This window comes from Malus sylvestris, chromosome 3 (assembly GCF_916048215.2).
Source record: "Malus sylvestris chromosome 3, drMalSylv7.2, whole genome shotgun sequence".
Taxonomy (NCBI): domain Eukaryota; kingdom Viridiplantae; phylum Streptophyta; class Magnoliopsida; order Rosales; family Rosaceae; genus Malus; species Malus sylvestris.
The window spans coordinates 814,685-886,773 of record NC_062262.1 but is presented as its reverse complement, the minus strand read 5'-3'; the positions used below and the strand labels follow the sequence as shown (position 1 = coordinate 886,773).

At 35.5% G+C, this 72,089-nt stretch overlaps 7 protein-coding genes and 1 pseudogene across 9 annotated transcripts; 4 read left to right on the top strand and 4 right to left on the bottom strand.

Annotated features, from left to right (window-relative positions):
* The first annotated feature begins 7,744 nt into the window (after positions 1-7,744).
* Positions 7,745-10,566, top strand: LOC126615372 (beta-glucosidase 12-like; annotated as a pseudogene).
* An 18,261-nt stretch (positions 10,567-28,827) lies between these two features.
* LOC126615636 (DNA (cytosine-5)-methyltransferase CMT3) lies at positions 28,828-46,907 on the top strand. Of its 3 annotated transcripts, none has more exons than XM_050283495.1 (21): positions 28,828-29,348; positions 30,061-30,095; positions 30,232-30,322; positions 42,902-43,009; positions 43,129-43,245; positions 43,327-43,426; positions 43,531-43,730; positions 43,833-43,898; positions 43,991-44,275; positions 44,409-44,467; positions 44,572-44,638; positions 44,760-45,089; positions 45,166-45,234; positions 45,302-45,388; positions 45,479-45,566; positions 45,659-45,771; positions 45,890-45,994; positions 46,070-46,113; positions 46,200-46,269; positions 46,350-46,453; positions 46,598-46,907. In XM_050283495.1, the coding sequence occupies exons 1-21, from the start codon at positions 29,298-29,300 to the stop codon at positions 46,767-46,769; spliced, it is 2,361 nt and encodes a 786-aa protein (XP_050139452.1). In that variant the 5' UTR covers positions 28,828-29,297; the 3' UTR covers positions 46,770-46,907. The 3 variants fall into 3 exon arrangements, with proteins under 3 accessions (XP_050139452.1, XP_050139451.1, XP_050139449.1); XM_050283494.1 differs by lacking the exon at positions 30,232-30,322 and adding an exon at positions 42,567-42,657 and having other exon boundaries at positions 28,835-29,348; XM_050283492.1 differs by lacking the exons at positions 28,828-29,348; positions 30,061-30,095; positions 30,232-30,322 and adding exons at positions 41,221-41,658; positions 42,396-42,430; positions 42,567-42,657.
* Positions 46,908-47,050: 143 nt separating this feature from the next.
* LOC126615638 (uncharacterized) lies at positions 47,051-47,697 on the bottom strand. The gene is made up of 2 exons (XM_050283497.1): positions 47,422-47,697; positions 47,051-47,326 (listed from the first exon to the last, which is right to left on the bottom strand). The coding sequence occupies exons 1-2, from the start codon at positions 47,680-47,682 to the stop codon at positions 47,234-47,236; spliced, it is 354 nt and encodes a 117-aa protein (XP_050139454.1). The 5' UTR covers positions 47,683-47,697; the 3' UTR covers positions 47,051-47,233.
* A 1,946-nt stretch (positions 47,698-49,643) lies between these two features.
* Positions 49,644-50,234, top strand: LOC126615637 (uncharacterized). Its single transcript, XM_050283496.1, has one exon. The coding sequence runs from the start codon at positions 49,659-49,661 to the stop codon at positions 50,139-50,141; it is 483 nt and encodes a 160-aa protein (XP_050139453.1). The 5' UTR covers positions 49,644-49,658; the 3' UTR covers positions 50,142-50,234.
* A 3,596-nt stretch (positions 50,235-53,830) lies between these two features.
* LOC126615371 (uncharacterized) lies at positions 53,831-54,196 on the bottom strand. Its single transcript, XM_050283193.1, has one exon. The coding sequence runs from the start codon at positions 54,194-54,196 to the stop codon at positions 53,831-53,833; it is 366 nt and encodes a 121-aa protein (XP_050139150.1).
* A 5,907-nt stretch (positions 54,197-60,103) lies between these two features.
* Positions 60,104-60,990, bottom strand: LOC126617289 (dirigent protein 22-like). The gene has a single exon (XM_050285316.1). It carries the CDS (start codon positions 60,915-60,917, stop codon positions 60,336-60,338), a length of 582 nt encoding a protein of 193 aa, XP_050141273.1. The 5' UTR covers positions 60,918-60,990; the 3' UTR covers positions 60,104-60,335.
* A 1,476-nt stretch (positions 60,991-62,466) lies between these two features.
* Positions 62,467-63,372, bottom strand: LOC126616022 (dirigent protein 22-like). The gene has a single exon (XM_050283971.1). It carries the CDS (start codon positions 63,224-63,226, stop codon positions 62,657-62,659), a length of 570 nt encoding a protein of 189 aa, XP_050139928.1. The 5' UTR covers positions 63,227-63,372; the 3' UTR covers positions 62,467-62,656.
* A 6,101-nt stretch (positions 63,373-69,473) lies between these two features.
* LOC126614253 (uncharacterized) lies at positions 69,474-70,941 on the top strand. Its single transcript, XM_050281833.1, has one exon. The coding sequence runs from the start codon at positions 69,605-69,607 to the stop codon at positions 70,553-70,555; it is 951 nt and encodes a 316-aa protein (XP_050137790.1). The 5' UTR covers positions 69,474-69,604; the 3' UTR covers positions 70,556-70,941.
* The last annotated feature ends 1,148 nt before the right edge of the window (positions 70,942-72,089 follow it).

Below are 72,089 nucleotides of genomic sequence, written 5' to 3'. Positions count from 1 at the left end.
AGGCATTTACTGCTACCAACCATCATATTCCTTCTAACTTAAACACTGATTTTGTTCCCACTACATATATTCAGGCATCCAAATATCCCCATTGGAGAACTGCAATGCAAGATGAGTTTAATGCTCTACAAAATACAGGAACTTGGACATTGGTTCCCTCTGATCATTTTTACAATCTTGTTGGGTGCAAATGGGTCTTCCGGATTAAAAGGAACCCTGATGGTTCTGTGGATCGTTATAAAGCTTGGTTAGTAGCTAAGGGCTACAATCAGCAGGAGGGTATTGATGACAGTGATACTTTTAGCCCAGTGGCTAAACTAGTTACCATTCGCCTTCTTCTCACACTTGCAGTTCACTCAAATTGGTTTCTGCATCAATTGGATGTCAGTAATGCGTTTTTGCATGGCTCTTTAAAGGAAGATGTGTATATGTCTCAGCCTCCAAGATTCATTGATCAAGACAAATCTTCTTATGTTTGTCACTTGCAGAAATCCCTCTATGGATTGAAACAAGCTCCTCGAGCTTGGTTTGAACAACTGCAATCTGCTCTCTTCTCTATGGGATTTCAGGCCTCCCAATCTGATCATAGCTTGTTTGTGTTGCAACAACCTGTCTTGGTGCTTGTTTTGGTCTATGTTGATGACATTCTTGTCATCAGACCTTCTTCCACAGCTTGTACCAATGTTATCTCTCAACTCAATGTTCAATTCCCCATTAAGGATTTAGGTGATTTGCACTTTTTCCTTGGATTGGAAGTTACCCGTGCTTCTACAAGGATCTTTATTCATCAATCTAAGTACATCTTAGATCTTCCCAAACGCACTAAAATGGATGGAACAAAGCCCTGCACCACTCCTCTTGGTTCTACTAAGCTTGATCTCACTGGTTCTCTATTGGATAATCCAGAGGAATATCGTTCTATTGTTGGTGCTCTTCAGTATCTTACATGGACTCGTCCGAATCTCTCTTTTTCAATCAACTTGGTCTGCCAATTTATGCACTCTCCTCAAGAACCCCATTTTCAAGCAGTGAAGTGCATCCTGCGCTACCTTAAGGGAACGCTTGGTTATGGTCTCTGGTTTCCTAAAACTCGACTCCTCTCACTCTCAAAGCATATTTTGATGCTGATTGGGCAGGATGTTCCTGGGATAGACGTTCCACTGGGGGATTTTGCATCTTTCTTGGACCCTCCATCATTAGTTGGAGTGCCAAGAAACAACACACTGTTGCTCGTTCATCCACCGAAGTTGAATATAGGTCATTGGCTCATACTGCTGCTGAATTAACATGGATCTGCAAATTGTTCACGGATATTGGTTTCAAGCTGCCTTCTCTTCCTCAAATTTGGTGTGACAATGTTTCTGCGATTGCTCTTGCTTCCAACCCTATTTTCCATGCTCGCACCAAACATGTGGAAATAGATTACCATTACATACGAGAACTTGTTCTTGCCAAGTTGCTGACCGTCCAATTTGTATGTAGTTAGGATCAACTTGCAGACATTCACACCAAATCCCTTCCAATGCAACGCTTTCTTCTTCTCCGGTCCAAGCTATCACTTCAACCTTCTCCGTTTAGCTTGAGGGGGTGTGAAGAGAAAGTTACTAAAGTAACTCAACATAATAGTAATAACACACAGTTAAAAGTTAGTTAGGAAAATTACCACTCTTGTAACTTTCCTTAACTCTGTTAGTTTGTTACTTTAGCTTCCATATAAATACTCTTGTAACTTATCTTTTGAGGTAATGAAAATCATTTCTCAATAATTTATACCAAGAAATAGTATAATGATCCAGCCATTTACATTACTGAAAATGGTAAGCATTAATACTTTCATCCTTAATTGATTGCATCATCAATGTTTCACATGTGTATATATAAGTAAATTTAGGTGTTTTAAAGTCTAAACTCAAAACTAAATGCAAATTTATTTATTTATAGATAAAATTATCAACGCAAATGATAATTTATTATGTTGCAGGTGTCGATGAGTTCAATAATCGCAGCTTATCACTTGAGCAAGCCCTTAAAGATACCATAAGAGTCAACTACCATCGTGACCACCTTTGTCACCTTAAAGCAGCAATTCAGTTAGTACTTGTTAAGGAATTAGATAAGGCTACATATAATATACATATATATGCCTTACATTTTTTTTGTAGTTATCTATATCAATGCACTTTGTTTTCTATGTGTGTACGCAGATCAGGTGCTAAAGTAAAGGGATACTTTGCATGATCGATACTGGATAACTTCGAATGGACAAAGGGATATAGTAGTCGATTTGGTCTCAACTATGTGGACTATGAATGTGGATTGATAAGGTATCCAAAATGCTCAGCAAAATGGTTCAAAACTTTCTTGAAGAAGAGCCAAAAAAATGCAAAAGATATTCAAGTGTATGTGGATGATAATGCTGAGGACATCACTCTTGTGTATCAAATTTGAATCCCAAATATGATGAATAAAGTACAAGAATCCACCAGAATCATTGGGCAAGTTGTTTTTTCAAGTTTTAGTTATTAGTTTGACTCATTATGAGTCAGAATGAGTTAGAGCAACTCATTCTGAGTTTATTGTCTCTCCTTGTGGCTTTTTAGTTTTACTTTTGCTTTATGTTGTTGGTATTAACTCTAAAGAATCAATGAAACCTTGAGTCTGAAGAAATCGAAGAACAAGTAATAAGGAAAAGAGAGAGAGACGTTTCTGTTTTTCTATGAACAGTGGAAAAATTTATTATTACATGATACGGCTCTAAGTCTCTAAACAAAGCTTATATAGAAACTTATAATGAGCAGATTTACACTTTTACCCTTTCAACAAACTCTAACTGTTTTTCCAACAAACTCAATCTAATCCAAATCCAACAAACTCAATCTAATCCAAATCAATCTAATCCAAATCTATTTGGTTAATACTCCCCCCTCAAACAAAATTGGGATCTCCCGAATTGTGTTTGTAGCACTGAAGAAATAGTTGATCATGACAAGGATGAGGAGTTGACATTGATAGGATCTTGGTCTGCTGCTGTCGGCACTTGCAATGTTGGAGAACATTGTGGATTATCATCAGGCACGCCAACATGAAGATTGGCACAGTGGTGAATGAACACTGGACTATGCAAACCTTTAGTGAACACATCGGCGACCTGCTCATTTGTTGATATGTACTAAACAGCAAGATCTCATTTTTGAACTTTCTCACGGACAAAGTGATAGTCCGTATCAAGATGTTTAATCTTCGAATGGAACACTGGATTAGAACATAAAGCTAGAACTGAAAGGTTATCACAATGTAAAGTAGGAGGTAGTGTAAGAACTTGATGGACATCCTTAAAAAGAGAACGAATCCAGAATACATCAGCATCACAATGGGCCAAGGCTTTGTACTCGGCCTCTGTGGAACTTCGAGACACCGTTGCCTGTTTCTTTGACTGCCATGAAACTGGATTAGAACCTAAGTAAACCACATAACCTGTAATGGACCGTCTTGTATTAATGTCTGCTGCCCAGTCAGAATCAGAGTAGGCATTTATCTGAAAATCAGAAGAGTGAGTGTATCGGATACCACAGGTTGCTGTACCCTGCAGATACCGTATGATTCGTTTGACCAGATGCATATGTAACTCAGTAGGATTGGTCATATATTGGCACACGACATTGACAGAGTGTGCTATATCAGGCCGAGTAAAAGTAAGATATTGCAGGGCTCCAACCAGGCTTCTATAGTGTGTGGGATCAGACAATGGGGTTCCCTCAGTTGTAAGTAATTGAGAGTGTGGTTTGGAAGGTGTTGAGGTTGGCTTACAATGCTCCATTCCAGCCTTTTTCACTAATTCCTTCGTATACTTTGACTGATTCACAAACAAAGATCCATCTGCATTATATTGAATCTGAAGACCCAAAAAATATGTCAACGTGCCCATATCTTTTAAATCAAACACATCTGCAAGATTGTCAATCACAGATTGAATCTTCACAGTATTGGACCCAGTCAGAATGATGTCATCAACATATAACAGAAGCAAAATAACATCATTCCCATCAGCTTGCACAAACAAACTTGTATCAGACATCGAAGTTTTAAACCCGAGAGCAGGTAAAAAACTAGTAAACTTGGAATTCCAAGCTCTTGGAGCTTGTTTCAAGCCATATAAAGACTTCACCAATCTGCACACATGATTTGGATGGTTTGGATCCATAAACCCTTGGGGTTGTTTCATATACACTTCTTCTTCAAGCTCGCCATGTAAAAAGGCATTTTTAATATCTAAATGTCTTAAACTCCAATGAAATTGTGCTGCCAATGCCAAGATAAGTCGTACAGTTGAATGTCGAACCACAGGGCTAAAGGTTTCTGAATAATCTACCCCGTGCTCTTGACTAAAACCTTGAGCCACCAATCGAGCTTTGTATCTTGACATTGTCCCATCAGGATTCCGTTTTACCTTATAGACCCACTTACAACCTATCACTGTTCTATCACTTGGAGGAAGAACAAGTTTCCATGTACCTTGAGACTTGAGGGCATCATACTCCTCCTGCATAGCCTTTTGCCATTGAAAGACTGTAGATGCAGCTTTAAAGGTCCTTGGTTCCTCTACTTCATGTATGTCAGCCAAGAATGAAAAACCACATGATAAAGAACAATTGGAGTCCCCAGTATCACCATCCAGAAACTGAAGAGAGTCTAGTTGAGGTAATGTAGCCAGAAATGATGTGTAATCTCTCCTCATAATAGCACCAGTCTTAAGTCGAGTTTGAATAACATTGGGCTGGGACTGAGATTGAGAGTGTGTATGTGATGAAGGCAAAGAAAGAATTACCTGAAGCTGAGCAGGATCAAGGACAGGAAGCAAGGGACCCGCATGTGGAGATGAGGAAAGAGTTTCTGGAATTGCCTGTGTTTCAAATCCCTGTGTGGCAGAACTGCCTGTGTTCGAAGAAGAAACTGGTGTCTGTATATCATGATGAACTTCAGTAGATGATGAAGAAGATGCTTCCTGACCATGTGGAGAACTTGAATTCCCATGATCTGAATATCTCTGGACCACTAGAATTGGGACCACTATACTGCTATACCGAGATTGAACTGGAACATCTTCTTGAACTGGGGATTTGAACAATGCATAAGGAAAGACACTTTCATAAAAAATAACATGTCTGGAGATGAAATATTTCTTAGTCTGAACATTGTAACAAATCACACCTTTATAGCCGATAGAATATCCTAAGAACACACATTGGACAGATCGAGGTTGTAACTTGTGAACAGAGTAAGGTCTTAACCATGGGTATACTGCTGAACCAAACACTTTCAAACTTTTTAACTCTGGAATCTTGGCAAACAATTTCTTATAAGGTGACTCCATAGACAACTCTTTACATGGCATTCTATTAATCAAGAATACCGCATGTGCACAAGCATAGTACCAAAACTCAATTGGCAATGCAGCCTGAACAAGAAGAGTTATGGCAGTTTCTACTATATGTCTATGTTTTCTTTCAACTACTTCATTCTGTTGAGGACTGTATGGGCAGGAAATCAAGTGTTCAACAACTTTTGCAGCAAGAAAGGCTTTAAAAGAATGACATGTGTACTCTCCCCCCCCCATCAGTTTGAAGACACTTTATGACAACACCAAACTATGTATGAACAAGATTATATAATTTCAGAAAAATGCTATACACATCTGATTTGTTATACATTGGAAAAATCCAAGTATATTTTGTATATTGATCAACAAAAGTTACATAGTATCTATACCCCTCTACTGTTTTTACTGGAGCAGGACCCCATACATCTGAGTACACCTTTTCAAATGGTAAACAATACCGATCACTGCTAGGAGAAAAAGGAAGTCTACACATCTTTCCTTGAATACAATGAGTACATATACTATGACTTGCATCTAATTCGAGTGGTATGTTTGACTGCCTTAACATGATAGACATTATTTCATTAGTCGGATGACCAAACCGTTGATGCCACAAGGTGGATTTGACTAATTGCCCAAGAAAAACAGAAGGTTCCTGAACCACAGATTGTGCTCCTCTTGAATGCTTGATAACAGGGATTTGAAACAATTGTCCAGCTATACTCTTTCCTCTGTACAGGATGTCCCTTGTCTTCTTGTCCTACACAAAGAATTGATTCTCATCACAGATAAACCAACTATGATTGTCAGCACATAATTGTTGAACAAATAGCAAACTTCGAGCTATTTTTGGCACATGTAAAACATTGTTAAGAACAAGATTATGGGAGTTAGTTTTAATTGTAGTTGCACCAGTATTTGCAATAGATAAACCTGTCCCATTGCCAATTGTAATTGTATCAGAACCTTGGAATGGTGTGACTTGACTCAATGTGTTGACATCAGCAGTGATATGGTGAGATGTACCAGTATCAACAATCCAAGCATCCTGAGGAATATGTTGTTCAGTTTGCTGTGCTGCCATTGCTGTTAAAGTGGAAGAGGGTTGTTGACCCTGGAAAACATAGTTCCCCCTGTGATAGCAATCAAGTGCTGAGTGACCACGTCTCCCACAAATCTGACACTCCATGTGAAACCCAGTACTTGGACCCTGACCATTTCTGTGAAAACAATTAACCGATGTATGTCCTCGTTTGTTGCAAATATGACATTCAATTACTGTAGTAGACATGTTCTCAGTATTCCCATGCCACCCACTCGAGCCATATTGTCTAGAAGTACCAGAAGAATATCCAGAATAAGAACCGGGATTGTAACCCTTACCTTTGAAACCAGTGTTAGACTTATAACCAGAATTACCCTTATAATTTGGCTTCTGCATAAATGGAGGTTTGGGACCAGAATTTGGAACATTACCCATATATCCAAAACCATAAGGAATAGAAGGATGAACTGGAGCAGGAAACTGTGGAGGTATTAATGGTTGTGGATATTGTTGTGGAAGGGCATATGAGGATGGATATTGGTGCATATAAGGATCAGCAGAATAAGGGTATGGACAAGAGGTAAGAACACCCCCAGTTGTTGCTGGTAAATGGCTATGCCCTGCAGGATTAGAACCCGAAGCTGATGAATCACCTTGAGTGGACTGAGACCCTTGAACATATAATGCAGAAAGATTATTAGACACACCACTGGATTCACCTTCAATCTCTTTTTCTGCCCCAAGCAACAGAGCCCTAAATTCTTTCAAAGAAATAGAGGACTCTCTAGCTAATATAACTGTTCGAATTATGGCAAATTCTTTTGGTAACCCAGCTAACCCAGCAATTATCACATCATTATCAGAAATGAGTTCTCCAGCAGCAGTTAATTGTTCCCTTATATTTTTCAACCTTAACAGATATCTATCAATTGAATCACCTCCTTTCTGAATTGTATGCAATTCAGTCTTTGGTAGACACCGAAGCAAATTGATCCACAAGATTTGACCAAGCCTCACACGCAGTTACACACCCAAGAACATATTCAATAGCCTCATCAGACAAAGTAGCTAATAAAAGACTCAACAATGCCATATCTGTGGATTCCCAGTCAACATAAGCATCAGTAAGTGCAGAAGTAACACCTCTCTCAGGATGAATGACAAATTTGGGTGGACACACAAGAGTCCCATCAAAATGCCCAAACAATTTATGCCCTTTCAACACAGACTTAAACTGAAACGCCCACTTTGCAAAATTATCTTCCTTCAATTTTATAGTAATCATTCCCAGCAAATTTTCAACTTTCACACTAGGATTAGTCATGACTTTGCAATGCAACAAACAGAATCGTTCAAGAAACTACAAACACACCCAACTGTTCTACGGAAAGAAATAAAAGGAGAGACTGAAACTCCCGCAGTGAACAAGAAAGACTGAAACTTTCTTAGGAATCAAGAGAGAATGAAACTCCCGTAGTAATCAAGAAAGACTGAAACTTTCTTATGAATCAAGAGAGAATGAAACTCCCGTAGTAAGCAAACACAAGAATTCGTAATCAAACACACAACAATCTGAAATCTTGAACAGCTAATCAGGACTGAAACCCAATTACCCAGTAGAAAAACAAACACAATATCACCTGAATTGATGCTTGTGATGAAAAACACCCAAATCTCCAGAGCTTCACTCACGGCGAAATCCCCGGCGACTCTTCGATTGTGAATTGTAGCAGCGGAAGACCTAGGATCGACAACGGCAGTGAGCCAATGCCGGCGATGATACCATATTAACTCTAAAGAATCAATGAAACCTTGAGTCTGAAGAAATCGAAGAACAAGTAATAAGGAAAAGAGAGAGAGACGTTTCTGTTTTTCTATGAACAGTGGAAAAATTTATTATTACATGATACTGCTCTAAGTCTCTAAACAAAGCTTATATAGAAACTTATAATGAGCAGATTTACACTTTTACCCTTTCAACAAACTCTAACTGTTTTTCCAACATACTCAATCTAATCCAAATCCAACAAACTCAATCTAATCCAAATCAATCTAATCCAAATCTATTTGGTTAATAGTTGGTGTATCCAAGCCTGTTGGATTTTACGACAAAGTTGTTTTCGTCCTTTGTGAATTTGGTTGGAAAAAATACCTTATTATTTTGGTGAGTACCTTATTATGCAGATCTTTGTTTTATGCATTTTGGTGATCGAGTAAAGCGCCGGCTCACTTTGAATGAGCCATTTACTGTAAGTAACCATGGTTATGCAATCGGGACTCACGCACCGGGACGATGCTCTGCTTGGCAAAAATTGAACTGCATTGGTGGAAATTCGGCTGTTGAACCATATTTGGTGACACACCACCAACTCCTTTCTCATGCAGCCACTGTGAAGTTGTACAAGACTAAATACCAGGTCTAATTAATTATTTATTTGGGACTGAATATTTGGTTCTTAATTAAAAATTATATTTGAGGCATTAGTAGTATTTAGTTACAATAAATTAGGAATACTTGGCATATTGAGATAAACAACGGTGATATTTTTATCTGCCTCTTAATATATATTCTTGAACTTTCTTATGTAGGAATATCAAAATGGTGCGATAGGATTAGCAGTAGTGACACACTGGTTTGAGCCAGCTTCGAAGGCAAAAAAAGATATAGATGCTGCAAATCGAGCTTTGGATTTTATGTTTGGATGGTAAATATATTATTGAAATATACATATATATCAACTAGTATTTTTCAATCGGATGTATCAACTAGTTAAATATTTTATTTATAAATACTTTATTTTTTTATACAAAATTAAAAAATATATATATAGTTAGCAAGACATTATAGCTACCATGAGTTCATGCTTGGAATATCTGTATATTTTGTAGGTTTATGGACCCAATCACAACTGGTGACTATCCCCGAAGCATGCGAACATATGTTGGATCACGATTACCTCAATTCACAAAAGAGCAGTCCGATTCTCTAAATGGGTCATATGATTTTATAGGAATCAATTACTACTCTGCTAGATATGCAAGCAATCCACTAGAGAATTCATCTGACCCTGAAAACTACATAAATGATCCTCATGTTAATGCGACAAGTGAGTACAAATTAAAAACTTATTTCAAGCAATTAATTAAGTTCTCAGAATACTTAGATTCTAATATTTGTGTATATTATGACAGCTGAGGTTAATGGAAAACCCATTGGTCCACGGGTACACATCCAATTTGAACTTAAAAGTTTTTGGCACTTGGAGGATTAATATGTATTTTTTTCTGCATAAAAACATAACTCATGTGAATTCCAATTATCTTTAAATGGTTTTGTAGGCTGCTTCGGATTAGTTATACATTTATCCAAAAGGAATTCACGATCTTATGATTTATACCAAGAAAAAGTATAATGATCCAGCCATTTATATTACTGAAAATGGTAAGCAATACTTTCAAGCCTTAATTAATTGCATTATCAAAGTTTCACATGTGTATGCATAACTAAATTAGGTGCAGTCTAAACTCAAAAACTAAATGCAGATTTCACTTTAGAGAAAATTATCAACGCATATAATAATTCATTATGTTGCAGGCGTCGATGAGTTCACTAATAGCAGCTTATCACTCGCACAAGCCCTTAATGATACCATCAGAGTCAACTACTATCGTGACCACCTTTGTCACCTTCAAGCAGCAATTCAGTTAGTACCTTGTTTAGGAATTCAATAAGGCTATATATAGTGTTATACATACATACATACATACATACATATATATATATATATATATATATATATATATATATATATATCTATGCCTTCTTACAATTTTTTTTTATTATATTTAATTATCCATATCAATGCATTTGGTTGCTTTGTTTTCTACATGTGTGCGCAGATCGGGTGCTAAAGTAAAAGGATACTTTGCATGGTCGATACTAGATAACTTTGAATGGGCAGAAGGATATCGTAGTCGATTTGGTCTTAACTATGTGGACTATGATGGTGCACTGACAAGGTACCCAAAACGCTCGGCAAACTGGTTCAAAACTTTCTTGAAGAAGAGCCAAAGAAATATGAAAAATATTCAAGTATCTGTGGATGATAATGATGAGGACATCAAACTTGTTTATCAAATTTGAATCCCAAATAATGAATAAAGTACAATGGATCTACCAGAGTCGTTGTGCAAGTTGTTATTCAAGTTTTAGTTTTCTGTTTGACTCATAATGAATCAGAATAAGTTGCGGCAACTCACTATGAGTTTGTTGTCCCTCCTTGTGACTTTTGTATTTTTACTTTTGCTTTATGTTGTTGATGTATTCAAGCCTGTTGAATTTCATGACAAAGCGGTTTTCATCCTCTGTGAATTTGGTTGGGAAAATACCATCTATTATTTAAATGTTGTTTATGTACTCCCTCCTGTATTTGTATTCGCCTTTGTGACTTTTGGCTGGCCCTTCGTTTATGAATCCGATTTCTCATTATTTATAATAAAAATAAAAGAAAATTTGAGTTACTTGAAGCTAATTTTTTCTTATCTTCAGCTAATTGGAAATATGAAAAATATTTCAACATCTTTTAAACCATTGCAAGGTTTTTTCTTTTACCAATGTTGGACTCTTTTATAATTACATTCTCACACATTTCTCATGTGTGGTGATTTTCAAGCCAAATACATGGTCAACATGAAATGGGTGACGCGGAACACGTGGGGCTTCAAACATGGGCCAACTTGTTTTGATACCATGAAGAAAGTTGAAGTTCTACGTAAAACTAATTGCCAATATGAGAAATAGTCTAACTCTTACAAGTCTTGCAAGGTTTCTTTTTCATCGTAAAACCTTTTTACTTTCACATCCTCACCACCCCATTGATTACCGTTAGATAAATTTGAGTTTCGAGATTCGTCGAATAGATATATTAAATCAAACTCTTCTAATGGTAATCAACGAGGTGGTGAGATCTAAGTACGCAAATTTCCTTTTATTCCTTGATTTCCCATATTACATACTTTTCCTTGTCCAAAAAATATTGTTGAACACATATATCTTTGGTGGGATTTATTGCAAATTTGGCTACTATCTCATTTATTGGTTTAAATTTACAAATTGAGTGGGATGTAGAATAAGGTGTGAGAGATTTTTTAGTGCATGTGTCATAATTATGTAGAGGGACATTGAAAATATACTTAACAATGGTACATATCAACTATATCTTTCACTTGCATTTTAATGCATGATTTACCATCTTGTGTTGGGTGGGAATGACATGCCAATTTAAATTTTTTTTTTTTTTTCAAATATCATAATTGATCCTTCTCTGGTAAATTAATATACACATTAATGTACATATAGGCACATTAATAAACGTAAAATGTAGATATAGGTGCATCTAAGTAAGCAAAAGATATGACGAATCTCAAAACTTAAACTTATGATTAGCATTAATGTACATAAAGTTAAGTTAGACAAAAGGAAAGATACGTAAATATCTTACACATATACAATCTAGGTGAATCAGTGAAACTACATATATATATATATATATATATATATATATATATATATATATATATATATAGGTACATTATTGAATCTGTAAAATGTAGGTAAATTTATATTTTCTTCACTGATTATTCAAAACCTAAGTGTTGCATGTTATGGGTTTTAACGTGATCAGCATCCCTGAGTTTTTACTTTGAGAAAAATCAGTTTTGTGTCCGTGTGTTTTTAAAGATTTTTTTTTTTTTAATTTCTAGGTTTTTTTCTACGTATAAATCAGAAATGTATGATAGAAATGTATCTTGTGATTTCCGTAATCGGTTAATTTTTGAAAAAAACATTTCATCCCATACATTCTAAATGATCACCTTAGTATCTTGCAAATTTCGAGAAGAATCTAATTGACGGCCACGTTAGTGTGGTGCCACTTCCACACTTAAAGACTGAAGAGAGATCGAGTAGCAAAGTGAGTGGACAAAATTGCCTACTAGTATGTGTATCTAGTTGATGAGTTTTGTAAATCTTTCTATACTTATTCTCTTAGTGTTTGTCCTAATTTGAGAGCCCGTGGATTTTCTTAATGGTGAAATTTGCGTCGGTAATTCCTACATCTGTTGTGAACATTTTGTTTGTTTATTTATCTGCATATGTGTAGGGTATTTCTATGTGGTATGTATGTGGAAATAACTTGAGATTTAACATTTGACTTAGATTTTCGGGTACTTTGACCAAGATCCAAATTTGAGTTGTTGTTGGATTTAGTCCAATTTTCCTACTTTTCAATTTTGATTATGCATCTTTACTCAAAATTTTAATTTGAATATGGGTTTTTTTTTATTAACACCCCACATTTTGTTGACTACATTCCACATAAAATTTAATAATAAATAACTCACATATCTTGATATAAAATGACTATTTAAGCCTTAAATAGTACTCTCTGTAAGTTCTTTTAACAGCAAAACCTAATATAATTCAAGAACACGTTGAGATCGATTTTTCTTGTTTTCGAGCTTTATTCTAAGAGTTCAAATTTGAAAATAAATTCTGCAAATTCCGATATCACTTTTTTAAAGATAATTTTCATTAGTTGGGGGTGTAATCGCGATCACAATAGAAAATCGCGATCACATTTTGTTAGATTAAATGTAGAATTATGGAGAATAATCCGAATAATGACTTTGAGGTACGACTTGAATCGTTTCCTTAAAGTGTTATTTGCCCCCACTCGAATGAGTTTGCTAAAGGGTTCTTGGCAAATCACTTCCAGGATACAACAAAGTATGGAATATTCGATTAGCAAAACCGAATTATATTCCCTTAGAAATAACTAGAAAGAAATTGTATGAATGTGATGAAGAGAGTAGAGAGAAATGAATGTAGAAATAAATCTCTGAATTGTGTATGAAACATTATGCCACAATAGGTATTTATAGGCATTAAGGCACCCATTCATCGAGTCCTTTCATTTTAATTGAAGATATACAACTCTTCTTAAAAGTGTTGATCTAAAAGACATGTCCTCTATTTAGAATTTTCAGAAAATAAATATTTACTAATTATATCTTTTAATTTTACTCATACAATTTGAGTAAGCATCATATCTTTTAACTAAAAGTTGTAACCATTCAACTAATTACATTCTGCGTACTGCAGCACCCTTACATTTGCTGCGCACTGCAACATCCTTTCATAATACACACACGCTGCACAATGCAGCACCAAGTCATTATATATATATATATATATATATATATGTATGTATGTATAAATATAATATAATATATATCATAATAATTTATATATTTATTATTGAAATCTCTAACAATCCTTCCCAATTTCAATAATATGATAAATAATATAATAACATTTCTCTCTTTATAATTAATCACAAGCATACCGATATAATCATGCATACAATAAAGGTGTCTTTCGAATTAAACCTTTAATTAGTGTAAGTAATTTAAAGTTATAACGAATGCGATGGTGACCTAAGTTTAAACCACCTATTCTTATGTTAAAACCGGAATCACTACACACATGATTATGTCTTATTTCCTTAAAGAAATTTCTGAACTAATTAAGCACTATTATGGCCTTGTGCTTCATCCTGGTTTCATAAACATTTACAAGAGAAAACCCAACTCTTGGTAGAAGCGGCACCACTTCTTATGTTTATATAGGTGAGGTTCCTTCCCATGTCCCTGCTACTATAGACATAACTACAAATAACCTCATTAAGAGATAAAACTCATCCTCCTAAACGTAGCAGTCTTGCACTGATCATCCTGGAATGAGCTATATAATAATTTTCAGTGCTTTCACAACCACTTAACAATAACTTGTTATTACCCATTAAACTTTTAAACTAGTGATGTTCTAGACAAAGTCGGGCTACCATTATTGGTGGCTAATTTTCAGTAAAAGGTTTTAGCCACATTCCACTAGATGTACTAACTACCAAAGCTCTTGAAAGTGCTTTCGTTAACGGATCCGCCAAGTTATTACTTGATTTAACATAAACAATATTAATAACTCCATCAGTTATTAATTGCTTGACATATTCATGTCTCAAGCTAATATGTCTAGATTTTCCATTGTATACCTTATTGTATGCTCTAGACAAAGTAGCCTCACTATCACAGTATAAAGAAATGGATGGCATTGGTTGTGGCCACAACTCTATTTCCAATAACAAATTTCTAATCCATTCCGCTTCTTTACCTGCTGTTGCTAATGCTATAAATTCAGATTCCATAGTTGAATGTGCTATATATGTTTGCTTCTTCGAAGCCCAAGAAATTGCTCCTCCGGCAATTGTAAAAATCCACCCTGATGTAGACTTATTATCATTAGCACTTGTTATCCAACTTGCATCTGAATATCCTTCAAGTACTGCTGGAAACTCAGAGTAAGTTAAACTCAGGTTAATAGTTCTTTTAAGATAACCAAAAATTCTATTTATTGCTTTCCAATGAGCAGTATCTGGATGACTAGTGTATCTAGAAAGTTTGCTTACTGCAAATGCGATATCTGGTCTGGTACAATGCATGGCATACATTAAACTTCCGATTACACTAGCATACTCAAGCTGTGCAACAGACCTACCAGAATCATTAAGCAAAGTTTCATTATGGTCATAAGGGGTATTTGCTTCTTTTATTTGTAGATGCTTAAACTTAAGAAGCAATTTTTCTATATAATGTGACTGACACAAAGCGTAACCCCTACTATGCTTCTTTACTTTAATTCCCAAGATAGTATCTACTTCATTCAAATCCTTCATCTTGAATTTTGAATTTAGATACTCTTTAGTTTCAGATACACCTTTCATGTTTGTACCAAAAATAAGCAAGTCGTCGACATATAAACATATAACAACACCATAATCATTTGTGAATTTAGAGTATATGCATTTATCAGCATTGTTATGTCTAAATCCATATGATAAAATGACAAAATCAAACTTTTCATGCCATTGTTTTGGTGCTTGCTTCAATCCATATAATGACTTTACTAATTTACAAACCTTCTTTTCATTCCCAGGGAGAACAAACCCTTCTGGTTGTTCCATATAGACTTCTTCATCTAAATCACCATTTAAAAATGCTGTTTTCACATCCATTTGATGCACATGCAAATTATATAAAGATGCCAATGCAAACAATATTCTAATTGATGTGAGCCTAGCTACTGGTGCATATGTATCGAAATAGTCTACTCCTTTTTTCTGCTTAAAACCTTTGGCAACTAGCCTGGCTTTAAATGTCTGAATAGACCCGTTTGTATTGTATTTTCTTCTAAATACCCACTTACAACCTATTGCTTTTGATCCTTGGGGCAAGTCTACTAAAACCCATGTCTGATTAGATATTAATGATTCAAATTCATCATCTATAGCCTCTTTCCAAAAGGCTGCATCTCTTGAAGTCAATGCTTCGCTTAGACTTTTAGGATCATCCTCAACATTCAACAATATGGGTATTTTCTTAAGAACATTTGTTCTATTTCCTTCGACTAAAAATACAATAGATTGAGATGAAATAAAATCAGAGCCTAGAGTCTTTTCTTTTCTTACCCTTTGGCTTTTCCTTGGTTCATTAACAGTTTCAGACTGTTTTCTTTTCTCACCTTGAGATTGACTAGTAGACGGATTAGAGAAATGTGTTTGATCATTCTCTTTTCCAGACACTGAGTAGTCATTATAGAATTTATTTTCTATAAATTCGACATCTCTAGACTCAACTATTATGTTCGAGTCTAAATTAAGCAACCTATATGCCTTTGAATTTTCTGCATATCCTACAAATATGCTTTTAATTCCTCTTGGACCCAACTTGGATCTCTTAGGATCGAGTGCCTTATAAAAAGCTACACAACCCCATACTCTCAAATATGACAAATTTGGTTTTCTTCCTTTCCAAATTTCATATGGTGACACATGTGTCTTCATAGATGTAATTCTATTGTGTATATGGCATGCAGTAAACAATGCTTCACCCCATAAATATTTTGGAGTATTAGCATTAATCATCATAGAATTAATCATTTCAGTGAGTGTTCTATTTTTTCTTTCTGCCAAACCATTTTGTTGTGGTGTATAGGGTGCAGTTCTTTGATGTACAACACCATGCTCTTCACAAAAATTATCAAATTCATGTGAAAAATATTCACCACCTCTGTCACTACGAAGACATTTAATTTTCCTTCCCTTTTGGTTTTCAACTTCAGCCTTATAGCGCTTAAAGCACTCAAAAGCTTCATCTTTATTAGACAATAAATAAACATAAGTAAATTTAGAACAATCATCTATAAATGTGATAAAATATCTTTTTCCTCCTCTTGTTAAAACACCATTAAATTCACATATGTCAGAATGTATTAAGTCTAATAAATTTGTATTTCTTTCGGTAGTTGGAAAAGGTTTCTTAGTCATTTTCGCTTGAATACATGTTTCACATTTATCATTATAATCATCATTGCAAGTAATAAAACCAAATGTGCGCATGTATTTTAAAGATCTAAAATTTATATGTGCTAAACGTAAATGCCATAAATGAGAGGAAGATTCAACAATATAAACAGAAGAATTCACTTTATTATTGATACTTAGTTTGAACATCCCATCACAAGAATATCCCTTCCCAACAAACATCCCATTTTTCAACATTATTAACTTGTCGGACTCTAGAACAGTCTTTATACCGTTCTTACATAATAAATTTGCAGACACAAGATTCTTTCTAATTTCTGGAACATGCAGTACATTAAGCAACGTCAATTTCTTCCCAGAAGTAAATTGAAGTTCAACGGTTCCTTTTCCTAGAACTTTGGCGGAATTATGATTCCCCATTAAGACTTCTTGATTGTCCGTTGATGCTTCATATGTCTTGAATTGTGCCTTGTCATTGCACACATGTATAGTAGCCCCTGAGTCGAGCCACTAATCGGAGGATTTTATTACCGCTGCCATATTCAGTTCGGTAATCATGCCAATATGCATCATTGATACCATTGCAACAATGTTATCAATTCCAGAGTTTTCCACCATATTTGCGCTATTGGTCTTATTGGCATATTCCTCACTTGCTTTTCTGTGTCTACAATCACGAATGTAATGGCCTTTCTTTCCACAATGGTAGCATACACCATTTGCATTCTTTTGATTGTTGTTGGAATTGGTCTTCTTAAACTTCCCTTTGTCAATTTTGACTTTGAAGTTCTTTTTATATTTGTTTCCTTCGACGATGTGAACTTTAGAGAAATCTTGATTTGCAAAATTCTTATCACGATTTCGAGTTTCCTCTTCAATTTGAATACCCTTTTGCAAATTCTCTAAACTAATATCTTCCACCATGTGTAGAAGTTTCTTTCTATAGTTATTCCATGTTTGGGGTAATTTTGCCATAATAGCCCCAACTATCATAGGATCCGGAATAACTATTTTAAGTTCACGAAGCTTTGAGACCAAGACCAATAATTCATGAACTTGGTCTAGGATGGGTTTGTTATCAAACATAGTGAATTCATAATATTTAAACATTAAAAATTTATCGGTACCTCTTTTTTCCGTTGTGTACTTGTGTTCAAGTGCTTCCCAAATTTCCTTTGGAGATTGAATGTGTGCATAAAGGTCATATAAACGATCCGATAATGTGCCCAAGATGTGTCCTCGACATACCAATTCATCTTCTTCACGCTTCTTTCGATCGGCAACAATATTGTCCGAGTCTTTGTCACTTGGTTCACGAATAGGCTCCAATTTCGGGTCCAACACATATATGACATTTAGAACAGTAAGCATGAAACGCATCTTGTCCTTCCATCGGGTGAAATTTGATCCATCAAATTTGTCTAACTTGTAGACATCTTGATTGATAATCTTTAAAGTCATGTTATCAGATTTGTTATCCATAACGAAAATAACACTTTAAGATTGTTAGATTAAATGTAGAATTATGGAGAATAATCCGAATAATGACTTTGAGGTACGACTTGAATCGTTTCCTTAAAGTGTTATTTGCCCCCACTCGAATGAGTTTGCTAAAGGGTTCTTGGCAAATCACTTCCAGGATACAACAAAGTATGGAATATTCGATTAGCAAAACCGAATTATATTCCCTTAGAAATAACTAGAAAGAAATTGTATGAATGTGATGAAGAGAGTAGAGAGAAATGAATGTAGAAATAAATCTCTGAATTGTGTATGAAACATTATGCCACAATAGGTATTTATAGGCATTAAGGCACCCATTCATCGAGTCATTTCATTTTAATTGAAGATATACAACTCTTCTTAAAAGTGTTGATCTAAAAGACATGTCCTCTATTTAGAATTTTCAGAAAATAAATATTTACTAATTATATCTTTTAATTTTACTCATACAATTTGAGTAAGCATCATATCTTTTAACTAAAAATTGTAACCATTCAACTAATTACATTCTGCGTACTGCAGCACCCTTACATTTGCTGCGCACTGCAACATCCTTTCATAATACACACACGCTGCACAATGCAGCACCAAGTCATTATATATATATATATATATATATATATATATATATATATATGTATGTATAAATATAATATAATATATATCATAATAATTTATATATTTATTATTGAAATCTCTAACATTTCTATGTGGTATGTATGTGGAAATAACTTGAGATTTAACATTTGACTTAGATTTTCGGGTACTTTGACCAAGATCCAAATTTGAGTTGTTGTTGGATTTAGTCCAATTTTCCTACTTTTCAATTTTGATTATGCATCTTTACTCAAAATTTTAATTTGAATATGGGTTTTTTTTTATTAACACCCCACATTTTGTTGACTACATTCCACATAAAATTTAATAATAAATAACTCACATATCTTGATATGAAATGACTATTTAAGCCTTAAATAGTACTCTCTGTAAGTTCTTTTAACAGCAAAACCTAATATAATTCAAGAACACGTTGAGATCGATTTTTCTTGTTTTCGAGCTTTATTCTAAGAGTTCAAATTTGAAAATAAATTCTGCAAATTCCGATATCACTTTTTTAAAGATAATTTTCATTAGTTGGGGGTGTAATCGCGATCACAATAGCAAATGCTACAAGGAACCCATGAGATTTTTCGTAAGGGAAATATATTGATGTTGATACATGCATAATCATTAATTATGAATCAGAAACTAATTCCATTTGGCAGTTACGAATGTCTGGAAAAGAGAGTTTCATTTCTCATTTTTTCGGTTGAAATGAAAGACTTAGAGAAGAGAAAAGCTAGCTGAAGTTTGAAATCCCAGAGCAAAATAGGATAAAAATGTAAGAGGTCAAGTCAGAGACTAGAGCAAGAATCAAACAAAAACAGCTAAATTATACAAATAGCAGTACACAAGAAGCTAGGCGCATTTTATTTCCTGAAATTCGACAAACAGAAGCAATTCTTTCTAACACTAGATAAATCTCCCAACAAGGCAGCAACAACCTTTATTACTTCCTTGTGGGGTGTAAGGGTAGTGTAAGAAATTACATGGGGTGGATTAAGATAATTTTTAATTTAAAAAGTAAAAGTGGGATGTTTTGATGTGGTCAACAAAATGTAGAGTGATAATAAAACAACCCTTTGAATATTTAAATATGAAAATTTAACCACTTTCACGGAAAATAATTAAAAGAAAATTTATATGTCATCATATATGATACCTATATCATAAGTTGATAAAATACATTTAACATATATAGAAGTACCCAGTGGCAGAGCTAAAATTCTGAATGAGGAGGGGCCTTTCACAAATATGTGTGTGTGTGTGTGTGTGTGTGAGTGTGTGTAAAAAGTTGAATTCATGACATGTTGACATATGCAATTTGTGTAATCCTCACAAAACTGAAAGAAAAAAAATTCTCTTGAATTCAATATTAAGAAGAAAAAAAATGTAAAAACCCAGACAACCAAGTAAGAGGTACGTTGTGGAAGGCTAAAGAAAATACCAAGAAGTAGAAAAAAGAAAGAAAATGGAGAGATGTCTGCAAATAAAGAAGGTGGGTTGCTTTAGAAAATTATAGAGTGTATATTACTGTTAGGTGAGAGAATTGAACTAGAAATGGGGTTGCTTTTTCCATTTAAAATTGCACATCTCTTTTAAAACTCCCCTGCCAAACTTATCGTTTCATTAGATAGCAAAAAAGATTTAAAATAAAAACAGCTTAACGACGTTGTTTGCTTCATCTTCTTCTATGAGATTCACACTTCAGATGAAGTCAGAATGGGCCGGGGACTACCCTAGTCCCTTGGTGGCTCCGCCCCTGGAAGTACCTACAAAAATAAACAAAAATTAATCTACGTATCATTCATAAAAATAGTTCAAAGAAATTTCATCTTCCATACATTTATAAATTCATACTAGTGTGTGTGTGTGTATATATATATATATATAGAGAGAGAGAGAGAGAGAGAGAGAGAGAGAGAGAGAGAGAGAGAGTACCTACAATATAGATCAATTAACGTAGTTAACCATGGAGGTAGAGGAAAGAATTGTCAAAAAAGGAGAAACAATATTTAATAAAATTGAGTAAAAGATAGACCTATAAATAAGGGATGACATCTATCACAAAGGGAAAAACCGATATGGATAATCAGTAAATGAACGTAATCCAACAAAGTGGACTAAACCCAATATTGACTCACAAAATCGGACTTCAATGAAGTTTACTCTAGATTTTCAAGTTGAAACCTATTCAACCTCCGTCTCTAGATTAAACTAGTACCCATCTTAAAACTTTTATAAATAAATGTGAAGGGAATTTTGGTTACATAATTAAGTTTTATCGCAATTATGTAGACTAGAACAATGGGTTGGAAATGTGCTTAAACCTCTTGGGATACTGGTTCAAAAGTTACTCACAAATTGTATTCCGATTATAGCTATCAATGTTATACGTATTGCCCTGAAAACGTTGATTAATTAGAACCTCAAGTTGGCTTCTACGTGAAGAACACCGCAAGTCATATGCGTCAAGCATGAAAATATTGGCTTTTCATGTCTGGGGTTTTAATCTTTAATGATCTATGTTTTTTTTTTTTAACAAACGATAGTATCTACACTAAAAGTGTGGAGGAATGGATTAAGCCTTATAATGGGCTTCCCATAATAATCTAGTTCAACTTCACCTTAACTGATATAACAGAAATATAGTTAGAGGGGTATTATTGTAATTAGGTAATTAGGTTATATGGTTATATAAGGGATTGTATAGCAATTATTTCATTAAGTTTAGTGTGTACTTTTTCCTAATCAATCAATACAATTTCTTTTGTTTTTTCTCTACCAATTCTTTCCCTTCCTCTGTACCAAATCTTCATCTCTTACAATGTAGTTAACATGGTATCAGAGCCACCAGGCTCACGCCTTTGATTCTGGTGGTTCCGTTTTTAATTAGATTTCGTCATTTTCATCGTTTTTTTTTTCATTAGGTTTTCTCTTCAAATTTTCTTGAAATTTCCATCAAGTTCTTCGGTGCTTCCGCTAATCGACGAGAAGGTCCTGATCGGGTGAATCAACGAGATCATTGGGTGAATCAACGAGGTCACTCGCTCCCTGCTCCAATCCGATTTCAATTCAAGCTCGTCCGCACAATTTTCAAACTCCGTAGCCTCAACGCCATGGTCAGTTTCTGTGGGCTTCAAATTCTTGACATTTGACGAATCTGACGAACTGGGTTTTACCAAAACCGGCAAATCGCTCAAACCCAGATCACAATTCGGAGCGATCATATCGTCGACCCGGTCATCGACCCGATTCTCTTTCTTCTTGATCTTGTTCTCATGCTTTTTCGACGGTTTCTTTAAATGATCTCGGTTCTTGAGGAAAAGATCGATGAGAGAGGCGGGAAACCCAGTCTGGACGAAAAGCGAACCGCCGCGTTTCGGCGATTGGAGATCGGCGACGAATTGGGAAAGCGACGTTGTGAGTTCACTGTCATTGGTCGATCCGGCCTATGTGATCACCACCTTGGAAAACGTCGTCACTGACCTCGCCGATTTCAACTGGGTCCGGATCAAGATCATGCCGAGGAAGACGAAGGACCAGAACGTGAGCGAGCCGCGCCAATGGAGGTGGTGAATGTGCGGCGGCATCTCTTTCATGTTGTGATTTGGTAACGGGGGAATCCTCTGGTTTCTTGGAGAGATTGGTTGTTTGGATTTCTGGGAAATAGGTCGATGCAGGACTAATTCTTTGCACTGTTGATTGAGATCTTGGATTTCTGAATGCTATTTTCTGCGATTTTGATCCCTGCTATGTTCCCTGGTATGGAAGAACGTTTAGACCTATGTGCAGCCCAAGTGCTTGACGAATTGCCCAGCTCAGAATTGCAAATCTGGGTTGCTCGAAGATTGGGTATCTGGGTTACTTGTCGATTAGACGTCTAGAGTTCAGTGCTATTTGACGATCTGGTGATGCTTGTGTGGTGATTCAGTTTGTGGGTTTGAAGAAGAAAGTAGCAGTCTTTCTGTGGATTTTTGGATTATCTTTCTGTGCATCCACACCTCACGCAAACTCCCCCATCTTCTCCATGACCAAGATACTGACGATGACAGCTACCGGCCTTCGAAGAGGGCAAGGGCAGATTTCAGAGTGTCAATCCGAGTGTTGGATTCTTCTGGGTTGCTCAGTATCTCCATGATTGTTTCAGGTGTTGTTATTTCTTTAATTCGAAGATTATAGTCAATTTTTGATATCTGGGTTGCTAAATTCTCAAGATATTGAAGTGGGATATTTCTGATTGATCTGGGATATATGTGTTGATTTGGGTGTTTGTGTTCATCTGCATATATTGTATTGGATATGTTGATGTGAAGAAATACGAAATTTTGTAGTCAAGAAAGTGTAAATCTTTCAAGACAGTATTATTCTTTCTGCATCAACAATTTGTGGGAGTTTCTACGATTCTGATGATCTGGTGAAGACATTGGGTGTTTGGTGATCTGAAACGCTTATTTCTTGAAGTTGTGGTCTTTGATGTACTTTCAAGGTTTAATTGAAGTGAAGCTGTGGTCTTGATGTGTTGATCTCTGCAAGTATTAGTTTTCTTGTCAATTTACAGAAGAAAGTGTCATTCTTTCTATGAATCTTGGAGTTTCATTCTCCTAAGTTGCATTATGATTTGGAGTTTCATTCTCCTAAGTTGCAGTATGATTTGTGTTCATGGAGTGTCAGTCTCCTTATTTGGTATTTTTAGTAGAAATGTGAGATTTGTGTTGTGCTTTGGAGTGTCATTCTCCTTGGCTGATTTGGTTTCTTGGAGTGTCATTCTCCTTGGTAGATTTAGTTTCTTGGAGTGTCATTCTCCGTGGTAGTTTAGTTTCTTGGGAGTGACATTCTCCTTGGTAGATTTAGTTTCTTGGGAGTGTCATTCTCCTTGGTAGATTTCGTTTCTTGGAGTGTCATTCTCCATCGTAGATTTCGTTTCTTGGCAGTGTCAACTATGGCTTCTCAGTTCACAGTCGAAAAGTTGGGTATGTTCAGACCAAGACCACGTAGCACAGCTCCCTATTTGTGGTACCATTAAGTGGCGTTTGAGTAACAAGAGTGCAAAGGTCAGTCAACACGCTGCAGATCTTATTTCACGAATTGATGTTGTCATGAAGCAGTGCCAAGAGGAACAACTGATGGGTCATCTTGGTGTTGTCTTGTATGAGTATTTGGGAGAAGAGTATCCAGAAGTTTTGGGATCAATTATGGGAGCATTGAAGGCAATTGTGAATGTTATTGGTATGACAAAGCTGACTCCTCTTATAAAGGATTTGCTTCCCAGGTTGACTCAAATTTTGAAGAATAGGCACGAGACAGTCCAGGAGAACTGGATTGACCTTGTTGGTCGTATTGCTGATCGCGGTGCTGAGTTTGTTCCAGCAAGGGATTGGATGAGGATTTGTTTTGAGCTTCTTGCAATGCTCAAGGCTCATAATCTTCCACCACAACATGGCCTGAGGGGAAAGGCAGTAATTTGCACCCGGTGGGATTCATTTGTTTGGGATTTTCAAGAACAGCTAGTTCAAACTTCACTTGATTACACCAAGTTCAGTTTGAGGGGGGAGTAATAACAGAAATGTTTAGTAATAACAGAAATGCCACATGGCACTATTTCAGTAGTAGAGTTGGTTAGTATAATTAGAAGGGTATTAGTGTAATTGAGATATATGGCTATATAAGGAACTGTATAGCTATTATTTCATTAAGTTTAGTGTGTACTTTTTCCTAATCAATCAATACAATTTCTTTTGTTTTTTCTCTACCAATTCTTTCCCTTCCTCTGTACCAAATCTTCATCTCTTACAATGTAGTTAACACACCTTTGGCCATAATCAAACCTAAGAGCTCTCATTTACAAGTGAAGAGGAATACAATTAGATCGTAGTACTAAATGACCTATGTTTTTTAAATAAAGGCTGCTTTCTTATATGGTTCTAGCATGCTGACACTGCATTACAATGTTTGAATTCAAACGTAAAAAACATAGCAAAAACCAGACACTACATTCTACTATTTGAATCTTAAATGTGAAAATCATGAGTCGCACAATGTGGAAAGTGTAGGAGACATGTGAGTGATGGAAAAAATAGAACCAATAAATGGGCACTACAACGCAGCGTCTGAATCTAAAAGTAAAAAACAAAACTAGAAAACAGACAATGCAAATGCAGTGTTTAAATGTAAACATAAAAAGGAACATGTATGAGGCGTGTGTGTGATGAAGTAAATGAAATCAGTAAATGAACACTGCAACGTAGTGTATGAATCCAAATGTAAAAAACATAATCAGGAAATAGACACTGCATTGCAGTGTTTGATCCATCTTGACTATTCCAAAATATCAAACTATGAGAAATGAGTGTCAGTTGAAGTGAGTGCCAGCTGTAATGGCAATTTTGTAATTTTTGTTTATCTTAAATGCATTTAAGTATTACAATACATGATTGACATATTTATAATTAACATAAATATTGTTGATATATTGTAACTTTTTATTGATTTTACACAAAATCACCCTAAAAGTCTATTTTTACATCAAATATCATTAAAAACTAATATTAGAACAAAAAAGATAAACAAATATTACTTAAATATTACACGTCTCTTGTTTTTAGAAGCAAAAATGTACTAAATAAGTTTACATAATCTACTTTTTCAATTGCGTATGATTCTATTTTTTGAGTTTTATTAAATTTGAATTGTAAAAATTTATATTTTTTAAAAAAATTGAGGACCCTTCAGAAATGGGGAACTAGGGGGGTCGCCTACTTCGGCTACCTTCATGGCTGACCTTGTGTGACGCGAAGAACTCTCATGTTATGAGGATGTATATACATATCCTGACTAGCTAGATTTGTTCCTTAGAATGGGGGGGTCTTATGTTTGTCGTAGGTTTCAATGTCAACTGTTTTTTGTTATGTTTGGAGTTCAGTTGTCTGCAACCTCACTAATGCTGGGTTTCATCTAATCTGGTTAATTAATTTGTTACTTCTGTTTCTTTTAGTGAAATTACTTGTGTACACCACTAGGATAGAGACTAATATCTCCATGGGGCATTCATTGTCTATAATGATGAGTCAATATTATACCACATATTCTTATTGTAGGACTTTCATTCTCCATTGAGGCAAAATTGATCAAATGGTGGAGTAATTCCAATTGGAAGACTTTTCTGAGTTGCTTAGCTTGGTCGTATCAAAGTTTCACATTTTTCCATCAAGTGGTTATTTTCTGACGATAAAATAAATAAGCAGCGCGTAGTGTTAAAACATGATGTTTTGGGCTTGATTGCAAGTTTTGGGGCTCAATATGGCCTATTTTGGATTCGGCCCCTTCTGGAGATGTATTTAGATTGTTCTAATCTTTAAAACAAGGGAACTTTAACTAAAAGCTCCCGGTACTGTTCACTTTAACGAAAAACCACATTTTAACACTAAAAAGTCAATACTGGTACTATTCACTTTACCCTTTATTTTGTCCTTATCGTTAAAACTCAAAGTTTTCAAGCCATTTTCATTAGTTTTCCTTTAAAAGAAGCTATCATGGGCTGAATTTGGAGTATATTTAGGTCTAAAACGTGGCAGATTTGTTAGATGGCATATTTCTCCATGTTTGACTAGGAGATTGTTTTCTAGTTTATCTTAATTTATTTTGTTTCCCTTAGGGTTCTGTTTTGTAGTAGTATAAATAAGGCTATTTAGCCATTAGGGTTCGGAAGAACGCACTACTTTGGAGAATTCGGCTTAGACAGCTTTTGATGATTGAAGTTTATTTTCAAAGTGTTTTCTATTCATGTTCTTAATAATATTTTATTTTATGATTGTTCATAACTAATTTCCGTTTGCTAGGGTGAGGCTACGAGCCTTAGCAAGAATATGTAGTTTATTTTCAATTTATTTATGATATTATGCATGCATGTTTTGAATTGTTAATCACCGTGTTTGAAATTATCTAATTGTTTTGATGATTGGCCACCATTAGAATATTTAGAAAAGTAATTTGATGCAGTTTTGGGGAAGGGCTATCCCTGAAATTGGCTAAGGTTTATTGTGGTTAATATGTGTAACTTCACTTAGGATAGACGCCACGTCTTAAGGATTGCATGGTTTTTCAAAAGGTTTTCACAAAACTGAATGAGTCTTGCATGTTTGTATTCGATCTGGACACCACAAACAGGTTGCATGTTAGATACACATTATATGTTGGAGGTTCTAAGTAGGACATATATTAGGAAAACCTAACCTTCAAAATATGCATGGATAATTCATAACTAATTGGAAGAAGCTAGAGCTTAAATTGATTTTCAAAACCATTTTCTTTTGTTTTTAGTTAAATTCGTTTTTAATATTTTAGGTCATAAAATCAACATTTTTCAAACTTTGTTTTTAAATAATTAATTAAATTTTGATTTTAACATAAATTATTCATTGAATTACTATGGAGAATGACATTGCTAGAGTCGACTATACTACGATTATCTTATACTCTTACAAATATTTTTAGGTGTCTTTATCCCTATTCATGTATGTGGTAAAAATCCTATCACATAACATCGTAACGTATTTTAATAATCCAAATGTCAAAATTGAAACCGTCAATTTTCTGAAATATTGGAATGGAACACATAAGAGCAAAATTAAGGGGAAGACAGAGAGAAATCTCTCCACAAGGCATTCATTAACCATAACATCATGATGTATTTTAATCCAAATGATTGTCTTTCTATTATAGAAAATGTATTTTTCTGTGCAAAATCTCTTATAAGTCAAGTTTAAAAATAACAATGTAAAGTCTAAAACTAAAGAATTTAAATCTAAACAAATCAGTTCAAATACTTCTACATAACACTCGTCTTGAACCGTGGTTCAAAGGGTTGAGTACTCCACCAAGATAACAAATCGAAATTTCTCATGGATTATAATTTTGTTTAGAATCTTTGCATTGGAAACTGCTTGACTCCGAATACCAGAGCTACATTTAGATACATTCAATCATGAAGATCAATTGTCTTTCAAAATTAAATAGTGTTCAGCCATCCTAAGGTTTTCACTGACTTGCAACTTTGTTAGTTTCACTCTCTTCAAACTGAACTTATAAAAAAGCTTATTTTCACTAATCACTTTTGAATCAGACATAGTCCTCTACATCACAATTTTGATCCATCTCAAGAGCCAAGGTCTAAACCCACAATTTTATTTCGATCCTTTTGGTGGCATGCATGGATAGTTTTGCTTTAGTTGATCATATGCAACGCACTTTTCACTTGAAAATCATCCAGCATCAACATAAAGCGACTTTCCAAGTAATGGGGTATTGCCAACCCATTGCCAAAGGGTCATGCATAAATCCTGAAATTCAACATGGCTCCAATTCTCCTCCATGTTTGTCGGAATACAATAACGCGATTTCGCAAGAACCGTTGAATCAACTCGATATTCCATTCTACAACAACAAAAATTTCACAAAGTAATTTGGATCCTAGCTTAGTTGTAGTGATAGAACACCTTCACACCAAAAATAAATACTTTCCACCTTTTGTTTTTTTGACAAACACATTGTAAAATGCCCTAATTAACGTGGACAAAAATTCAAACTTATGTACAACATAATGAGATGGGCACACAGCCTTAGACAAAATTCCCATCTCATTCTCACCAACTATTATCTCCCCGCAACCAAACACCCCCAAAGTCCCAATGTTCCAAAACCAAAACGTCACCTCAAAATTCATCGAATCCTTTTTCTGGGGATGCTAAAGATTTCGTGATTGTGATTGTTAATCATACATCGTAGTGTTAGAAATTATTTCAAAATTTAAAATTAAATATAAATAATACCTAACAATTTCTAACCGTACAATCACATGATCCTTAAAATCCTCAGAAAAAAGATTCGGCGAGAATCCTTTTCCCAAAATTCAAATCCCATTTTCCAAAGTTTCCGTTTTCCCGCCCACACTCCCCACTCCTTCAAAATTTCACGGCCCACTTCTAAACAGAATCCCAATCACTCACGCAGTCACAAAAAAGCCCTATCGCGCATTTCTCTCCCTCTGTCCACCCCTCTCTTTCTCTAAGTTCTACCGTCTTCTCCGGCCATTCAGCCTCTCCCCGCTCTCTCTAAGCCGTACGCAGAATGGCTTACAAGCGGAAGGCGAAGGTCGGAACCTCTTCAGGTTTCTCCCTCGGAATCGAAGAAGCTGAGGCAAACCAAGGAGGCGAGAGTTGAAGAGGAGGTAGCAACGAGTGTAGAAAAAGCTGCTTCTCCACCGAGGAACCCAGTGACTCAGGAGGTAGCTGCGGCTGATGACGACGGAGGGGAGGCGAGGTTTCTTGGCGAACCGATGGAAGACGAGGAGGCTCGTAAGCAATACTCCAAGAGATATGTTGGAAAGGTGAGAGATTTTGGTTCAAGTTCTGTTTTTAATTTTAATTTTTTTAGAATTTAGCTTGGATTTGGTGAAAATGTTGGAGATTTAGGGTTTATAGTTGATCAAGTAATATGAAGCTTTGGTAAGAATTTTTGGGTTTAAAGCTTTCAACTTGATTTTACAGTTCTTTGTTGGATTTGCTTATTGTTCAAGGACGTTGCTCAATTTTCAAAGTGTCTTTTTGTTTTTGTTGGCAACATTGGATGAATCTGGTGGTTGTGGTGGCATGGCGGGTTTTTGTGGTGAAACCCTCCCTCCCGCATGCGCGCCTCCCCTCCCAATAACTTTATTTGAAGCTGCATAAAGCCTTTGCCTTGTACGTAGAATTATGCATTATTGCTAGTTATCAGTTGTGAGTCTTTTATGTTATTCCTTGGGTTATGAAAATAAATGAAGAAATATTATGAAAGGAAAATTACAATCCTTGAACACTTTTATTATGCATAGTTATGATCAGTGGTAATAGGAAAATTTGAGAAGCAAACTGATACATTAAGGTAGTTATGACCAAAAGAAGAGAAGGTGATTCATCTGCCACTGTATTTGCTTCACGAAACACACGCTGAAGATATTAAACTTTTGTATCAAGTATCAGCCATTCGTAATAGCTTGGGTGGAATGCTTTACGATGTTGTGCTCTTATTTAATTTTGATTGTGATCCTTGCATTGGTGCAGAAGCCGAAGATGAATGGGCAAAACAACTCCAACGAGTAAGTTTTGGTTTCTGTATATGTTTTCTCTGACTTACTCCAAGTAGTCCTTTTGTGTTTCATCAGGTTGGTTACTGTTTGTTTGTTTTTTGATTTTGTACCTTTGGTTTTTTACGTTCAATATAATCCAAAACAGTGATGAAGATATAATTCAAGCTCGTCGTCACTACACAATCGCGTTGGTAGATGGAATCAATTATGATCTCTATGATGATGCCCATGTATTTGTGAGTTTGCATGACTCGTTGTTTGTTGGTATTCATTTACGAAGTATTGAAGTAAGATTAGCAAAATTCATGTGCACTAATTGTTTTAATCGGCCCAAAATGCATGATTAGGATTTCTATCGTCTGATTAAATTGAATAATTACATCCATTGCAAGAACTAGACAGTAGAACAATGTGGGAGTTGAGCTCTTCTGCTTTCCTATTTGGCCGAGCAAAAATCGTCGTTCTCTTTTGCTACAAAAATGAACCTTTAAGACATCATTGGTGTGTTCCGTTAGGGTGCGTTTGGTACGTGGGACGGGACGGGACGGAACGGAACGAGGCGTTCCGTCCCGCGTTTGGTGCGCCAAAAATGGGTGGAACGGGCTGTTCCACGGGACAGATTTTGGGTGTTTTTGCGTTCCACCTCCCCCCCTGGAACGGGTTTGTTCCACGTCCGTGGAACACAATGTTTTACCATTTTAAGACAAATATACCCCATGTCTTTTTCAAAAATTACACCTTCGTTCCGTCCCGTTCCGTCCCGTCTCGTTCCGTCCTGTCCCGTCCCGTCCCGTTTGCGTACCAAACGCACCCTTAATCACTGCTAGCGTACAGGATGTCCTCTTTCGCTATATGCATCTTCCCTTTGTGTCGTCTACCATTTACATGTGCCCGGTCAGATCCCCCTTGCTTCCTCAAGACAGAAATTTTTAGTTGTGATGGGAACACGGATAGTACACCACGTGTTTTTATGTAAGTGATGGAAAATTTTAATTTTTAAGTTATTAACCTTTTAACACACATAACTCATTATTTATATAGGGACACGTGATGTACTATTTCGTGTAAAGATCATACTAAAAAATCCCTCCAAGACAACTGCGACATACAAATAAGCTGCGTCCAATTCATCTTCTGATAGCGTGCTTTGAACTCTTGAATTTCTTTTCAGAAAATTCTTCATCGAAACGTATCCAGTAGACGCTATTACCAAAGCTCAACTCTTGATCACCTTCTCTAAGCTTTTTGATAATCACATTCGCATCGGACATTGTTCCAATAAAAGTACCGCCAGGATGAAGCATAGCCGATACATTAGCTCGCCTCAGTAGACCAGGAAAAATGCAAGTCAAACTGACAACTGACGAGATCGAATGGGGCTTCATCGGCTAAGGTTTTATCCAGACAAACCTCGTAGCAATCTTCACATACAAAATGCGCAAGAATGTATGAGCTTTTACTCAAAAAAATTCGTTTTCAACTCATAGAATTTCATGTTTATTATTCATATTATAATCAAACTACAAAGATTATTTTGTGCCTTATAATCAAAATTGTTCATTTTCTATAAAATGATATTTAGATAGCGATTCATATCATGAACAACACATTTTATAAATTGGACATGAAAAATTGCAAGAGTTTCTACTCATGAAAAATCCTATCAAGGCCCCAGAAAGTTTTTTTTTTTGTTTTGGCTTTTTAGCCAAAATAGTTTTTGAGATCTGCATAACTCTTCGCTTTGGTCTATGAGATTTGAAATCGAAAGAATTGATCCTTGAGTTTGTCCATAATTAATCATTTTAGTCATTCCATAAAAAAATCTCCATAAAATAAGGATAAAATGACAAAAATTACCCTCAATTTTTGTCAAATCATTTTGGCCTATTTTTTATCACATTGAGGGTAATTTTGTCATTTGGGTCCTTATATTTAACATAATTTTTTACTAAATGACCAAAATTATTGATGATGGATAATCTCAGAGACAATTTCTATTGATTTCAAATCTCTTGGACCAAAGTGAAGAGTTAGACAAATCTCGTAGGCTATTTCGGCTAAAAAGCCTTTCTTTTTCAAAAATAAAAAATAAAAATCTGAATACACCCCTAAAGTAATTATTTTGAAGCTAACTAAAACTAACATGTAAAAGGCAATGATTGTTAAATATATTATCCTATTTGAGGAAAATTGAAAACTTAATGGAAAGACAATGATTTACACAAGAAGTCCTTAATGGAAAGTGAAAGTGTTGGAAACACTACGGAGTAATCTTGCTTCTTGTCTGACTACGACTTCCTCACTCAGCAACACTATATACACAAGCAGAAGCACAATACATGTGAATAACGTTTGGGGGGGAACTTGATTTGCATACAGTGAAAGAAGAGGATAATTGGTTCGTATTTGGGTGGTGGAAGAATAAGGAATATGCGAGGTTACTTTGATTGAAAAAGTATATGCTCTGTGTCTAACAATATATGGGGTGGGAATAAAACAACCCTTTCAATTAACACACTAATTAATTTCCTACACTTTTACTGACCAAGCATTATTCTTGACCCTTCATATCTTCCTACACCCTGAATTTTTCAAGCACCACATATTTTAATTTACACACTAAGTTTCCTAGACTTTTACTGATCAATTATTGTTCTTGACCCCTTATGTTTTCCTACACTCTGAATTCTTCAGGCACCAAATAATTTAATTTCGATTCACACACTTTAACTATCCCCTTTTGGCCAACCATTTGCTTGTGGTGGGTTTCAGTGGCTGATTCGGATAGGTAACATTTGAGGCAACCATTTACTTGTGGCGGGTCTAAGTGGTTGATTCGGATATGTAACTTTGAGAGAGTCTTCCTAGTATCTCACTGGGGAATGCTGAATGGTGAATGCTATGAATTTAGTAGATTTTTTTTCTGTCAAAACAAAAACATATCCTAAAAAATATGTACCATCAATTTGTTTATGTTTTAACATAGGATAGTGCTATGGTGTGGTGCAATTCACCCAACACATGCTCATTTTTACTTCTCATAGACTTCGTCAATTTCTAGCCGTTGGATCGAATAAATTGAAGAAGATCAATATGATAGTGCACTATCACTACTACTTTTCTTCTTCTTTTTTTGTTGTTTGATCCTTCTAATCAATAATAGTTCATTAAGTGTTTTTCATTAATAGTTTAGGTTCTGTGAAGCCTATGCATTAGCTATAAACAAAGTTGTCTCTGAAATTTTGAGATCTTACACGAAAATGTGACTTTTCTAAACTTGAAATATACCAACTAGATTGGTGGATTGCTTTATAAAAAATTTGGTAGAAGAGGTATGAAAATGAAGCTGTTTGTACCATACTTAGGGCATCCGTATTTAGATCTCGTACAAATACTCGGGAGACTTAAATGTAATTATGTAATAAAGGAATTGGCAAATATGTAATAAGTGATGAGCCCTTGTTCTATAAAATGACTCATCACCCTCACAATTGGGGGAGGCCAATTCCTAGGCCCTCTCACTCCCTTTCAAAGCCTCACTCTCAGAGGCTCTCACATACTCTCCCTCACCTCTCAGATAAATACAATATCAGTGTGGACGTAGCCCAATCCTTGGGGTGAACCACATACATCTTATGTTATTTACATTTCTTGCAGATTCACGGTCAGATTTACGTTGTTCCAAGACCTTCCAGTTTTGTGCATCAAGATAAGCCATCTAATTTGTACTAGTACTCATTTAAATAAAAGCTTGAAGGCAAAAAGGGCGAATTGTTCATAATTGTTCATGTGGTAAGAGGCTAGTAATTACATGAAACCTGCATGCACAGAAAGAAGGCAGCACAAAAATCCAAAGTCGCATCATTTTCTTATCATAATTAACAAATAGAAAGAGACAATTCATCAATATATATAATGCCAGAAGGAAAAAAAGGTGAATCAAAATCATTCATAATTTCAAAAATATCCCTCTTTAATTAGAATTTTAAAATAAAATAATTTAATTTTATGGGTAATACTAGAGTGACCAAATTTTTAAACTAAATTTTGTAAATCATATGATGTGGTGAATTATCACTTAAGGGTTGATTAACGAGCACATCATTTAGTTTAAAATTTTATTCTCTCTAGCACTATCCTTAATTTATAGTTTTTTCTATTTCTTCAAAAATAAATAAATACAAATATTTTAAACCAAATAAAAAATAAATAAAAATTATAAGTGAAAAATAACATTCAAAAGAGATTATTACACGCATGAGTATGTGGTAAAAGGCTGGATTTTATGTAAAATCCGCATGCATTGGAATTCAACAGAAAAAATCCAAAGTCGAATCATTGTCTTATCAATTATTAGCAAATGGAAAGAGACAATTAACCGTTAAGGAAAATAGTAGCAAGATTTGGTCAAAAAAAAAGAAGAGGATCTTCTTCCTAGGAATTATCATATTCTAGTCGTTCATCGTATATGCACAGTCAATTTTTGTCAGATACTATTGTGTTTAATTTTAAATAAAAAAAAGTCAAGTAATTTCTAACCGCACGATACATGATGAATCACTAAAATGTGAGTATCCCTATAATTCCCACAATTTAAATCCGATGGATCCAAATCCGTCAAAAAAGCAAGTGTAAAAAGACTCCAACAACTAGCATTCCACTTGCTAAATTAACTCTTATTTAGGACCCACAATTAATATAATATATATATATATATATATATATATATATATATATAATGCCAGAAGGAAAAAATGGTGAATCAAAATCATTCATAATTTCAAAAATACCTCTCTCTAATTAGAATTTTTAAAATAAAATAATTTAATTTATGGGTAATACTAGAATGATCAAATTTTTATACCAAATTTTATAAATCAAATGATATGGTGAATTATTACTTAAGAGTTGATTAACAAGCACATTATTTGGTTTAAAAATTTGTTCTCTCTAGCACTATCCTTAATTTATAATTTTTTTATTTCTTAAAAAATAAAAATAAATAAAAATTATAAGTAAAAAATATCATTCAAAGGAGTAAATTATTGCACGCATGAGTGTGCGGTAAATGACTGGATTTTATGTAAAATCCACAAGCACTGGAATTCAACAGAAAAATCCAAAGTCGAATCATTTTCTTATCAATTATTAGTAAATGGAAAGAGACAATTAACCGTTAAGGAAAATAGTAGCAAGATTCAGTAAAAAGGAGAAGAGGATCCTCTTTACAGGAATTCTCACATTCTAATCGTTTATCGTATATCGTACAATTAATTTTCATCAGGTACTATTGTGTTTAATTTTAAATAAAAAAGTCAAATAATTTCTGATCGTACAATGTATGATGAATGACTAAAATATGAGTATCCGTAGGATTCTCACAATTTAGATCCGGAGGGAATCCAAATCCGTCAAAAATCAAGTGTAAACGGACTCCACCAACTAGTATTCCACTTACAAAATTAACTCTTATTTAGGACCCACAATTAATATAATTAAAAAACATAAGTTAGAATCTAAAGCATATGAGTTGAATATTCTGATTAGAATCTCAATTTCCTAGCATGTGCAGGTAAGCTTTGGACTATTCAAGAAAAATTACTTTCCCGGCTACTAAGCTCAATATTTTATTTTTGGTACAAAGGTAAAATTCATTACCAATAAAATCTTACAATACAAAGACTCAGAAACAAAAAACAAACAAGCATAATTAGACCAACCAAAAGTTGAGGCCCAAAACAAAAGAAAGCTAAATAGAACCGAGACAATGCATGTCGACCCACACAAATCTTCGCCCCCAATGAGCATCGCCTCGTCGATCTCATCATCCAATCCATATCATCACTCCTAGCAAAGCCACAAAATGTAAAGAACTTGTGACCGGTTGAAAGAAGTTTGTGTGATTCTACAAGCAACATTGCCAACAAAGGCAAACAACAAAAATAAGGTGGTGTTGTTAGGAGCACCTGACCTGGTTGAAGCACCAAAACTCTACTCACCAACTTGATGGACCGCAACAAATCACGCTGAAGCGTGACTGAAGATTGGAGCTTAGGCCATCTCCAATCGAAGGGTCCAGAGGGCCAGAGGGCCGAAAATAGCCCTAAAACCGTCTCCAACCGAGGGCTAGGCCAGAGGGCTCTGGAATCTGGGAGGGCCCCACAGGATCGGAGAGGGCTGGAGGGCTGGCTTATTTTTTTTTTAATGTTTTCTATTGCTGTCGGTTAAAACCGACAGCATTAAAGAGGTTTTATTTATTTTTTAATAGTTCTACTATTAGTGTCGGTTATAACCGACACTAATAGTTTGAATGTTTTTTAATATAACGGCTAGTAGCCGTTGTATTATTAGGCTTTTTTTTTTTAATGAATTTAAACTTTTTTTTCCCTTTTTTTTTCCTTTTCATATTAATCAAATTTTGTTTCATATTTTTTTTCAATTCTATTTTACAAAATTTGATTCATATTTTTTTTTCCTATAACTTCTATTTCACAAAATTTGTTTTCATAATTTTTTTCAATTCTTTTTTTTTTCCTAGGCCATTTATACAACATTAAATTAAATTAAGTAACATGAAACAACATTAAACAATATGAAATAACATTAAATAACATTAACCAACATACAAATTATACAACATAAAAAAACATTTAACAACATGAAACTTAAACAACATTTTAAAAAACATTTAACAACATGAAACTTAAACAACATTTTTTTTAATGAATTTAAACTTCTTTTTTTTTTTTTTTAATGAATGTAAACTTCTTTTTTCCCCCTTTTTTTTTCCTTTTCATATGAATCAAATTTTGTTTCATATTTTTTTTCCTATAACTTTTATTTCACAAAATTTGTTTCATATTTTTTTTCAATTCTATTTTTTTCGTATAACTTCCTAGGCCATTTATACAACATTAAATTGTAGTTTTTAAATAATAAATTATGTTTGGCCCTATGGCCCTTTGGCCCTCGGTTGGAGACGGTTTTTTGTGACAGGGCTAAAACGAGCCCTTTGGCCCTCTGGCCCTCGGTTGGAGACGGAGGCAAATATGGCCCTGTACTGTTCATTAAAATATTAATATCTTGGGGAATCTTGGAGGGCTAGAGGGCTCAAACGAGCCCTCTGGCCAGCCTTCGGTTGGAGATGGCCTTAGATGAATAAAGAGGAGAGACACTTATGGGGTGAGAATAAGAGGGCAAATCGGACAGGAAAGGAGGGAAAAAGCAACGGAAACAAGGAAATGAGGAGTTGAAGAAAGAGACGAAAGAACACCCATCGACCTCAACGGCACTGAAATTGAACGCAATTTGTAACCACTCACAAGAACGGTTAGAATCGCTCTCAAGCAAAGGGAATGTCTCTCTCCAACTATCTCAATATTACTTTGAAGCATGCAAAAAAATTACTTTTTGGGCAACTAAGCTCAACTAAAGTTTGGAAATTTCCGTTGGTGTCATTCTAATAAAAATGAAAACAAGCAGAGCTATTATTTGTGAACTCAGAAGCAGTTGGCTCATGAGTGTGAATTCTTTCAAGGCAAGGGGCGGCCTGATTCGGCATTCTTGTTTACTCTGATCCGGTCGAGGTGGTTTTCGTTTACCAGCGCGTAGGTGGTCTAAGTTCCTATGACCGAGTCTTTCTGGCCCCTGTGAACATCTTTTATTAATGTATTAAAGAGGGCCTCTCTAACCGGTGAAAAGTGGTGGGTGTCCACTAACGGCCATTCCTGGCTCGGCTCCGATAACGCAATTCCGGGAGGAGTCGGTAGTTGGGCACTGGATCCCTTCGGACCTGGAAAACGTGTGACTTTGGGTTGGGGTTTGGTGAACTAACTGGTCGCTTCTCTAGTTGAAGTACATGGCCCTTTTTTCGTTGCCTAGGTTACACCTTTGGAATACCCCAAAAAGGAATTGCTCTACTTTCCTCAATCTTCACTTTACGCCACGCCAACTCCCCTTTCATCATAAGGCATGGAATTAGCAAGTTACGGGTCAACACAATATTTAGCATAAACTTGACAATTTCTTACACAACATGTTAATCCGACCTGAAGTGACACGAAAATAACAAGTTACGGGTCAACACGTTAACTCAACGGGGTTGTTATCGGGTCACACTTTAAGAACCTTTTAATTAATAATGGTTTCTTAATAGGTTTACTGCGGGTAACCCATTTCAACACGATAAAAAAAAGTTAGTTTGATAACTTTAAACTACTAAAAGACCTTACTACAACAATAGCCATAAGATTTAATCTCACTTATGTGAGATTAAATTCTTGCCGTTGGATTCTTTGATCTCGCTTATGTAATATGTAGATACTAATTTAGTACTACGTTTTTTATTTGATTATTTATTGATTTAAAAATTATTTCTTTAACGAGTGGGTCGGGTCATATTACTCGTTAATATTAAGAAGTCGAGTTCGGGTTAGGTATTATCCGTTCATTTTAACGGGTGTTACATGACACGACCTGTTAAGATATTGGGTATGTCAATAATACGACACAAACAATGGAAACACATCACAAATGTCATGTCTAATTAGCACATATTCAAGCAGCCTCAAGAATCCGAATCCCTCTTTGCATAGTCAGCTGCTTTTATAAACCCTTTCATAACATGCCTGAGCATGGTAAGTCAAGTTGACTATGACAATGTTTCTTTCTATATGTACCGATTGAGTTTGAATCTTTTTCACTATATTAGACTATCGCTCAAATAAGAAAACTCATTTTGATCAAGTAAAGGCCCCAATTCATAACACTCTTGTACTATTCCCATAATTCAAAGAGGGGTTGTAGAAAGATTTGGATCCCATCCGAATCTTCTTTCACATCTTATATGTTCATTGTACATAGTGCGACTATAAATTATTATGATTTTTTTATTTAAAATTAAACACAAACAATACTTAACGAAAGCTGGTCGCACGATATACGATGAATAGATAAGATGTGAGAACCCTAAGATCCTCACACAGAGGATCCGGAGAGGATCCTCACAAAGAAAATCCGAAGAGAATCCTCACAAAAAGGGTTTGAAGAGAATCATCATCCGTGAATTAGTTCCCTTACGTAATCAACCTTAATTTGATTAAGTACATAGGTAAGTGTCCCCGTTTTTTCAATTTTCACCTTGCCTAACCGAAAAGGTGTGTATTTGATAGTACTTTGAGGGATGTTGGTAAGATCCATCGTCCACATGTCCGGGTATAGTTGTGAACTTTCACACAATCTGTCGACAGTGACTGATTTATACACAATTCAATGGCCGGACAAAGAAAAAGGATGTACATAAATTATTTTCCTATATCGATGCTCACAATCACATTCACGAATGTGTAAGCGACTGTTGCTAGTTATAATTAATTTTACTTTTCCTTCTTTCTAGACTAATTTTCATATTAAATTACGAGGAAGTTCCCTCACTTTTTTTTCTCTCTTTCATTCTTCCCTCCTTATATTATATATAAATTAAGACCTCTAACCATTCTCAGTATCTCTCTCTCTCTCTCTCTCTCTTGTGCAGAAGAAAAATGAACTGTGTTGTTAATCATTCTTATGATCAGTTCTTAAAGCCCTTTCTCTCTATACTTATGGCAAAGACAATCCAACTACTCAAAGTTTTTATAATTAGTCCGGATGATCATAATCGCGACTGCGAACAAGATCTAGAAGCTGCAATGCAACAGGTTGCAGACAAGACTAATTGTAAGTACTACAACAACAACTTAGATTGGTCAAACATGATCATCATGTTTTGCTTGACAACAGCGATTGGGCTAGCGCTTCTTCCCGTTCAAATTCACTCTGGCCACCTCCCTGTAATCTTTTACTTTCTTGGACTATCAGTCTTGCTTGCCTTCACTTGTATCTTGGTAAGCAAGTTTGTTCACTTTAGCTACTGTCCTGCCGGAATATCGATCCCCCAACTTTTTCATAATTTTGGCTTTTTCTTTGGGGTCACAGCCTTCTTCATATCCCTCACCATCCCATTTCCTTTGTGGTTCAAATGTACTGCTTATTCTATCTACGTTGCCACCTTCCTCTTCATAAGACTTTGTAATCTTCACTTCAATAAATATTACAAACCTAATAGTTTTAAGTACCCAACCCTAATTAATTCTAAAACCGCCGTTGATCCTGCAACAGAATCATGCCGAGGCGTTACTAGTCCTTTTGATGATCAAGCATGCACCAATAGTATTGTGTGACGCGAAAGAACTCTCATGTACATATCCTGACTAGCTAGATTTGGTCCTGCGAATGGGGATCTCATATTTGTCGTAGGTTTCTATGTCAACTGTTTTTTTGTTATGTTTGGAGTTCCGTTGTCTGCAACCTCACTATTGCTGTGTTTCATCTAATCTAGTTAATTAATTTATTACTTTCTATGTCTTTTAGTGAAAGTGCTTTTGTTCACCACTCGGATGGAGAGTAATCTCTCGATGGGGCATTCATTGTCCATAACACCATGACGCATTTTAATAATTCAAATGTCAAAAATTGTAACAGTCCATTTATGAATTATTGGAATGGAACACATAAGAGCAAAAAGTAAAGGGAAGACTGAAAGAAATCTCTCCACATGGTATTCATTGACCATAACATCGTGATGTATTTTAATCCAAATTATCATCTTTCTATTATCGGAAATGTCCTTTTTTGTGCAAAATCTTAAAGTCAAGTTAAAAAATAACGATATAACACCTAAAACTAAAGAAGTTAAATCTAAACAAATAAGTAAAAATAGTTCTACATAACAATTACGTGGTTTTGCAAGAACCGTTAAATCAACTTGACATTCCATTTTACAACGAAAAATTTCGTAAAATAATTTGGATCCTAGCTTAGTTGTAGTAATAGAACACCTTCAACACCAAAAATAAATGCTTTCTACCTTTGTTTTTTGACAAACACATTGTAAAATGCCTTAATTAATGTGAACATAGATTCAAACTTATGTGCAAGAGGACGAGACGGGCACAGAGCCTTAGCCAAAATTCCTATCTCAGTCTCACCTACTGTTATCTCCCCCAACCAAACACCCCGCAAAGTCCCAATGTTCCAAAACCAAAACGTCACCTCAAAATTCAAATCCTACTTTCCCAAATTTCCATTTTCCCGCCCACACGCCCCGCACTTCCCACTCTTTCAAAATTTCTCGCCCCACTTCTAAACAGAATCCCAATCACTCACGCACTCACAAAAAAGCCCTATCGCTCTCTGTCCACCCCTCCCTTTCTCTAAGTTCCACCGTCTTCTCCGGCCATTCAGCCCCTCTCCGCTCTCTCTCTGCGCCGTACGCCGAATGGCTTGCAAGCGGAAGGCGAAGGCCGGAACCTCTTCAGGTTCTCCCCCGGAATCGAAGAAGCTGAGGCAAACCGAGGAGGCGAGAGTTGAAGAGGAGGTAGCAACGACTGTGGATAAAGCTGCTTCTCCGCCGAGGAACCCTGTGACTCAGGAGGTAGCTGCGGCTGATGATGACGGAGAGGAAGCGAGGTTTCTTGGCGAACCGATGGAAGACGAGGAGGCTCGTAAGCAATACCCCAAGAGATATGTTGGAAAGGTGAGAGATTTTGTTTCAAGTTCTGATTATTTTTTTCTAGAATTTAGCTTGGATTTGGTGAAAATGTTGGAGATTTAGGGTTTATAGATGATCAAGTAATATGAAGCTTTGGTAAGAATTTTGGTGAAGATGTTATTCTAGCTTTGGGAAGAATTTTTGGGTTTAAAGCTTTCAACTTGATTTTACAGTTCTTTGTTGGATTTGCTTATTGTTAAAGTTGCTGAATTTTCAAAGTGTCTTTTGGTTTTGTTGGAAACATTGGATGAATCTGGTGGTTGTGGTGGCATGGCGGGTGTGGTGAAACCCTCCCTGCCGCCTACCTGCCTCCCCTCCCAATAACTTTATATGAAGCTGCATAAAGTCTTTACCTTGTAGGTAGAATTATGCATTGCTAGTTATCAGTTGTGAGTCTTTTATGTTATTCTTTGGGTTATGAAAAGAATTGAAGAAATATTATGAAAGGAAAATTACAATCCTTGGATACTTATATTAAGCATAGTTATGATCAGTGGTAATGGGAAAATTTGAGAAGCAAACTGATACATTAGGTTAGTTATGACCAAAAGAAGAGAAGGTGATTCATCTGCCACTGTATTTGCTTCGCGAAATACACGCTGAAGATATTAAACTTGAGTATCAAGTATCAACCATTGGTATTAGCTTGATATATGTTGGTGGAATGCTTTACGATATTGTGCTCTTATTTAATTTTAACTGTGATCCTTGCATTGGTGCAGAAGCCAAAGATGAACGGGCAAAACAACTCCAACGAGTAAGTTTTAGTTTCTGTATATTTTATCTTTGGCTTCCTTCAAGTAGTCCTTTTGTGTTTTAACAGGTTGGTTACTGTTTGATTGTTTTTTCATTGTGTACCTTTGGTTTTTTATGTTCAATATAATCCAAAACAGTGATGAAGATATAATTCAAGCTCGTTGTCACTACACAAAGGCGTTGGTAGATGGAATCAATTATGACCTCTATGATGATGCCCATGTATTTGTGAGTTTGCATGACTCGTTGTTTGTTGGTATTCATTTACGAAGTATTTATAGAAACACTAACAAGTGAGAAGTAAGATTAGATCAATTGGTCTACTCCATTATCTGATTGAATAATCATAACAGTTTCCCTATTGCAACTCTACAAAAGTTAGCAAAATTCATGTGCACATAATGTTTTTGTATACTGTTTTGTTTCCATATTATGTGATTTGACAATGTTTTCCATTCATTTTTATGTTTAGTCAGGGGAGAAAGAAGAGCCATACATTTGTAAGATTGTGGAAATGTTTGAGGCAATTGGTGGGCTATTGTATTTTACTGCACAATGGTACTATAGATCACGAGACACTGTAAGATTTTTAAAAGAAACCAATTCATCATTCTCTTTCAAAATACTTTGTTTCATGATTTTCTTACGTTGAACAGTAAGGATCCAGTTATTGGGCGCTGAATTATTATTTTCTTGTAGGTCATAAAGCACTGTACTACTGTTGCTTGTGGGCGTGTATTCTTTTCAGATGTCCGAGACGATAACCCTCTGAATTGTCTTGTTGAAAAACTTCATATTGTTAGACTGACACTAAATGTATGCTTGAAGTTTCCGCGTTCATGCTTTTATTTTGTTCATTAAGTCCAGCATGAGGTGAGTTATCTTTTTTTCTCTCAGGTTGATGAAGATTTGAAGAGTAAATCAATTCCGGTGTGCAATTACTATTGTGACACCAAGTACCTGCTACCGTATTCTACTTTTGTCAATCTGCCGGCAGGTTATTGTTCTCTTTGTACTCATTGTCGTGATACTGGTTTTTGCTTTTGTTCATTTGGAAGGCTCCAATGTGTTCACATGTTATTTCTTATTTTGAAATTTTAGAAAATATGCAGACTGGAAGTGATGACTCAACTATCTCTGTTGAGGATGATGTTTGTTTGGATAGCGAGGTTGATTCAAAGCTGCCAAATGGAGAGCGTGCCAAATCAGAAGTAAGGCTCTTAGACCTATATTCTGGTTGCGGAGCGATGTCTACTGGCCTGTGCCTTGGTGCACATTTGGCCAATGTCAATCTTGTTACAGTAAGTCCCTATGTCTTAATTCAATTTTAGTTATTTTTTTCACATCAGTTCAATATATGTCAAGGCAAAGCTTGATATTGATTTCTTGTCTATGTCTTTTAGAGATGGGCTGTTGACTACAATAAGTACGCTTGTAAGAGTTTGGCACAAAACCATCCAGAGACAGAGGTTTGTGTTTGTATTTTTCCCGTTTTCCTCACATTTGATGTGATGCTTTAATTTTGTTTGGTTGATAATTTATTGCCTAACTCACACATTAGGTTCGAAATGAAGCTGCTGAAGATTTTCTCACAATGCTCAAGGCATGGAGAAAACTATGCATGTGTTTAAAGTTGGTTGAGAATGACAATTTAGAGGAGGATGTAGATAAGAGTATACTTGATTTCTTTGGAAAGGAAGATGATGAAGAGGAAGAGGAGGATGAAGAAGAGGAAGATGTTAGTGGAAATGTCAAGAATGATTCTGAAGTTTTTGAAGTTGATTGCGTCATAGGAGTATGTTTTGGTGACCCCAAAAAAACAGAAAAGAAGGGAATATACTTTAAGGTATCAACTTCGAAATTTATAAATGCACTTTTTTAAATATTTATAGCGATATATAGTATGCGAGTGCGTGTTATTGCAAATCTAAATTCATTAGTTCCTTATGCAAAATTTGCTTGCCTTGTGATGTATTTAGATTCATTGGAAGGGCTACGGGCCTGAGGAAGACACCTGGGAGCCAATGAATGAATTGGAGTATGCAACTGTTATTTATGCTTGCAGGATTATCAGATGCATGTTTTAAATCATTTATGTACTGTTATGTTTTAAACTAAAGCTCATGTTTTTCTGTCAAACAGGCATTGTAAGCAGGCTATCAAAAAATTTATTACTGAAGGTTACAGATTGAAAAAATTGCCTTTACCGGTAAGTAAATGATTTTTTCACTGAAACCTTGAATTGGAATTCGTAGATGCTTGAGTACAGATTATCGTCATCGATGTTTCATTTAATATTGTTTTGGACATTTTCTGATATCCTGCTGTAGGGTGATGTTGATGTGGTGTGTGGGGGACCCCCTTGCCAAGGAGTTAGTGGTTTCAACAGATTTAGGAACACAGAAAGTCCATTAGCAGATGACAAAAACCAACAGTTAGAGGTGTACATGGACATAGTTCGGTACCTAAAGCCAAAATTTGTTTTAATGGAAAACGTTGTCGATATTTTAAAATTTGCCGATGGATTCCTTGGACGATATGCCTTGGGACGCCTTGTAGATATGAACTATCAAGTGAGGATGGGAATGATGGCAGCAGGTGCATATGGGCTTCCGCAGTTCCGTATGCGAGTTTTTTTGTGGGGGGCGCGTCCTACTGAGGTAGGAATGGATAAATTACCAAGTTTTACTATGGTGCAGGTTTAATCTCATAGGCTAATTGTTTTGAGTTTTGCAGATCTTGCCCCAGTACCCACTTCCTACACATGACGTTGTTTCAAGGGGTGTTACTCCTACACAGTTTGAGGTACGTGTTCAAGTGCTTGTGTTTTGAGTTGTCTATGGTTTTGTAGTAAAACGTGTGAAAAATGCAGGGGAATGCCGTTGCTTATGATGAAGGTCATCAGACCCAATTAGGAAAAAGTCTTTTTCTGGATGATGCGATTTCCGATCTGCCTGCTGTAATGTCTTCTAAAATTTTCTTTCTTAGGTGTTATTTTTTTTCCCTTTCACATTCCTTCTTTCTTATTTCTATCTATCTTTGGACATAGGTTGCAAATAATGAAGAAAGAGACGAGATGCCTTATGGGGTGGCACCCAAGACAGAGTTTCAGAGGCTTATTAGACTAAGCAAAGAATGTAAGACGCTCCAATTCTTTTCGAATTTTGATGTATGATTTTTTGGAACTGTCATATTTTGCAAAAGTTGATTAACATTCTGTTCGATACAGACCTAATGGGGACTTCAAAGGACAACTCTATACAAAACGTTCTTTATGATCATCGCCCTCTTCAGTTGAATCCCGATGATTATGCACGTGTTTGTGAAGTTCCCAAGAGAAAGGTCCGTTCTTATTCATTGAATGCATGGTCACATTGCTTTGTCATTTATACAGTTCCTTGACAGAATCCTATGCTCTTTGTGACAATTTATATGTTTACTTTTGTTTCTTGGGAACTAGGGTGCATGCTTCAGAGATCTTCCAGGTGTTCGTGTGCGTGGTGATAACAAGGTTGAGTGGGATCCAGAAGTACCCAGGGTGTATTTGGCTTCTGGCAAACCGTTGGTAAAAATTTATCTGTTTTCTACTGATTTAGTTTTGTTGCAACTTTGTGTGATTCTAATTACATTGTAATGGTAGATCCCAGATTATGCTATGAGTTTTGTGAATGGGTCTTCATCGAAGTAAGAATTCGAGTTTTGTTCAAAATTTTAAACTTATTGTTGTGTGGTTTGGTTGCTTAATATGAATTTTTAATGAAATTATGCAGACCTTTTGCCCGTTTGTGGTGGGACGAAACTGTGCCAACAGTGGTCACAAGAGCTGAACCTCATAACCAGGTATACCCTAATGTAATTTGACAGTTATTTTCAGACACGGAAAGACGATCATCTGCTCAGTCTCTTGTATTTATTTTCAGGCAATTATGCATCCTGAACAAGATAGGGTGCTGACAATTCGTGAGAATGCCAGGCTACAAGGCTTTCCGGATTTTTACAAGCTCAGCGGGCCTATAAAAGAAAGGTATCCTATTTTTAACCGTCTTTTACCCATATTCTTTGGTCAATGAGGCTAAGGGAGTTAGAATTTGAGACATCACTCGATTAACAGCTAGTTATTAATTCAATCCAGAGGGGTGGTAGGTATTTACGTTTGGAATCGTTTCAGGTACATGCAGGTTGGAAATGCTGTTGCTGTTCCTGTTGCGCGTGCACTGGGCTATGCATTAGGTCTTGCTCTTAAAGGTTCTGCTGGTGCTGATCCCCTTTTTAAACTGCCTGCAAATTTCCCTAACCTTCAAGATCAGGTTCATTCGGCATCCTCTGAAGAGGAGAATTGATTCACTGTTGTTACAGTAGGATTTATTCATCTTTGTTGCAACTTTACATTGGAGAACAATATTAGTTTGGAGTAATGTCCTCGGATGAACGATGTCCTTGGATTACTCGGGAATGAAAATTTCAAACCTTTGAGTTTACGTCTTCTGCACTTTGGTTTTGAGTAACACTTTGTTCTGACGTTCTTTATGGTTTGTTTGGAAGTGCTTTTAGAATAACTGAAAGCGTTTTTAGATTACCAGAAGTTAAATTGTATTGAGCACTACAATCTGTCAGTCAGAAATGAAACGTAAACAAGAGAATGTTATAAAAGGTTGAATCTTGAACCATCTAATATTCATCGTACAATCATCATTCTCGTTCACCAAAGTATAAAAACATCCATCAATTAATGTTACATCTGAGTTCGAATCCTTTTCTCCGTCACTTGGTAGAGTCGCTTTGTCTGAAGAAGCAAGTGTTCAACTCATTTGGGCGAAGGGTTTGTTGATCTGGCAATAGGGAAGGGAGGCAACCGGAGCACAGCTTCCTCCGTCTCAATCGGGTCGGATCTCAGTATCTGCCAACACCAAAACAACATTCCAAACATTAGAATTGAACAAAGAGGGGGAGAGAGAGAGAGAGAGAGAGAGAGAGAGAGAGAGAGAGACTGACAGGGTCTTGGAGAACTGGTTTGGTGTCGTCTTTGGCTGGAATGAAGGGAGGCTTTGTGGACTTGTCTTTGTTGTTGCCGGATTTCCTTGAGGTTTCAGAGTCCGACCCCTTCATTGTTTCTTCTCTCTCGCTGAAATTTTTCTCCTCCGCTGAATGCGATGACGGCGCCTTTTTATTTGGTGAATGGCGGAGTTGTGAGAAAAAGTATGGGCCTTTTAGATAAGGCCGGAACTGAGAGCCCATATATAACCCGAACGACATTACAGAGGATTTTGGATAACAAGTGGTCCATAATCCAAATTTCTTTTCTTAACTATTGCTTGGCTCCTTTGTATGATTGGAGTCGATCCGATCCGGGACTGAGATGCAAGGACAACCACATAGTAATATCCTTTCAAGCACTTCTAAAGGGATATGATTTTCTTTCTTTTTTCGACAACCAGTATAGAAAGTATCTCACCCGTCTGTAATTCTTATCCGTCCCCAGACGCTAAATGAGTTTAGGAGTGAATGAGCTAATCCCGATCATTCTCTCATAGGATGCTTGCAAATTACAGTATGACACAATATATAAAATAATAGGGCTTGATATTTTTTTTTTTGGGTAATGGAGAGACCAAAATTTTATATCAAAATTTGTAAACCCAATGATTTGGTTATGGATAATTGGATTATTAAATGCTGATTAACGTGTTTATTTCCTATTGGTGACACATAATCTGGTTTGCAATATTGTTTAAAAATTAGGTCTACTTAACATTACCTTTTCTTATAACAACCTGAATAAGATTTGTCTGGTTTGACCAACCAATAAAATGACTCCATGTGGTCAATTATTTGTAAGGTGGACTTTTAGTGACAATGAAATATATTGAACAAATTGGCCGTGTGAGTAATAAATATATAGACAAATCGATAGTGTGAGTAGTAAATAGCATATTCAATAAACTGTTCATTTATTCAATACATTTTTTGTTTTATAAATATAGAGTTTGTATGTATGGTGAATATGTGGTTCCAAATTTCTGTAGTTTTGCAGTTCCTGCCCCGGAAAATCAATGGAAAACGAAGTTTTTAGAAAGTTGGTAGTGTGGGAAAGAATTGTTTATTGAAAGGTACTAGGCATCAAACCAAGGACGGAGCTAGAAATGTTTTTGACTGGGGGTGTCCTAAAACAACCAAGTAAAATAATGGATGTTAAGTTGTTGAGAGTCAGGTACAATGAAAAATCTCTAAATTAAAAAGTTAAATTTTAAATTGTAATGCCACAAACGAATGGATAAAGTAAATTCATATAAAATACTTTGCAGAGTAAAATTTTTATATCAAGTTATGATACTTCATCGGTTGAATCCAATCTATTTATGAAACCCCTAGTTCAATTGAGTTTGATTTAGGTTAGAAAACGTGGAATATTCAGAACAAAAATAAAAAATTTAATTATTGTTTTAATTGTCATGACAATTTTTTTCATCGCCCAAAAATCTGAGTGGGGCGGATGCCCCCTCTGGGCCTTAGGTAGCTCCGCCCTTGCATCAAACAATGTAGACACTGATCCGTCCCTCTTCTTTTAGAGACTGTAATTTTAGCCAGTGCTTGCTCAATGTGAGTTTCTTTGGTCAAAGTAGATTCCTTCATCTGCAAAAACTTGCGTACCAAACCTTCCCGGTCGTAAAACATTAGGGTCCATTACATCCGGTCTGTTAAAATAGAGGACAAAAACTTCGAAATGCATGCTCAATGATAATTACCATGGAGATGAGATCCTCTCCGGATCTCATTGTCCGGAACCAAGAACCAGCAAATTGGACCACTCAAATCGAATCCCCCATTAACTCATTCTGCAGACCAATTTCACACCAACAAAGAGCCCGGATATCTTTTTCTTGAACCGTCCAGATTTGCTTTAGGCACTGAACAGTGAGGTGCGGAAAAAATCTCAACTCATTACCTGCTTTCCCCCCGTTGCTATCAAAGCATCAACGTGAGGAAACATCCTCAAGCATCAATGTGAGGAAACTTCCTTGACGTAATTTCAACCATACGTAGCATCGCACTACCTGCTCTTGTGTGAAAATTATGGTGGGAACCGAAAGTCTTGACAGTGACATTCTTATTTACCGCTTCTAATTTGGGCAATACAACGTTCAATCCTTGATCGCGTGCTTTCACATCAGAGGGTAAAGTTCCAATTTAGACTTGGTAAATTTAATTTGCAAATTACCCTTTGCTATAAAATGGAAAATGGGACAAAAGTTACACAAGTGCGCGTCTCAATTATTTTTCTTGCTGTGCAGTGCACTGTACACACCTCGTTCCACCAGAGTAACTACATAAAGGCTTTCACTCTCTGCACGCTTCACTATTTGCTCATGGCTTCAGCTTCCAGATCAAGCACTTGGCTTTTCAGTCTGTCGGAGAATTGGCTCCCAATGGCTACTATAATATTCGCTTGCGGGTTTGTCGGTTACGCTGTTTACGACGCAGTGATGGCCACCGTGTCTGAGCTGCTGCAACGTTTGTTGGTAATTTCTCCTTTACTTATAGTCATTGTAGTTCATTGGCTCTCCACAGGCAGCCAAGTTAACATTAGCATTCCGGGGTCGGAGCCCGGAGCCATCCATAGAGCCGGGGGATCGCCTTGGGGTGTGGCCTTTGTACTATTTCTGCTCTTCTTTCTCATATCTTACCAGCCTTCCTTGCATGGCCTTCTTTTCTAGTTTAATTTATGTCTTTCTTTTGGAAGGGCAAGTATGAAAATGTAATGTTCGTTTCTCCTCTGAGTGATTTGTGTGGCACTCCTTTTCCAAACATTCCTCTGATTGATTTGTGTGGCTATCATTTTCCAAACATGCTTAATAATGTGTGTGTAAATCTAATTAATTGCTACTTCAACTTTGTTACTTTCTTAAGAATCCTTGAGATCACTTGAGCAGTGCTCAAATCCCCCTCGAGTGGTAAAAATTCAGAAGGAAAAAAAGGGCTAAAAGTAACAAATTACCTAAACAATTTTTTCCAGGATTCGTTTGTGTTTTTACTAGGAATTTCACAGACTCTTCAATAAGTGAGGTGCATTCCTGATGATCCCAAGCCATGGACTATGGAGCATATTGCTAATTTATGTTTAATTTTCTGCCTTCTGCCACATTATTTATTTATTAATATCTTCTACCCAACAAAGAACAACAACAACAACAACAACAAAGAACATTTGAAAAAAAAGAAGAAGCAAGAAATGGACATATTGCTGACTTTACTGTGGTTTGATTAATGGGAAGCGAAATTATGCAGAAGCCAATATGAAAGTGTATTATTTTTTAGTTGAGTGTACTACCAGTTCAACGGGGGAGCTAGGACAACGAGGCAATGGATCACTCCCTAACTAGAAACCTAGACAGTTAATTGTCAACTAATTAGTTTCTATAATTAAGTCAAATTTAGGCTGATCCCCCACTAATGAAGTAGAGCCTCGATCTATGCAAAGGTATGGACCTTCCATATATGCAATAAGAAAATCTGAACATACATTTTCTGTAAAACATTAAGGACATAAGTATGTTTTTGAAAAAAGTCACTCGAGGTTGGATGACAAGAACTTGATTACACTTTATAATCAATCGCGCATTGTGATATGAGAAAATTAATACGCATTATGATGCATAATTGGCTTGGAATGTAGTCATGGTATCATCAAAGTTATATATATATATATCTATGTTTTTCTGTCACTCGAGGTCCCCTTGAGCAGTGTTCGAGCCCTCTCGAGACTCCTCAAGCAATGCTCGAACGAGGAACGTGGTTAATGGTTCAAGCCCCCTTCAAACCCAAATTTGTTTTTGTTTCGAATATTGCGTTTAGACAACCATACATATATATGCTTATGTGCTCTGCCTGCTGCAGTTTTGTGTATAGTTAGGTTACAATCTACCTGGCCGTCCGTACAGGCCCTGTGGGCGGTGGGCCTCCGGTGCTTCATGGCAAGAGTCACGTGATACTGACGTCTCTGACACGTGATCTAGGACACTTGTCCATCTCGCTGATTGTGTTACATTGTCTCACACACACACACACATATAATATTGGGAACTGGGAAGTGCTGAATTGCTCATACTTGATTCATTAGTTAGTGTTTGAGTCGAGAAAATGAGTTATCAATGTTATAAAACTATGGACGAAACTGTAGAAAGAAATGAGACGAAGAGGGTAGAAAAAGATAAAGTAAAATATTCTCCGATCATATGTTTTTGATATGAAGATCTTATTGTCATCATGGATGATGGTTGGTTTTTTTAGGAGAATTTTTTTAGTATGTTTGGAACAAGGAGCATTACGCTATGTTATTATATGAGGAATGGAAGGAAGGTTTTTATTTTTATTTTTTTTTTCTTCAAGTATTCTTCAATTTGTATAATGACGAATATTCTCATACTCCATATACTTAAAAAACTGTCTTCTAACCCTCCGATCTTTTCCCAAATATCTAAGCTATGAAGAAATTCGGGTCTGATATAATTTAAACGATGACTTAAAATTTCAGGTCTTACGACAATAGTGGAGAGATTCAAATGTCCTCAGCTTTATTTTTTTTCGAGAATCAGATGACTTCAACTCACGATTTAAATTGTCTGACTAATTAAAGTTGTACACTTGTAAGAAATTTTTTTTCTGAACGAATGCGATTTCTAGCAGTCTAGCTGTTTGGCAATTTATACCAACTGTTGGTGATGTTGTAATGTGGGACATTGATAGCACCAGATGGCACCAATGCCAATTCCAGCTATATATGCATCACAAGCGAAAACACCTAATGACACTTTGATTTGGTTTGCTATCAGTATCATTAGCTTCCCACGGTCAACACACCCTTTTTCGCTGGCTTAAGGGGTAAGAACAATATCTATCTAACCACACGTAACTAAGGATAATATTTATTTTCTATCATCAACCACAGCCACGATTAATGGAAGAGGAGATTAATTATGCACCACATATGTATTTAATATTTTTGTGGTGGAGTCTTAGTACAACAGAAAGATTTGTTCTTTTGTGACAGAAAGTTCAAATGTTTGAGTCGTGGAACATCTTTGCAAAACAAGGGTAAGACAACTTATGATAAATGTTCCCCCCTTCTCCCTTCTTGACCCTCGCAAAAGAGAAAACCTTATTAGCTTGGAGTCGCCCCTTATATGTATTTAATATTTCTCTCACGCAACATACTTAACAGTTACCTTACACATATATAAGTCTAATACATGTGAGAATGAGAATAATAGATACAAATATAGATATAAGAACTAATACTTTTAATCAGAAATACTTAAATAATCAAAATACGGAAAAACAATATCTAACTCATGGTACAAAAATAATCAGATGCCATCATCTTTGAGTCTACGAGTTTCTTTTTCTTTTTCTAAAATGAAATTCTAAGTGATTTGACTATGAAATGGAAATTTTGAGGGATTGTGAAGAGTTAACCCCATTATAAACTTAACAATAAAAACATACAACAAATTTTCCTAACAGAGTATATGAGCTATAATGAAAAACTCTTCAATGTGGGATAAATCTTATGAGATGGTTACAGGATTAATCGGTCAATTATATTCCACTAGAGTAGTGCTACATTGATCGCATTTTGTATACTATATTTGTGACAATCTCTCTAATAAAAGGACATAGCCCACCAATACAAGTAGATTTATCACATATTTATTAGAAGAATGTTACAAATATGCTATAGTTATAAAAATGTTGTAAGAGTAGCATATGTTTGCATTCCGCTAGCACCACCGCATTGGAGAAAACATGGAGTTGTGTACCATGCCATAAGAGATGATTATGGCCAAACTAAAAGGAGAATAAGCAATATGATGCTTTATAAAATTGTATTTATAGGATATCGATAAAGAACAATTTTATGTGATAAATACTCAATGATTAATGGCCAGCATTCATAAATGATGAACTCATGATGACGATGGGCCTGGCAAGAAGCTACAAGAATATGGAAGAGCATCTTCTCCGAATCTACTATGTGAAGATTCTAGGAATCTGCATATTCTAACCATTCATCGTATATTGTGCTACCAGTTTTCGTCAGGAACTATTTATATTTAAGTTTAAATAAAAAAAGTTAAATAATTTTTTAACGCACGATGCATGATAAATGATTAAGATGTGAAAATTTTTAGGATTCCCACGATTTGAATCGGATTGGATCCAAATCCCAAAGAATATCACAAGACCAAGTTGCATACAGTAATCTCAAAACAAACGGCAATATTTAGGTATACCCAGTTTCGTGTTTGCCAAAAAGATCAACAAGCCAAAGCCAAAGCTTTAGTACTATTACAAATTCATATAACGTAAACATCCATTTGCACATATACATCTAATAAAATCATCATCATCTACTTAGTAAGGGAAACCAACGTTCCTGCAAAGAAGACTGGTAAGAGATCATGATCAAAAGGAACACAAGCACGAGTCCAACACCCCACGGAGACCCTCCGGCTCTGTGAAGCGAATCCTGCTCCGGCAGCGGCACCAAAAACGATAACCCACCCGATAAGCAGTGGACGACAAGCAACAGAATGATGGGAACAAGCATGAGGAAGAGTTTGACTTGAGTCATCAAGTCCTCAATCATGGACTCGTAGTTTATGTACCATGTGAAGCCCATGATGAAGACGAGGATTGAAATGAAGAAGCCAAGGTGGAGAGGGATGGAGAAGTAGTCCCAGTAAGAATAATAGTCGTAGTCCCTAGCCATGTTAGGCTTTTGAAATTTAAATATGGGGTTTCAGTGAAGGTTTTTACGTGCGACTGGTTTTTTGTAGAGTAAACTGGTTTGATCTTCTTTGGGAAAAGGTTGTGCGGTGAACGAGGTTTATATAGACAATCTACGAATTATTTTTTATTTTTATTTTTACTTTGCAATTACTTTGTTTTCTTTTTTCTAAAGGGGTTCGTGTAACTTTTTCTTTATTGGGTCAAGATCCATCGGGATAATTCCCAGTGATGGTGAGAGCAATCTATGGTTGAGATTCGTTAATTGAGGTGTCTGCCTATGAGAAAATGCCACGTACGACCGACCATGAACAAGAATATGGGAAGATGAGAATAAGAATATTTGAAAAATAAAAATGGGAGGTTTTGTTTTAGTAAAGGCAAAGTTGCGAGGGGAACATATTATTCGGAAAGTCGTGCCTAAAATGGTGGTCCAAGCCACCTTTGCATGCTTTATGTATATTTTAAGCTGCTAAAGGAAATTAGTGAAAGGGATATAGATGTATGTTCTTGGTTTTTACACATCCACTTTTCTTTATGTGCGACTGAATGCTTGCTTCAATTTGAATCGGAACATATATAAAATAATCAACACATCCACTTTTCTTTTTGTTAGTTAATAATATTTATACACATATTGACATATTTTTTTTGTGATTTATAGTTTATTGAATTAAGATCGAACAATAAGTGATCTACAATTTTAGGAAAACTAATGAAAATGGCTTGAAAACTTTGAGTTTTAACGATAAGGCTAAAATAAAGGGTAAAATGAATAGTACCAGGATTGATTTTTTAATTTAAAAATATGATTTTTCATTAAAATGTATAGTACTGATAACTTTTCGTTAAAATTCCCTACAATTTTTATAACCATAAGAGCAATTCCACCCCTAAGGACTTTGCGCCAGCACCCAGCGCATTTATCCACTCAAATGAACAGTAACATACTCCAATGAACAGTAATAGGCTAAGGCATCTCCACCCCTAAAAAAATGCGCTGACACCTAGTGAAAAAATGCGCTGGCACAAACGATCTCCATCCCTACAAAATGCGCTGGCACTCAGCCCATTTAAAATATTTTTAAATTTTGTCTAAAAGAATAAAAAAATAAAATAGTTTTAATTTCGGATAGGATTTTTAACCAATCTCGTCACGCCACATGTCATTATCTGAACGTACTATTTTGTGAATAGATTTCCGCTAAGATTTTCAACCAATCCCGACACGCCACGTGTCACTTCCGTTTTACAATAATTTAGCCAAGATTTCGATAAGATTTTCAACCATGTCTAGTTCAGGCGTCCCTTCCGTGTCTTGAAATGTGTCGGCTTCTTGTTCGGCCATGTCTGGTTCTGGAGAACTATGTAGACCCATACTGTGCATGACAACTTCTGGACTAGTTGCCACAATTTTGTATTTAGGGCAATCTTTGACAATTTGCCAACATTCCCATTTAGTGAATGATTTGTTCCCGTTCTTTGAATTATAGAATGCTTGAGCTTGTAGTGTCTATAAAAAAGTGGGATAACATAGTGTTAAAAAATGCGGGTGTAACACAAATAAATAAATTCAAAATATTGATACGGGTGGAATGCATATAAATTACATAAAAATGACATAAGAAATTAAATAAAAATTACATAAGAAATTAAAATTTTGATGCGGGTGGAATGCATATAAAAATTACATAAGAAATAACATAAAAATTACATACGAAATTAAATAAATCAAAATATTGATGTGGGTGGAATGCATATAAATAAATAAAAATATTGTTACCTGATCCGCTAAACTTGTCCCATTACGGAGGTTACCGGAAGCATGAGAGATGGCGTTTTTCCAACAAGTAAATGATGCGTTGAGTTTTTTCCAACGACCTTGAAGACCTTGACTAGTTCTGGCGTTTTCTCCATGTACATCGCAAAATGCTTTCGTAATTTTACTCCACATTTCTCGCTTATCCATCTCATTACCCATAATCGGGTCATGAGTAGTGTGAACCCAACATTCACACAACATAACATCTTCAATAAGCTTCCACGAAGACATTTTTTTCTCTTAAAGTGTAGAAAATATTGAAATGTAGATAGTATAGAAAGTGTAGAAAATATTGAAATGTGGTGTAAAGGTAGAAGATGAGGGTTAGGTATTTATAGGAAAAAAATTAACATTTTTCAAAATTTTATGTATTTTTTTTTAAATTTTCTGTATTTTTTAATAATTTTTATGTATTTTTTAATAATTTTTAATGAATTTTAATATAGTTAATTAATCTGGACCGTTGGATTTGAAAAATATTCAAATCCAAGAGCTAGGGACTTGCCACGTGGTCAACGGTCATATTTATGACCGTTGGGCTGTTTTTTTTTTATTTATTTACTTTTTGTGAAAAAAACGTGGACCGTTGATCTATGATCGGACGGTTCATTTTAAAAGTCAAATTTAAATTTTTTTTACCGTTGGAAATCCAACGGCACTAAGGGGGGCCACGTAGCCCTATTCCGGGTGAACACAAGTGGGCTGACAAGCGGACCCCCCCTCCTGCAACCCGGTCTGCTACTCGCGCACAAGCGCGCTTGTGCTGCACGCGCCTGCTAAACAGGCCAGCCTATGGGTCTGTCCGAAATGGGCTGGCCTGTTGCCCGACTTGGGCTGTGTGCCAGGCTCTTTTGCGGGCTGGAGCAAATTGACAAGAGGCTGGGCAGTTTTTTGGACTAGGTGCTGGGCAATGTCCACTGGGGTGGAATTGCTCTAAGGTCGAGGAGAAGATGATTCACATGAATTGTTGTGGCCACTAGAAATGGTCAAGACTTCTTCGGGGCTTAGAAAGGATCTCTTTTCATCTAAATGTATAACCAACTATGGAATGGGGCCTACAAGTACAAGAAACCAAGCAACTTGACATTACTTGGCACTTGGCAGCATCATGATGACTCAAATCAAAGTACTTTTGGTCAAGAAATCAAAGGACATGCGGTGTCCCATTAAGCGTCGGCATAATATTTGATGGACCCATCTAATGATCTTTTTCACACTAGGTTTCCATTTTATGATCCACTTTTGATACTCATTTCTTAAAGACATTAAGGTTATCTCCAATGGTAAGGAGGGAAAATTAACAGGAGTCAGATTGTCTGCCCTCCTGTTTGGGTATCTTTTTCATTCATTTCTGTTTTATGCGGTCACGGTTAAGTTAGGTTAATATTTTATATTAATTTTTTATAGAGATAATAAGACAAAAAATAATAAGAATATAAAATATTAACGTGGCTTAATCGTAATCGCACAAATAGGAGGGGATGAGATTGACACTCAAACAGGAGGACAGACAATCTAGCTCCAAATTAATAACTTAGTCTCGTAAGTTTAACTATTTATAATTATTATTTTTCTCTTAATGGTAGGGGACTCATAATTTAGGAACTAGCTCCAATACTTTTATATATTTACTATTTATAATTATTATTTTTCTCTTAATGGTAGGGGACTCATAATTTAGGAACTAGCTCCAATACTTTTATATATTTAATACAATTCATCTAACGGTCATATCCGGTGATGAATTTAGTTGCTAATTTTCAAAAATTACCATAGAAACTGAGCAATTAAGCTTGAAGTAAAGCTTTGTTCTCTTGTTTTGACAACTGGTTGATTTTGTGTTATTTTCTTCTACTTGTTATCTTGCACCTCTGTCAATTGGCGTGGAGGAGGTTTTGCATGATTAGAGTGAGAGGATGGCGGATCAGGAGTTGGAGGGAAGCGCGGAAACATCTCTCAGTTGTCGGCATCTCTGAGTCAGATGCTCTGTGCCTACGGACTTGACGCCAAGGTCACGCATATATCGGGGAAAAAAATAGTTTGCGATAGAACTTAGAAGGAAGAAAAAAAAAAAAAAAAAACAGTAAACACTGACTTTTCTTGTTCTCAAATTTTGTGTTAGTTGTTTAGTTAATCTTGAGTCCAAGTTTTGAAAAGGGACTTATCAAACAAGTTTTTAGGCTGAAAATTGAAACCCAGTTTTAGAATTAAAAAAATTTGAACTCAAGTAGAGTACCAAGCGAGGTTTAAATTTTCTCCAGAAGCCAAGATCAAGGCAAAGGAAGAGAGGATGGAGAAAATTATGAACTGGAATGCCGAGATGGGAGAGAGCCTGGTCATGATTTTGGCACTCTTTTATGCCTCTTTCGCGTGGTTTTGTAGGTTTGTCTAAGGTCAGGTCAACAACGCCGTTTGGCAAAACTCTTTTTTCAAATGATTTGACTTTCATTTATTAATTCCACACCGGAATTAATAATAAAAAGGAATTAGTTATGTTATAAATTATAATAAAACTGTTTTCGTGCAGTGAAGTGATTAATGAATGGTTAGACAAGACAAACAAGGATACGCATGAGATCTAATAGGTTAGAAGCAATGCATCCGTTATTTGTATTTAAATTTGAATTTCTTATTCATGAATTAAAATTGTTGAATTAGAATATCGTCTAATAGAAATCGGTAAACATTTCCCTAAAACCCATTTAAACAAGGGAATTTTGATGCACTGTCATAGTTATGTTGTATAACTCGCCAAGTTGGCATGTCTCTTTTACTAGACTTTTCCTACTAATCGTGGTCAAGTCTTTGCCCCATAATATGGAGTGCCACCTGCATCTCTTTGAGATCAATTTGTTTTCCAAAAGAAAAAGGTTGGGATAAATTCCAAAAACAAAAAGAGTTGGTCCGTTGACGTTGACGTTGACGTCACCTAACCCTTTCTTTTTATTCTGATTTATACACATCATATGTATAATGTATGAATGCCCACTAAGAAAGAAAATTGTATTGGCATAGTTAGCAATTTAGTTTATTTTATATATTGGATTATTTTATATTTTATGTATTAGAATGTTTCAGTAGAGAAAGAATTATGATTGCTTTCAAATTTGTTATTAAAGTTCAAGATGGTTTTTTTTCCTTGTTTTAGGATTAGGCATTTATAAAACGCTTTTTATAACTGCATAAGAATTATGTCGAGACAATAAAATTATGAGTTTGAACTTTGAAGTTATTATTATTTTTTTTTGAAAATTTGAAATAAGTTTGTTTCTTCTTTTGAAGTTATTATTATTATTATCTTTTGAATGACTAAAATTCTCTCTCCTCATATTTGCATCCCCTTCTCTTACATTATCTTATTTTTTCTTTTTCTTGTTATAAAAAATTAATATAAGAGGTTGACGTGGCTTAACCGTGACCGTTAAAATAAGATGGGGAAAGGAAGGGAAAAAAAGGAGGGGAGAGAATGCTACTCCCTTTTGAATTGTTAAGTGTCAAATGAAGTACCAAAAATAAAATTTTTTAAAAAAAAGGAAGAAGGAATTGTATCCAGCTAGGTGTAGACATTGTCAAATGATAAAACACTCTCTCACCCGTGTCTGATCTCGACCGCTGTTAATTAATTTTTTTTAATTTAATGTCAAAAATAAAGATGGGTGTGTAAACAAGTTAAATGAGGTGTGTAAAAATCATCTTCCGCATACAATAGGTTTGTATGCTCCTCCTCATTAGTTCATCTCTCTCGTCAAAATTTTAGCCATCCAAAGAGAGAGAGAGAGATAAGAAAGAATGGCGTATACAGAATTGTTGTAAGTAGGTTATTCCCCTCCATTGAACCACAAAAAAAAGAAACTTGGGGAGACCCCTAAAATTTTGGCAGGCTTGAAATGAAGAAAATTTATTTTTCATCTATCCGTCCTCTGCTGAGTTATTGAACACCAACCAAATGCATATAGCCTTGGAGAATGACTCGTACATAAACAAGCATACAAATACTAAATTCTAAATTAGTTCCTAATCATGTTTGCCAATACTTGATAAAGTAAACTCAACCACGGTACTAAGAACTTGTTTAGAAATACTTTTAAAATAATTGAAAGAAAAAAATTGGTTCCAAAAGCACTTACATGTTTTTTCAGGATTCACTTACTTTTTTGGTAAGTATTGGTTTACAAAATATTTTTACCAAAAATGCTTCTAGTCATCTTAAAAACACTTCTAAATAAGCATTGAAATGACCAACATAATTAGAAAAAAAAAGAACAAAGAAAAAAGGTAGCAAATAAAAAAAAAGATATCATCAATAATGCAGCACATAGATATTATACTCCACAGTGGCATCTCCTGTGGCTGGAGTGAACGTATGAGTTCTTGCTTCAGCATAACCTCTTGCAAACCTGAAAAGCCCACTGCCTCCAACGACAGGCATCTCCCTCACCTTGTTGAAAACCTGGTTCCTTCCTAGAATCGTTATAGTGCTGCCATTGTACTTCCCTTGTATGAAGTGAAAATTCATGGCCATCAGCAGGCCAAGTTCTTTCTGTGAGGCAGACGAATAGAACCCTTGAGACTTTCCCAGTAATTTTGAGGTCAATTCAGGCCCTTCAGTGAGTGGATTATCAATCATGGTAATTAAACCAAACGCTGTTGATGAATTGGTTGGTGGGTTCACCACTGGAACTGAACTGGGATTTGGACCGCCAACAATGTCGTGCCAGTACATCTTAAAGTGGCTGAACTTCTCTTTCTCGAGACCCAGAAGCTTGCGGTCCAAGGCTCTGACAAAATCGTGATCATCTCCTTGGACAAGAATTAGGGCAAACGAAGATAGAAGTGAGAGAATTATGAATTGTGTAGCCACGATTTGAGGTGTTCTGGCCATGGTTGAAGCTCTATAGCTACCAAAGTCGCTATTTTGGTTTAGAAATTGAGTAGCTTTGTGTTGACATATATAGTGTGGAATGAGTGACAAAGCTTGACCAAGTTGGGTTTTTTTCCATCATGGTGACCACCAACCACAGGCTGCCGACATTTTTTTCTCCCTTTTCTTTTGGGTCAGGTTGTGACATTGCATAATTAAACTTAATGTTTCACTAGTTAATCCAATTGGGTCTTAATTACTTTTCTAAAATGACTAAACAACTCAACACTTAATTGGTATGCAGCGTGCTGTGTCTGCAGGAAATTGTGGTGAGGTAATTATGAGAAGGGTTTGGTAAAGAAGTTGAAGAAAAAAGAAAGAATGACCCTTAGGTAAAGTATTGAAGGGGTTGGATGGCTTGTCTTATTTATATACTTATTTTTACTTTTTACTAATTTTTTTCAAACTCCGATGATCGTTAGATTGAATGAATTAAAAAAGATTAATGAGCAAAAATTAAAAAGAATGTCTAGAAGGTAAAAAAAAAAAGTGTGAATAGCACTACCCCTCCTAGAATCATAGTGCATGGTTTTTCTTTTTTTGGATTACTGGATAATTTTTTTGGAATGCATAGTTTTTCATGACTAACATGTAGGTTTTGGTGGAACCGGATCCCCTTCGGACCCAAGGGAACTGAGCCTAAGGATTCAATGATCTGGACTATTGAAATTTGATCAAACGGCTACAATTATTATAACTTTTAGAGAGGCCCCCTGTTTGTAGTTGTTGAATTAAATTTCAATAGTCTGAATTATTTGATCCTTAAACTCAATTCCTTTGAGTTCGGAAGGGGTCGGTTCCCATTTTGGTGGCCTAACGCTTACTTTTGATCTCTAGTTTTTTGTGGACCCAAGTCATTTGGTCTTTCCATGGAAATGATGAATTTTATTTATTAAATAAAACTTGAAAATTGGGTATCCATAGCACATGCATCATCTCCATCTGTACAAAAGACATCGTCATATATACAAGCTCCTCTACCGTGGTCCGTAAGCCTTACTTCATCTCTTTGTCTATGTCAAAAAGTGCTGTTTTCTTTTTACTACAGTAAAAGTTTTATAAGAAAATTTCAGTGGTATGCAAACAAAACTTTGAGTGAAAGTGAATCCATTCATGGCTTAGAGAATCATTCATACAATATGGCATATATCCTATTGTATACACATCTCGCATCGCATGTGAGTGAGAGATGTATACAAGAAGATATATCTCAGTGACACAACTACTCTCAATAGCTTTAATTGCTGCAACTCCATCACAATCAATCATAACTAAATAATTATGGCTTGAAAAACGGTGGAGATCAACACATATGGCATGGTCTTTTATTTTAATTGTGATTTAATTTTCTTCAAAAGCTGCAACTATAGCAAAAGAGTGAACCACCGGACAGCTTTTTGTGGTAAAATGTGAGAGGAAAAAACTACAAATAATTGCACAGGAAGGGATATGGCAAATTCACAAGTAAAATGGTACATAGTCTAAATGATTTCTTGCACACTTGGACATATATAATAAATTGGATACTAATTCAAGTTGTATGAATTTGGATTAAAAATGTTCATCCTCAGATTATAAGGGACAGCATGATCCAAAATCAGCATATATATATATGTATATATAGATGTTACAAGACCTTAAAACAAAAGCAAGCTAGACAAGCAAAGGAAAAAGTAAATGTGCCCAGAAAATAAGCATGATCAGTAATGCAGCACATAGACATTATACTCAACTATAGCATCCCCAGTAGTGAGGTTGAAATAGTGAGTTCTTGCTTCAACATAACCCCTCGCAAACCGGAAAAGCCCGCTGCCTCCGATCACAGGCATCTCCCTGACCTTGTTAAATACTTGGCTCCTTCCTAGCACAGTTATGGTGCTACCATTATACTTGCCTTGAATGAAAGCAAAATTCATGGCCATCAATAGGCCAGCCTCTTTTTGTGAAGCAGATCCATAAAACCCTTGAGCTCTTCCCAACAATTTTGAGCTCATTTCAGGTCCTTCAGTAAGTGGATCATCAATCATGCTTATAAAACCAAACCCTGTTGATGAATTCGTGACTGGTTTCACCACTGCAACTGAACTGGGATTTGGACCGCTAACAATGTCGTGCCAATACAACCGAAAGTGGCTAAGTTTTTCTTCTTTTTTCAGCCCCAAAAGCTTTGTTCTAACAACACCTGGGTTTTTTCCTTGGACCGAAATGATGGAAAATGAAGAAAGAAGCACTATGACTTGGGTAGCTAAGAGGGGAGGAATTTTGGTCATGATCGCACCTCTTAGGTCATAAACTTGTCACTGCTTGTTCAGAAGATATTGCGGCAAGTTGTGTTCATATATATATATTTATAGTGAATTAGACATAGCTAGCTTGACATAACAATTAACCAAAATTGGGATTTCATCATCGTTTTGGCTAACACATTAGTACCAAACAGAGCAGGGTTTTGTTAAGAAAAAAGAAGGCGAGTGACCATTTAGCATTGAAAATTCAAATCATGTTAAAATATTGCCAATTAGAAAATGGTCTTATTTGGTTTGGTGGACCTAAAACCCTATACTTAGGTGGACCAAAGCTCTTGTTTGGTTACTTTTGTTCTTTGCATTAAGAATAAAAAGGTTTTTAGGAAAGAAAAATTGGGATTTCAACCTAAACATTGAGTGAATGTGATAAGAAATAATACAGTGTCATTTAGTGACCTAAAGAGTGCCGGAAAGGACGCATCTTTGGTGTACAAGTTATCTTGCACACGGTAAATGTTGGGTAGCCAGATGTAGAGCGGATAATTGTTGAAAGCATTTAAGTAGTAAGCCCACCACAAGATGAACGCTCTCATATTTCGACTTCCACAAAGCCTTTGGTAACACATTCAAGACATCACTGGGTTTGGGGGTGGTGATAGAAGTTCTAAGAATTTAAGAGAAAGTCATAGCGATATGAGCTGTTTATCATAACGATATGTGTTTAGTGGAACTGTGTGATGTATGCAGCTGAAGTTGATGGTCCTAACTCCTAAGAGCTTCAACGCAAGTATGACAAATAGGATTAGCATTTTCTCTTCAGCCCACTTGCACCCTTCGGTTCTGTGAGCTAAAGCCTGCTTAAAGATATAACCAAATCGTGCCCAGTGATCCATCTTAGGCAGCTAAAGCCCATTTCAATTCCTTCCAATTATAATTAGGCTTATTTTTAGCTACGCCGTTTGAAATTCGATTTTAATTTCATTTTGCTTCACATAACTTAAAAGTAGTCACTTTACTCTCTAAAACTCAAAGTTTGTTTCACTTTGCCCCTTGAAACTCGATTTTGATCTCATTTTGCCCCTTGAAACTCGAAAGTCATCTCTATAAAACTCAAAATCCGCTCCACATGACTTAGATCTATTAGTTTCTTATATGGGTTTGATTCAGGTGCACTAGGTTAATTAATTTTTTTTTAAATTTTTTATGTCTTCAATTTCTTTTAAACTTAATATTCTCAAAATGTTGAATGTTAATGCAGAATAGAGATTTATAATCAATTTTTTTTTCTTCACATGAGGCATAGTCTTATTGGGTGTTGGGTCACACATATGTTTTAGGAGGCGACTTATAAGTTTCAGGGAGAAGAGAGAGTCCACAAGTCAAAATGGAACGAATTTTGAGTTTCAAAGAGTAAAGTGACGACTTTTGAGTTACAGGAGGCAAAGTGATATCAAAATGAAGTTTTAGGGGGCGTAGCTAAAAATAAGCCTTATAATTATTAAAATTAAAGCACCCATTTGGCTAAATAATTTGAAGGCTTTGCTAAATTTTAAGGTTCATTTGATAAAAAAAGGGCGACAGTGACCTCAAGCTAATAATTTGAAGGCTTTGCTAAATTTTAAGGTTCATTTGATAAAAAAAGGGCGACAGTGACCTCAAGCTAATAAGACTCCTTAATTTTTTAGGGTCGGGGGAGGGGGAACGTCTATCGTACGCTACCTTACTCTTGTTTTGTAAAGAAGTTGTTTCCATGACTCGAACCGTGATCTTTCAGTCACAAAAGAGCAACATTTTTGCTGCGCCAAGACTCACCCTCTTAAGGTTCATGTGATAAAAAAAAGGTCGTACCCAGTGCACAAGGCTCCCGCTTTACGCAGGGTCTGGGAGAGGTGAATGTCGGCTAGGGTTACCCCCATTTATGGAGAGGCTGCTCCCAAGTCTCGAACCCGAGACCTACCGCTCATGGGCGAAGGCACTTGCCATCGCACCAAGTGCGACCTCTTTAAGGTTCATTTGATAATTATTTTAATTTCATTGTCTATCAAATAATTTAATAGTTGAATATACAGTTTAATCTTGTGAGGTATAGTGAACTTTTCTACGAATTGTAACTTTATGAACACATGATGAGAATTTTTTAGAATATATTAGTAAGGGCCCAAAAATTAGAGGAATTTTATAGAACTTTCGCTTTTCAAAAATTTTAAAATATATTAGTAATTAACCTCTTAAGATAGTTTATTGTAGCTTATATGGATTATTTTAGTGCCACAAAATTAAAGCATCTGTGTTGATATTGGATGGGAAAGTTTGATAAATTATTGAAAATGTGATGCTCATTTCATTATAAAATGCATGCATATTATCTTTTGAGGGTTTAGGGTTGAGGTTGGCCCAACGTCATTGGTGATCCAAATGCATATAGTGCGGGCCCCACCGGGTTTGCTTAGGGGATGCCCTTTCGTAATTCAAGTCACGATGATGTACACGTCTACAAACAGAAATGGGGAGAAGGAAGGCTGGAATACTAATATGCATCTATTATTGAATTCAATTTACCCGACTTGATAGTACACTATCCCTTTCTGGAACGTCTAGTGCTAAAGTTATTGAATGGGTAAGTGACAATCCTTAAAATAGACCATATAACGTATTTTATCTGTTGAATTATAGGTGAGTATTTTATTAGAAGTTTCTATTATATTAATATACGTACATACATACATATATGCACAAATCCTTGTACACAAACAATGTGGACATAATATATGATTTTAACTCATTATGAAGTTTAAATCTATAAACAGAACAAAAACAACACACACATACATACGAAGAATTATCAATTGTCTATATCACGTGTATCAATTGTCTATATTGCGTGTGTTACATACTCTGTAATCATTATTGCTAGGGTCCACACAAATCAAAATGGTTGATGACATTATTACAATGAAATGTTTTTAGAAGATGTTCATGATTATTCCCATGAGTTGGAACCAAATTAGAATATATATGCCTCAAATCTACAAGGCCTATAGAAATCATTTTTACCATTTCAAATATAACTTGCAAGTATGCTGCTAAATAAGCTGAGGATTTTAAATGTCCATCTGGAAAAAGGGAAAAAGAAAAGCATATTTGAAGGATGTTCATTTTATATATGTTTCTTAACATCGATCGTGCTTCTCATCTTTGTTTCTTCTCACCTTGTCCCTTTCAGTCCTACACTTTTAAAAAGCCCAAGTGTCTAATTAGCTACACCCATAATTGCATACATGTCTTTTTCATTAGCCATTTGCCATCAGTTTTGTTAGAGAAGCAGTTGATGCTGTTCACATGACTCAAACAGCATACGTCGAATGAGGCGGCCATCATATGTTTCACTAATTAATTTAGATAAGGTCATGGTAAAGTCTTAGTAATTTATCTCGCTTAATTCTTTATCGTTTTTTTTTTTTTTTTTGCCTTTATCGTATCATAAAATGGGTTAAGTTTTAACATTCTGTCTTTGTGCTGAAACTTTTATTTTATCTAATTATATAATATTGTCTTTTCTAAAAATAATAATAATAATTAAAATGTCAAGCTGGGTGAGCTACGTGTGTCATTAGAAAACTTGACTCCCAAGAATCCCAATGTAGCAGCCATTGAAGCTTATATTAGGTTTGGACCGTACAGCTTATGGCCGCAAGTTCAATCTTTATTTCTGTCATTCTACTAGATCGAATAAACCAAGGAACTTTCCTGCTTGATTAATATATCGAGAACAAGGTTGTGAACTATTAATCCACTTTTGACCAAAAAAAAAAAACACTATTAATCCACTCAAATTATAATGGAGTATCTCTTTTTTTACTACATAAAGCCTTCATAACACACACAAAATTTTTTCCCTGTATTATATTTTCTTAAAAAAAAAAAAAAGGTTTAGAGGTGTTGGGGATTATCTTTGACGAGACACAATAAGTCGAACACCCTCATCTGCCAACTTCATATAAGGATAAGAATTAAGAAATCACGATTATATGGGACAAAATAGAAGGGACATGGACAACAAATCATGGTAGTGGCACCGCACACGCAAGGTGCATAAACTTTTAGTAAGGATAATAGAGAGATCACCAATTTATATATGTTGCAGAAATGACACATTTGATGACACATCTTTTTTAATTCTTTTTCGTTTCGTGGTAAAATATATTGGAAGATTTGATTGATAATATGTGTGTCTGTGTGTGTATATATATAGATTAATTTGTCAAAGACTTCCTCGTTATTTTTTTAAGGGATCTTTTGATATAGGCGCCTCAGTTTTGAATTTTCTAAATCAAACATCCATGCTTTTTAGTGATTTGATTAAGCTTTTTTTGTCATAATTTTGGTGCTATATGCACATTATATTGTATCAAATTTCCTATAATCTAGCCTTTTGATTACACACTTTCATCCGTTAGAGATAATTGTCAAAAAAAAAAGTTGGTTAGATTCAATTTATTTTCACAATAATGCTACAACTTAGCAATAATTATCTACGATTTAAGATATTTTCTTTCCAAAATAGTTTAAAATATTTTTAAATCCCCCAAAATCAAACGTACCGAAATAAGTTTTTCTTTTAGTACGTTAAGAGAAAATATGATTGAGAATAATATAAACGTACCAAAATAAAAATAATGTACCAATATTAACAATATGTATCAAATCAAATGTACCAAAATTGCAAATAAATGTACCAATTAATGATATTTGTAAATTCAAACGTACCCACAGATTATATATACGTAATGTATTGTACCTAATAATAATTCGTCAACAACTATACTTAAAAAAAACAGCAAAAAAAATATAATTTCACAAAAAAAATTGAAAAAATTACATGGAGTTTTTATGTTGATCACCAACTATTTGAAAAAGAAAAAACCATTTGTAAAAAGAATAATATTAAATGTTTTCATAACCAAAAAAAAAAAAAAATTGTGATCGAAAAAACATATTTGGAAGAAGAGAAAATATAGTTTAATTACTAATATCTCCACTAAATAAGGAAAATTTCATCATGCAGATAAAATGATAAATTAAAAAATTATTTTAATTTTAAAAAATAGAGGTAACTATTGGTCAAAGCACTTTAATCAAATTTAAAAAAGACACAGATATTTAATCTAAATGATATAGAAAAACTGTAAAGGATTCAAATTTTTTCTTTTTTTAAAAGATTGAGATTGCGACATGGTGGTTCAACTCACTGTGTCTGAATTCAAACCCTCACTTATCTTGATAGTGTAGAATTTGTAGATGCATGTAACATATCGTTTATGTTAAAAAATTTGCTTAAGTAGGTGGATAATCTGCGAGGGTTTTTTTCCCTTCTCTACCTCAAGTTTTCTGCAGGCACAACGTACGAAAATTGTGAATAGGTCATGAGGAAATTTCGTAGTTTCGAACTTTCGTGCAAGAAGAAGAAAATGACCAAAAACATGTGAACCCAAAATGCTACGAAACAAAGACCTGACTTTCCAATTATCCATTCTTTTCTTTTGGATAACAAAAGTGCCAAACAAACATTAACATATAACTTGTCACTCTCACTTGTAATGACTACAATGCCCTTGATGTAATGTATTATATACAGTTACGTTGTACTATAAGATATAATGAATTCATACGTTAAAGAAGACTTTTCATTGACTGTTTTTTTTTCCTTATTAGGTGAATCTAACTGTCAAATTATCAGAAAGACGGGTTAATGATTTACTAACAACACTAATATTATCCTCAACTTTTAGAAAGCTGGGCCTACAGCTTACTTCTAATAATATCAATATTATCCCAAACTTATTAATCATTATCTACACAGTCATTCATGTGTGAGATTTTATCACAAAAGACCTTAATATTAATTGAAGTGAGATTAAAATATTTAAACTATTCTTTTCTTCCTTATCCTGCCGATGACATCGTGTACAAGCTAAAAGGGTATAAAAATTTAGAGACTAATAAACCAGTTTTTTACAAATTAAAACAGGCATGATTTTGTCATTTCAAATGTGGACAAAGTGAAAACCCAAGAAGTTGTGCTCCTATCATTCTAGAAAGCTGGCAGCCTTTACCTTGCTCCTGATGTCATTGCTTGGAGCCTTAATTATGGTCAATTGTCAACCAATGTTAATCTTGCCAGTCAAGCCCACCAAACAGGCTATTCAAATAAAAATTCATAACCTCCTAGGCTTGGAAGCCTCTAGACCTTGAGGGACTTTAAAATCCCTCTCTCATTAGCCACCCTTCCCCATCACTCTCACCCTTTCTTTCCCTTTTGGGCTTAAACAACCACCACCAACAACTAAACAACCTCTCTCTCTTTCTCTCTCTCTGCCCCCAACATAAATCAAGCAATCGGAAATGGGCACTTTAGTTGGGCATGTAGTACCAGGTTTTGGGTTTCTTTTGATTGGCCTATGGCACCTCTTTAATCACATCAAACTCCATCTTAACCAACCAAACTCCTACATAGCTCCAGCTTGGTTTCCCACCTCCAAATTCAAGTATTTGGAGCTCTTCTTAATCATGGGAGGCTCATCTGCCTCCATTGCCATGGAACTCTTCATAGGCCCAGAGAAACACCAACCGTTCGATGACGATGGAACCATCCCCACCAACCATCTCCACAACTTTGAGCACTCTTCAATATCCATGGCTTTCTTGGTCTATGCAGCTTTTGCCATCGTCCTCGACAAAATTGCCCCAAAAGCACAACATGGTTTAACCCAACTCCTTGGAGCCATAGCCTTTGGGCAGCAGCTTCTTCTCTTTCACCTTCACTCTGCTGATCACATGGGACCTGAAGGCCAATACCACATGCTTCTGCAGCTTGTGGTCCTTGTTTCTTTGACCACAGCCCTTATGGGAATTGGTTTTCCTAAGAGTTTTCTGGTCAGCTTTGTGAGGTCACTTAGCATATTTTTCCAAGGGGTTTGGCTTATGGTCATGGGGTTCATGCTCTGGACACCTGACTTGATGCCAAAAGGTTGTTTCATGAACTTAGAGGAGGGTCACAAAGTGGTTAGGTGCCATGGAGATGAGGCACGTCACAGAGCCAAGTCCTTGGTGAATCTTCAATTTAGTTGGTTCTTGGTGGGAATAGCCATTTTTGGGGTGTCCTTCTATTTGGTTTTGGTTAAGGTTTACGGTGAAAAGGTTGAGTATTTTTCATTGACAAGGCTACGCGAAGAAGATGAAGAGGATACGGATCTTGATGTTGAATCTCAAAAGATAAGTAAGCTTGGAGACTCAAAGAGTTTTGTTAATCATATGGGAAAAACAGCCTTTGCGCCCATAGACATGGAAAGGTAGCAGGAAAAGTGCAAGCTATAATGGAGATATGGGATTAGTTATGTGTGTATGAATGAATTAGGTTGTGGGATATATGCCATTTTATATTTGATTAAACCAACCATAATGTTGTCGTAATTAATTAAAAGAGGGATTTGTCTAGTGTGAAAGTATATATGTAGGTGTTTAGAGGAGCACATATTGGTGTAAGGAATTGTTTAGTTTCCATTGATATTGATGGGTTTTAGCTTTAGGTTCAATCTTTTGGTGTTTGGTGTGTGCCATGTGATCAAAAGTTCATTTGTGAAAGAGAGATAATTTATCATGCCTTCGGAATTTAGAGTCTGTATAATATTACATATATTTAATTCAATTATTATCTGATATTCAGATATAATTTATGTGAATATATGTATTTAACAAAATCAACATCTTGCTATTGAAATTTATATATTGTTTGCCAATATAAGTTTATGGTTTACCAAGATGACCTTGTACCTTGTTTTAATGAATTCTTTATGATGTGTTATAGTGGATTAAAGATGCCCCTTAAGGATCCCATTATTTTAAAATTAAGTCTCATTAAACAAAAGACTTAGAAATATTCACAGAAAGACATTGTTTAAGCTCATAAAGATTAGTTTAAGCTTAGAGATTTTTCACTAAATCGTTACCATCCATATGGCTCCTTGCCTTGGACTCAAAATATGTTATTTTTCTAAACAACATCAGCTTCGATATAATAAATTAATAACTGGGAAAATTAGCCTAATATTACATAGTCCTGTTTAATGAATAAATAAATCGTAAGACGAAGATTTCGGTTGTGAAACTAATTTTATAGTTTTAACACTGTTTTTGAGTTTGACAAGCAAGTGCAAAGCTCCTCCAACCGCATGAGGAGGATAAAATACGTTTGACATTGTTGGTCACTGCTAATGCATTACGCAATCATCACTTCCGTCCTAAAGTCTAAAACTTAGTAGTGGAGCCCATACAAAGCACGCCTACGGAAGTTTCGTTGAGAAAATACACCTATGGCCAACCACGCACTTCCATGACTAGTAGGATTTAAATATATATTGCAATAATAATTAAGTTTTATTTCACTAAGTAACGTTGATTATATGAATTTTAGAACTTCACTGTAATCGGTTTTGCACAATTTCTTCCATTAATTCCATGTAAGGCATATCTCTTCTTAAAGTATCTTTCCAAGTCTTCAAGAAAAGACATGTGATGGACCGGTGGTGTATAGCTTTTTAAAGTCTCTTCCACATGCTGACCTTCTTAAAGTATGTGATGGTAATTGTAAAAACTTAAGGACTTGAAAAGAGAATTTAAGAAAAGCTATAGAGTATTTGGAGCTAATGTAGAACTATGACCCAAAACGTTGCTAAAACGGGACTCCATTTACAAGAATATCAATAAAAAAGTCTTACATGAATTTTCAAAAACCACAGAGTGTGGTGAAGGTCCACAACAACAACAACAACAACAACAACAAAGCCTTTTCCCACTAAGTGGGGTCGGCTATATGAATCCTAGAACGCCA

Bases quoted from the DNA above. Each gene is read 5' to 3' on its own strand.
- LOC126615638 (XM_050283497.1), bottom strand. From the start codon at position 47,682: ATGTCGTTCGGGTTATATATGGGCTCTCAGTTCCGGCCTTATCTAAAA. The intron at 47,327-47,421 runs GTCAGTCTCTCT...TGGTGTTGGCAG, and splicing joins AACCAGTTCTCCAAGACCCT to ATACTGAGATCCGACCCGAT.
- LOC126617289 (XM_050285316.1), bottom strand. From the start codon at position 60,917: ATGGCCAGAACACCTCAAATCGTGGCTACACAATTCATAATTCTCTCA.
- LOC126615637 (XM_050283496.1), top strand. From the start codon at position 49,659: ATGGAAAATGGGACAAAAGTTACACAAGTGCGCGTCTCAATTATTTTT.
- LOC126614253 (XM_050281833.1), top strand. From the start codon at position 69,605: ATGGGCACTTTAGTTGGGCATGTAGTACCAGGTTTTGGGTTTCTTTTG.
- LOC126615371 (XM_050283193.1), bottom strand. From the start codon at position 54,196: ATGGCTAGGGACTACGACTATTATTCTTACTGGGACTACTTCTCCATC.
- LOC126616022 (XM_050283971.1), bottom strand. From the start codon at position 63,226: ATGACCAAAATTCCTCCCCTCTTAGCTACCCAAGTCATAGTGCTTCTT.
- LOC126615636 (XM_050283492.1), top strand. From the start codon at position 41,401: ATGGCTTGCAAGCGGAAGGCGAAGGCCGGAACCTCTTCAGGTTCTCCC. The intron at 45,235-45,301 runs GTACGTGTTCAA...TGAAAAATGCAG, and splicing joins TTACTCCTACACAGTTTGAG to GGGAATGCCGTTGCTTATGA. The intron at 45,389-45,478 runs GTAATGTCTTCT...CTTTGGACATAG, and splicing joins CGATTTCCGATCTGCCTGCT to GTTGCAAATAATGAAGAAAG.